This window comes from Malus domestica, chromosome 09, assembly GCF_042453785.1.
Source record: "Malus domestica chromosome 09, GDT2T_hap1".
NCBI lineage: Eukaryota > Viridiplantae > Streptophyta > Magnoliopsida > Rosales > Rosaceae > Malus > Malus domestica.
In genome coordinates, this window is record NC_091669.1 from 32,037,991 (window position 1) to 32,109,140 (window position 71,150).

The following is a 71,150-nucleotide window of genomic DNA, read 5'->3' on the forward strand; positions in this document are numbered from 1 at the left end:
AACGAGAGTGCCATCAAATCAAACTAGCGTTCTTTGGCACATGTTATAGCATAAGCAATGCGAAAGTGCATATGATTTTAAGTATATTTACGTACACCATCAATTTTTAAAACCATTCATCATCATTTTTTTTAACCATCTTGTCCGTGCCCTACGTACATAAGGCAAATGTGTTTTGATTATTTTCACATCATGATGGGTGACTAAATCTATCTAAATTTTAAGGATGGAGTTTCAAACTTGAGTGTAAAGGTAAATTCACATTATTTTAGTTAACTTGATTAAATTCAGATCTGCGTGTTTATTGGTTGTTATAGCTAGCCGGTCCCATAAGATTAAAACAAATGCAAATCAAATCAAAGCATAGTGCATGATTAATGAACTAACTCATCTCAATTACACACCTCCCTTAAGGAACAGGGATTCTCTAACCATCAAGCAGTACGTTGCCTAATTAAAAAGAACAACTTCAGCTTTCATGCAGGAAATAACTGTTACTGCTACATTATGGAACAAGCATTGACATTATCATCACTGAAGAGGGTGACCATGTTCTCCTCAGGTGCATTTATAGACGCCGGAAAAGCTTGAACCACATTCCGGACATAGCCTTTTGGCGCCCGCCAGTCGTAAACTCCAGAGGCGTAGGGATAGCGTACTAGATGTTGATCAATGTAGGGCCAAAACTCAGCTCTCTTCTTGCCTGTGCTTTTTACTCGCTTCAACACCTTGTTCGGTTCTACATACCCGCTCACTGTCACCCGGCTTTGTTTCCGGTTCACCTCCACAGTTTTTACACCTAATTTAGACACCGGTATACACAGCAAAAAACAGTTACTCATTGATCATGTATTAGTCATGACTAAACAAGTATACAATATATACTTCCGTGAATAATAAAAGAAAAAGTTTTTTTTAATATGTTGGTTTACATATTCTAAGAGTGGTACGCAAGTCAATAAAAACATAGCACTTCTTCTCCACCTTCCTTTAAAATCCATGTCTTTATGAAAAGAAGGAACTATGCTGTTATGCATGAGACCAACCTGCTGTGTGTTTTCTTGTTTTCTCTTACTATTAATTTCTTTCAGTTAATTAACATGCTCAGTTTCACCATTATTTTAGAGGCTATCAGCCATCGATTTATATATAAGAACCGATGTAATGAAGTTTCAAATATGGAGTATGGTTAGAGTAGAAAACTTTTAGAGTTGGAATATTATTATGAAGTTATATCATTTAAAATCACATTTTAGAGTTAAGAGTATGGTACGAGATACTCTTAGAGCGTTAAACCTAAAAGATGGTTTTTTTTTTCTTTAAAATGTTGTTGTATCCAGTTCTTGTGGTTGGTTTTCTGAATATGCCAGAGAACTGCAACTGCAACTGTAGAACCAAAGCTTGAGAGAGAGAGAGAGAGAGAGAGAGAGAGAGAGAGAGAGAGAGAGAGAGAGAGAGGAAAATACCTTTCATAGAGGTAACAGCATGCTTGACTCTTCTTTCACAGCCATCACAGTCCATTTTGACTTTGATCTCAACTGTCTGAGATAATTCAAAAACAAGAGAAAACCATCTTAATTAACTACTTTTAGTTAAGAGTTAATCCAAACAAACAAACTAGTTTATAATTAACCCACAATAAACGCAGATTAAGTAGTCTAATTAAGCCTCTAAAAGTAGTGATCAGGGGTTAATTGGTTGGTGATGAAGATAATTATCAATGATGAGTACTGACTGAGTAGTACCTGCATTGCTTTACGCTTGCTTCTTGTGCTGGTGACTGTGCAAAAGTTTGAAAGATAATCAAGAGCACCCATTTTAATTGCTTCTCCTTAATTAGTACGAGAGCGAGAGAGAGAGAGAGAGATGATTGATAAGGTGAGAGTTGGTATCTATATACTACTTTGTTGGGGTGTAACGTATGAAACATTTCTGCTTAAAAGTGCTTTGGCCGAAAGCACTTTTTGTTAGATATGAACATCAACATTTTTAATAAAACCGAATGGATCACTTTGGAAGTGCGCGTGGAGCCGCTTCTTGATAGACTAGTTAGTAGTTATATATTGAGGGAGTACTAATTTTTATAACTCAGGTAACACTTTGTTAGACTGAAAGTACTTATCGTATTCTAAAATAAAAAACTTTTGTTTTTCTTTTTTGATCAGGTGAGAGGGATTCCAACTTTAAACATCTTTCAATATTATGAATAAAAATACTCCTGAACCAATTATTTGTTCGTTAGTTTCCAAACGCTCTAGAGCTTCATTTTAGAATTGAGGAGCCTAACCTAAGGAGATGAGCAGGAAAAAGCAGTATCTAGCGAATATAAAGTCAAATTGTATAACATAGAGTGAAATGAAATGCCAAAAAGCATAACATGCTAAAAGTTATAAGAGGTCAACAATGCTTTTGGATGTAGATATGAGTTTAGTCAAGTTAACTAGAAGAAGATAAAAACTACAACAACAACAAAGTCTTTTCCCACTAAGTGGGGTCGGCTGTATGAATCCTAGAATGTCAATGCGCTCGGTTTTATGTCACGTCTTCCGTTAGATCTAAGTACTCTAAGTCTTTTCTTAGAGTCTCTTCCAAAGTCCTTCTAGGTCTTCATCTACCCCTTTGGCCCTGAACCTCTGTCCCGTAATCGAATATTCTAACTAGAGCGTCAGTAGGCCTTCGTTTCACATGTCAAAACCACCGTAACCGAATTTCTCTTATCATTCCTTCGATTGTGGCTACTCCTACTTTACCTCGGATATCCTCATTCCTAATCTTATCCTTTTTCGTGTGCCCACACATCCAACGAAGTATTCTCATCTCTGCTACACCCATTTTATGTATGTGTTGATGCTTCATCACCCAACATTTCGTGCCACAAAGCATTGCCAGCCTTATTGTCGTCCTATAAAAAATTTCCTTGAGCTTCAATGGCATACAACGGTCACACAACATGCCGGATGCACTCTTTCACTTCATCCATCCAACTTGTATTCTATGGTTAAGGTCTCTATGCAACTCTCCGTTCTTTTGCAAGATAGATCCTAGGTAGTGTAAACGATCGCTTTTTGGTACTCCTTGATCTCTAATCCTCATCCCTAACTCATTTGAGCCTCCATTTGCGCTGAACTTGCACTCCATATACTTTGTCTTTGACTGACTTAGGCGAAGACCTTTAGATTCCAACACTTCTCTCCAAAGGTTAAGCTTCGCATTTACTCATTCCTGAGTTTCATCTATCAACACTATATCGTCTATGAAAAGTATACACCAAAGAATATCATTTTGAATATGTCATGTTAATTCATCCATTACCAATGCAAAAAGGTAAGGACTTAAAGATGAGCCTTGATGTAACCCTACAGTTATGGTGAAGCTTTCAGTTTGTCCTTCATGAGTTCTTACGACAATCCTTACTCCATCATACATATCTTTTATAGCTTGAATATATGCTACTTGTACTCTTTTCTTTTCTTAAATCCTCCAAAGAATGTCTCTTGGAACCCTATCATACGCTTTTTCCAAATCTATAAAGACCATGTGCAAATCCTTTTTCATATCTCTATAGCTTTCTGTTAGGTTTTGGCTTGTCAATTAGTGTCCTTTTCTGTTTAGGATTGTTATAGGGAAAAAAAGGGTGCATCGATTCTTCTCCTAAAAGGGCTAGGAAAGAATCTTGGTTTCCTTATTCAATTTAGATTAGAAATCCTAGAAGTCTATTTAGAATTGGAAAGGAAGTCTAATTTCCTATTCCACATAGAATAAGAATTATAAGTTGTAAAGGACATGTAAACTGCACTTTATGCCTATAGATAGGGTGCGGCAAGGCTTAAATTTCAGAGAGAGAAAAACTGTGACAATTGTGACAAGTGAGAGAGATTAGTTCTAGGGTTTGCAAAAGTTCTGTAATCTCTATTATTAATCAAAGGAGTTGTGATTTCTCTACCTAGAGAAATCACAACTGGACGTAGGTAAAAGTTTTGCCGAGCTAGTATAAGTCTTGTGTGTTTTCTAGTTTTCTCTATTTTGCTAAGTTTTAGTCTATTGCCGTTGGTTACATTAAAGAACAAGGTCTAGTGAGCATTTTTTCAACAAATTAGTATCAAGAGCTAGGTTCAAGGTGTTCTATGATGCCAAAAGGGAAGATGAATGCGGATTTAGGACCCACGTTAAAGCTCTTTGACAGTAAGGATGACTTCACGGACTAGCAAAGGATGATGAAGAATGTACTGATATAGCACGATGTGGATGGTGCACTCGATGGTGAGAAGCCAGTAAACATGACAGAAGCAGCATGGACTAAGGTTCTCAAGAAGGCCAAGAGTTCCATCGAGATCCATCTCACAAGATCAGTTTGGTCACACATCACCGAAAAAATGACTACCCAGGAAGCATGGGAAAAGTTGGAGAATGTTTATATGGGCAAAATTATGTCCAATAAACTTTTTCTAAAGGATGAACTATTCGGGCTTCGACTAGAAGAAAGAGATGATATTGAAGATCACGTATGCAGGTTCCAGAATTGCATAGCTAATCTTTAGAAGGTCGAAGAAACTTACAAAGATGATGATATGGCTATCATATTCCTGAGGTCTCTACCTTCGTCTTTCAAACACTTTCGAACAACTCTAATGTTTGGAAAAGAGTCCTAAAGCTTGGAAAATGGTCTCTTCAGTCATATGCTAAACTGGATGATATAACTGAAAGCACTCAAGGCCTTTATGGCAAAGGCAAGGAAAGGGGGCGGGAAAAGACAAAGGAAGAGAAAACGGACAACAGAGGTAGGTCAAAATCCAAGAAGAAAAAGGAAAAGAAGGAAGATTGCTTTGAATGTGGTTCAGTTGTTCATTGGAAGAGGAATTGCAAGATATGGAAAGATAAGAAAGCTAAGATGGAAGGAAGCTCAAGTTTAGTTAGTGCAGTCACCGAGCATGAGAGTGACGGAGAGCTTCTTTCAGTAACATCGGGCTCCAAGGCTTTCACAAATTGGATTTTGGATACCGGATGAACTTTTCATATGTGTGCAGTAAGAGAATGGTTCGATACTTACAAGGAAGTCAACAACGGGGAAGTCTTAATAAAGGACGATTCTTCATGTCTTATAAGAAGAATCGGCATTGTTCAAATCAGAATGTTCGATGAGATGATACGAGCTTTGGGGAACGTCAGGTATGTCCCTAGACTAAGAAAGAATTTGATTTCTTTGGGAACTTTAGATGAGGCTGGTTATGGGTACAAGTCTAAAAATGGAAGACTCAGGGTAACCAAAGGATCGTTAGTGGTAATGCGGGGTGACCTACAACCCAATAAGTTGTACAATTTAATTGGAACCACTATAGTCGAAGGATCAGCTGTTTTTTTGTAAATCAGAGTATAGAAGACAAGACTGAACTTTGGCATCATAGGCTCGAGCACATAAGCCAGAATGGGTTGCAAGAATTACATAAGCAAGGCATATTGAAAGGCGTGTCATCTTACAAACTGGACTTTTGTGAATATTGTGTTCTTGGGAAGCAAAGAAATGTATCATTCGCAAGTAGCAGTGCAGATAACCGAAGCAAGGAGAAACTCAGCTATATTCACTCAAATGTTTGGGGCCCTACACTAACTAAATCAAATGGTGGAGCCAGGTATTTTGTTACTTTCATGGATGATTTTTCTAGGAAGGTTTGGGTTTATTTCATGAAGCAGAAATCCGAGGTTTTTGCAAAGTTCAAAGAAAGGAAAACAAAAATCGAGAATCAAACTGGAAGAAAGATCAAGTACCTGAGAAGTGACAATGGAAATGAATATACAAGTAATGAGTTTACCGATTACTGCAAACAGGAAGGCATCATAAGGCACTTCACAGTAAAGAAGAATCCCGAACAAAGTAGAGCTGCTGAAAAGATGAACCGAACTCTCATAGAGAGAAAAATAAGCATGCGATTTCATGCAGGATCGCCTGATAGTTTTTAGGCAAAGGCTATTAATCATGCAAGTTATTTGACTAACATATCACTATCTATAATTCTCGATTTTAAGAGTGCAGAAGAGGTATGGTCTGAGAAGCCGGTGGACCATTCCAAGCTCAAAGTAAAGTCTACACATTGCATATTCTTAGGTTTTGAGAAATGAGTTAAAGGTTTCAAGCTTTGGGATATCAACAACAGGAAAAAGGTTGTCAGCCGAGATGTTGTCTTTGATGAGACAACCATGCCTCTGAATAAAGTCATGAGCAATAGAAAGAAGATGAATGATGTTAAAATTGAAGCAACAAAGATTCCGTTAATCAGTTCAGATGAAGAAGAAGCTCAGGTGGAGCAAATTGAGCAGGAGGCCGAATTTGATGGTTTTGAGGAAAAAGAAAAGTATCAGCATCGTTCATCATTTAGGAATCAGGTGGAGCAAGAAACATGGCAGATTGAAGTCATTCTAATCCGCCAGACATCCCAAAGCGTTCAAACTCCAACCAACAATCCACCTACATTTCAGAGATGCATATCACTAGACAAACCTAATCAGAACAAGAAGAAACCTGACAGGTTTTGGGTTTGATCAAGATGAAGTTAATTATGCTCTTAACATTAGTTAATGAGATCCGACTACTTGTCAAGAAGCTATAGCAAGTGATGAGCAAGATAGTTGGATAAGTGCTATGACAGAAGAAATAGAGTCTCTTTACAAGAACTCTGTTTGGGAGTTGGTTCCTAAGCCCAAAGATAGAAAGCTAATTGGATGCAAGTGGGTATATAGGAAAAAAGAAGGACTACATGAACAAGATGTTGTGAGATTTAAAGCAAGGCTCGTGGCTAAGGGGTACTCACAAAAGGAATGGGTGGATTATGATGAAATCTTTTCACCTGTAGTCAAACATACTTCTATTAGATTGCTTTTATCAATGGCAGCTCAGCATAACATGGAGATTGAGCATATGGATGTGAAGATAGTGTTTCTTCATGGGGATCTAGAGGAGACGATTTTCATGGCTCACCCAGAAGGGTTTGTTGAATATAGGAAGGAGAACTTAGTATGTCAGCTAAGGAAATCCCTATATGTCTTGAAACAATCTCCAAGGTAGTGGTACAAGAGATTTGATTCCTTCATGCTAAAAATCAATTTTAGAAGTTGTTTATATGACTGTTGTATGTACTATCATGTGTTCCAAGATGGCATGATCATATTGCTATTGCTATATGTGGATTACATGCTAATTGCTTGTCAATACAAGTCTAGAATTCAAGACTTGAAGAAGATGTTGAGTGAGGAGTTTGACATGAGGATCTAGGTGCTGAACAGAAGATCCTTGGCATGAAAATTCAGAGAGATAGGACCACTGAAATGATCTAGATATCACAAGCCAAGTATATTCAGAAGGTTCTTGAGAAGTTCAACATGCAAGAAGTAAATGTAGTTTTGACTCCTTTGGTGGCTCACTTCAGGTTAAGTGGGCAACAGTGTCCTAAGTCCGAGGAAGAGCAACAAGTAATGGAGAATGTGCCTTATGCTAATGTCGTGGGCTGCTTTATGTATGCAATGGTATGTACACGTCCCGACATAGCTCAAGCAATCAATGTCATTTCCGGATACATGGCAAGTTTAGGAAAGCAACATTGGGATGCAGTCAAGTGGATTTTGCATTATTTGAAGGGTTATTGGTGACAAGGGATATGTGGATGCCGATTATGTAGGGGACTTGGACAATAGAAGGTCAACTTATGGTTATGTGTTTACATGCGCAGAAGGACCAATCAGTTGGAGGGCACTACTACAACCAATTATAGCTTTATCGACCACAGGGGCATAATATATTGTTTTGGCCGAAGTTGGAAAGGAAGCAATTTGGCTTAGTGGCTTGGTAAGTCAAATGGGAATCATTCAAAGATTGTGGGAAGCTGAAATGTGATAGTCAAAGTGTTATTCACTTGGCAAAGAATCAGGTTTTTTTTGGAAGATCAAAGCACATTGAAGCAATGTATCACAAAATCAGAGATTGGATGGAGTCTAAGGACATTTGGATTGAAAAAATTCATATAGATGACAATGCCACATATTTCCTTACTAAGATAGTGCCAGCCAAGAAGTTCAAGCATTGCTTGAACTTGATCAATCTCATTGATTGATTAAAGTGGAGCACCTCTTCACTTGAGGTGCAATGAGGCAAGAATAAGATTGCCAAGGTGAAGACTCTTGAAGATTTCTAGAGCTGCTTCAAGAAGGTTCAAAGATACTCTGGGGTGCAACGATCAAGACTTGGTTTGACTCACCAAGGTGGAGATTGTTAGGTTTTGTTGCGTCAATTAGTGACCTTTTTCTGTTTAGGATTGTTTTAGGGGGAAAAAAGGTGCACTGATTCTTCTTCTAGAAGGGTTAGGAAAAAATCTTAGTTTCCTTATTCAATTTAGTTTAGAAATCCTAGAAGTCTATTTAGAATTGGAAGGAAGTCTAATTTCCTATTCCACTTAGAATAAGAATGATAATCTGTAAATGACATGTAAACTGCACCCTATGCCTATAAATAGGATGCAGCAAGGCTTAAATTTCAGAGAGAGAAAAACTGTGACAGCCGAGACAAGTGAGAGATTAGTTTTAGGGTGTGCAAAAGTTCTGTAATCTCTATTATTAATCAAAGGAGTGTTGATTTCTCTGCCTAGAGAAATCACAACTGGACGTAGGTAAAAGTTATGCCAAACTAGTATAAGTCTTGTGTGTTTTCTAGTTTTCTCTATTTTGCTAAGTTTTAGTCTATTGCCGTTGGTTACATTAAAGAACAAGGTCTAGTGGGCGTTTTTTCAACACTTTCCATCAATCTTCGTAAGAGATAAATTGCCTCAATGTTTGAGCGCCCTGGAACGAACCCGAATTGGTTATCCGAGACCCGTTTCTCTTACCTTAGTCTATGCTCAATTACTCTCTCCCAAAGCTTCATTGTGTAACTCATTAACTTAATACCTCTATAGTTCATACAATTTTGTATGTCACCCTTATTCTTGTAAATAGGCACCAAAGTGCTTTTTCGCCACTCATTTGGCATCTTCTTCATTTTCAAAATCATATTGAAAAGGTATGTGAGCCATGCTATACCCGTCTATCCCAAGATTTTCCACACTTCGATCGGTATATCATCTAGGCCCACTGCTTTTCTATGCTTAATCTTTTTCAAAGCTACAACCACTTCTTCCTTCCTAATTCGGCAGTAAAAGTAGTAGTTTTTACACTTTTCTAAGTTACTCAACTCCCCCGAAGAAGTACTCTTTTCATGTCCTTCATTGAAAAGATTATGAAAATAACCTCTCCATCTGTCTTTGACTACGTTCTCTGTAGCAAGAACCTTTCCATTCTCATCCTTGATGCACCTCACTTGGTTTAGGTCCCTTGTCTTCTTTTCCCTTGCTCTAGCTAGTTTATAGATATTCAACTCTCCTTCTTTGGTATCTAGTCTCTTATACATATCGTCAAAAGCCGCTAGCTTAGCTTCTCTCACAGCTTTCTTCGCCTCCTTTTTCTCTATTCTATACCTTTCACCATTTTCTTCGATCCTATCCTTATATAAGGCTTTATAACATTCCTTCTTAGCCTTAACCTTTGTTTGTATTAATTTGGGTCAATTCAATTGTGTATTCTTTTCTCCTGAGTCATGACGAATGTTGTTAAAGCATTATTCACACCAGAAAGTGGCTTTGTTCGAAGGAGACCACTTCGAACTCTATCAAATATATCATTGAGTTTAGCAAGAAATTCATAAAGTACTTTTAGTTGAAAAACATAATACCTAACGGAAGAACATATAATTTATGAAACTACGAATATTATTGATGGAAAACAAATAAACAAGAATGTTGAGGCGGCTACAAACTGAAGACTACATCTTGACTAACTTGTTCTCAACTAAATACCAAAACATCATATTTATAATAAACTAACTCTAACCCTTAATAAGTAAAAAAATGAAAACCTAATTCTAACAGGCTGGGCCCAAAACCCAAATGATAAAATTAACCCAAATATAAATATTTTCCAACACTTTTTTCTTGGTCAAGGAAAATTCATTCCTAACTACAAAGATACAAACTAACAAACTAAATATGCTGCTACTACCTCCACTGGAACAGTGCATCTTAACCTGCACAAATCCACGCCCACAACCGAATATCACCTTGCCAAACTCATCATCCAACCCCAAATAGTTCCCCGAGCACAGCCACAAAAGTAAAAATAACCAACAACGGAATGAAATGGGTCACCTCTTAAGAAAAAGAAGCCTATGGAAAACCATGAGCAACACTGTTAGAAATGATAGACAATAGAGAGAAGGTGGTGGTGTGAAGCACCAAAACGCTACGCACAATCCCCATGGAAAGTATGATTGAAGATCACAGCTTAGATGAATGAGGAGGAGAGACGCCAATGAGGAAAAAAAAGGAGAACAAATCGAGATGGAGAGCAGGGAAAAAGCAGCATAAAAGGGGAAATTAGGACACAAAGAAAGAAAAGGGAGATCGGCCACCAACCCCAGCCAAAGCTAGAGTCAGCACCACTGGATGTGATTAGGGTCGAAAACCCCCACGCAACCGTGGGATATACTCTCACAAGTAGAGAGAAGGTCTCTCACAATTAGGCCTTATATTTTCCAACACTTGTAAATATCATAACATTGACAAACTTATGCGAGAAAATTGGAGCAATGATCTCTGAACTTTGGCTCAATTAGAGCTTTTGTCTATGAATTAACTGTGAGTGCTGGTTCCTGAACTTGTTATAATGTACAACAATGGTCATTTGGCTAACTCTATAAGAACTTCCATCCAAAATACAGGGTTTAAGGGAGCCAAAAAAAATGTGGAAGTTCAATAGAGATAGCTAAAAGGACCATTGCTCAACATTATTACAAGTTGAGGGAACAATATTCACAAATTTTTAGTTTAGAAACCAAAGTTCCAATTGATCTAAAATTGAAGGATCATTGCTCCAATTATCTCGGAAATTTTCAAAAGTACTTGCACCTGTATTATTCAGTATGGAGGGTATCAAAACATGGACTGTGGCTTTGCTTTAAATTTATTATTTATTTAGAAAAAGAACCCGGAATAATGGCTTCTAATGGATCATGGAATAATCTATCCAAAATTACAGGAGGAGAAAAGGAGTTGTGCAGGGAAGGGAACAGCTCCACCCAAGACCCAGCCCAGCAACTGCAGCCGACGCCCTCGCAGTGGCAGAAAACTCAGTGCTGCATATGTCAGTGACAAGTGATGACGTTTGGGTTTCTGCCATCGCCGGGCGGCCGGCAATGAGTAAGGCACTTCATCGAGCTAACTAGGAAACGTTCATTGCTCCTCAAGTACAATGGTTGCAGCAGAAACGCTTTCTTTTGGCGTTGAAGAATTTTCGGCAACGTGGTTGGCAACATGTCACTTGAATTTATGCGGCCGAATGTAATTGATAGTGTTGTTTTCTATTAGTATTATCTTACAGAGGTGATTTTCACACACACACTCCTCTTTATTCTAGCTATTGAATTGAATGAATCAAACAGAAACAACAGACATGATTGTATATCAATTCCCGTTATGTTTATCATTTAATAAAAAGAAAATTACCAACATTTTGATACGAACCAATGGAAATCTTGTTCTACTTGTCCATATTTTGATTTCACTAAATCAAATTGGTATCTTTGTACCTTAGAGATCAATACAGGAAGAATTCCAATAAATATCACATGTATTTCCAATAAAATTAATTAAAAGAATGGGGGTGTATAAAAAGAAATACTGATAATGAAACAATGCTACTCAACAAAATTGCTCAAACCTTTATACTAACTAGAATTACCGTTTTCATTGGAAGCACGGTATATCTTCAGTTTTTGACCACGCAAACCATTCCAGAAGGCAGCTGCACTTATTGCCTTCTTACCCGGAATCTGAACCTCCAATACCTAAATACGTTGTCAAAAGCATACATTCAGTTTGAGAATTGACGGACCAAATGTATCATCCTATACATACCTTTTCCAATATGTATTTAGATTGAAGACAGTAAAATTAAATTAGACTCGCCAAATGAGGTGTTAGTACGCATCAGCATTTAATTTGTTAGAAAGAAAGAGAGGGACAAAGTGTGCGTAGCTTTGGAAAAATCTAGATTTGGTAAGTAAATACGAGGAGCGTAGCAATACGGTCAGTTAGATTGTTGATCCCATACTTGAATGTTAAGGGAGGGGGGAGGACTTAAAGGGGTATTGGGATAGAAGTTGTTCGATCATAATTTTGGCCAATGACTGCAGAAATAAAAGACAACAAATTTATAGCTCACATAGAAATAATGTCAGGAAATGAAAATGCATGAGCTCTGCGTTATAACCGCTAAGCTAGCAGTAGCAGCAAGACTAGACAATAACAGAAGCTGACAGAGACAGGAGGTACCTCAAGCGCTGTGCCCCGTCCACAGGGAAATACTAATGCAGGCTTTATAAAGCTGATTTCAACCGCTTGGTTGACCTGAACATTGCTCTGGCTGCAGACTTTAGTTGTCATAATTTTGAATTCCATGATATTCTCTTGACCAGTTTTGTTGTCAATAATTACAACTTTAGCTCGAGTTCCAGGCCACCCTGCAAATGCACGAACCTGTAGGGGTTGTGATTCATGACTCCGTTATCCAATATGAGGCAAAAGAAGAGAGCATACCTTATTATGTAGAACTGAAGCCTCCTGATCAAAGGACAGCCACGATTCTTCCGGAGCAATCTATGCAAAACACAAATGAACTCAAAATTAAAATCAAAGGCAACCCTAGAAAACATATCTGGTCCCCATTGTGTCGTAGCATAGAAGTCACTTCAACTGCAATGTCTACCTTGGGAGCTAAGGTAGCTTTAGAGTCATCCTGGGGACGTGCTTTCACCTTAGCTGACCCATCAAGTATAGAAGGAAGCTCGTTGATCAATAGTTTAGATCCTGCAAAGTATAACAGTAGGTTACATCAGTGAAGTGTAGTTGAACCAAAGCTGCACTAAATTGGTAAATATGGCTGCACTGGCGTAGATCCGACTAAAACCAATTCGCACAGGTAACTGCTCACAGAATATGTACAGAATAAAGACACATGAGAAAACAATATATGCCAAGGACTAAACACCATGTTTCAGGAAGACTTAAGGAAATGTATAATGCTTAATGTCAAATAAGATTCTCAGCTGGATAGCTTAGTAATTTATATTCTGCCACTGAACTCTAAGCACCAATAGATTAGACTGCAGTATTAAACTAAAGTATAAGTAAGTTATAAACTATAATTAGCAAAACCGAAATTAAAACTATAGAACATATCAGAAAAAGGGGGAGTAAAAGGAACAAAGCACACCTTCATTAAATAGTAGTGCAAGTAGATCCGGTGCCTGCATGAGAACCAGAATAAACATTTACTAAAAACAAATGCGTTGAAAATGGCAGCAACCCTGAAACTAGGCTCAATAGGGAAGATGATATTAGTCTTGAACTCGGCTTTAATACACCTAAAAGTTTCATATTTCCCCAAAATATAAACTCAATTTATGGCCGCAAAAAATCTCCCTAACCAAAAGAAATGTTTCCAATGTACTCTCACTGTTACTATTGAAGTTTGCAACTATGCGTGTGCATGGGTGTGCATCCACTCATATTGCACTCACTAAGATTAACCTTTTTCTTCCCTATTTGGTGGGGAAGTGCTATTAACTTGTAGGCCCCAAGATACACATGTACATACAAACCATCACATACCATGGACCTTGCACCTCAAGGATGTCAGATACTACTTGATCCAGACAAATTGTTACTGACTCGAACCCAGAAATAAAACAGCTCAGATGAACATCAAAACATCAACATCGTTACGCATGAAGATCAACTTTTTTTGCTCTTCTTTTTTACCAGGAATGTAGTTTACTTGTGGGTACATAGATGTACAGAACGTGTACATAAACCATTGTGTATTAAAAATCTTGTACATTTTTTATTTCTTTGATAGGAGAAGATGTTGTACCTAAGGCATGTTAGTTGCTAACTTACTACTTCATCGGTCCTAACAAATCATTACTGACTTTGACCCAAAAATAACACAGATGAGATGGGTCCTAAAACTTTTGCATCCATAACTTCACTAGATAAGCATCATTCATACCTTAATTTGATCATCAATTTCCATTCTTTCACAGGCAATGACAGGCCCAGCATCCAGTGCACGAACAGTGAACGCTAAGGATACTCCTGTTTCATTAACACCATCCTAATTCAAACAAGAAAATGTAGAACTTCTTATTCAGATATAATAAATGTGAATATAAAACACATGCAATACTTTATAGCCTACGAGATAGGGAACATCAAAACCTAAAAACCTGCAAGGCTCTTTGAACAGGTGCAGCTCCACGATACAATGGAAGCAAACTTGGGTGTATATTGACCGTACCTGAGAAAATTGTCACTTTGGATTGAGAAATAATGCTACCAGCTGATTAGGTTTGAAGATAGCAATCTCAACTTTAGAAATTCATTTATGCTCACTCAAGATATGCAACTTGCGAGTTCACATTGTGAATAAAAGATGCCGTATTAAAGTAAAAACAAGCATGGTGGAATTAAAGCATACACTGCAGTCAATAATCATTAACCATCTATTATGATCTTCAGACCACCAATTGTCTCGAAAAGGTTTAAAATGAATGCAGAAAAAAAATCTTGATCTGCTAACCAAATTATTAGGAACAAAGTTCATCTGCCAACCTTCCTCCCCCTCAAAAGTTAACTTAAATATCCCAGGTACAGATACCAAATAATCTAATAAGTGTGCAATATCCCTTAAAAGGCAAGCTCTAAGAGCCAAGAAACATTTCGAGTTCAATTACTAGTCTCATGCCTCCATATAACTGATTTACCCTTGGTACATGACTACTAGCTGGACAGGGCGTCTCATATTTGAAGCATTGAGAGGATTACCCAAATTGAAGGAATCAGAATGAGCAACTCTCATCCATCGTCTGGATTGCAATGAGAATAAGGTTGGTTTCTGTTAAGATGTTTTTCGTTTCTTCTTAATTCTTTCTATTCTAAATAAATGTTGGAATGTGGACAAATGGCAACAATTCCCCATTCCAAGTAACCGTGCTGAGATTATACCCATCTGATTCCAAAGTCAAATGCAGAAAAGTGCATGGAAAATTAATATGCAGCAGAGAACAAGAATTCACTTTTGTCAGGGAAATTCATTCGACTAACCCAATGTTGGGATATTGAGAAACTTGGTAGGTAAAATGTTCCCATAAGCAGCAGTGATGCAAAGTTGTGGCTGCAAAGCTCTTAAGTCGGACAAAAACACATCCTGCACGAACATTAATAAAAATGAACCCTCTTCATCTAAATTCACTCCTAAAACTATCAAAATCTTTGAGAGACAATAATCTAATGAGCACTGGGAATATATGGAAACCCATTTTAATCATATAGAGCAATAAGAAGCAGTATTGGGTTGTTTCTAATGCACATGACCTTTGGCATAAGAAAACCTAAAATGCAGCTCTACAGAAGGTGTAGTACCCGATATCGGAGATTTCTACAGATAACTCCATGGTGCTCATAAGCACATCTCTAGTCACTACATGGATTACCCGTAAGGAATAAATAAAGAAATCATTTCCTACAAAAATATGATAGAAAATTACCTCTCCAGCCCGTTCAGGTGTGAAAATAAGGTTTGAAGGGAAGCCTCTGTCAAGAGCATGCTGTGCTAAAGGAGAAGGCATCAACTTTTTCCCCCTAGACTTTCTGGATGGCGGCTGTGTAACAATAGCTGCAACCTAAATCAGAGCAAATTATTCATTCATAATCCAAGCAATGACTCTGTATTTTTACACTATATCAATAGCGAAAGTATGCATCACCATTTTTCCTGGCCTACGTCAGTCCCTACTATCTTCCACCCCCCCCCAAAAAAAAAGAGTAAATATGAAAACAAGTTTGACATAAAACTGATATGAAATATTAGTAAGCTCATATGCAATAAGCCTAGGTTCGACAAGTTTGGCATAAAACTAATCCAATTGAACCTTTAAGATGCCTTATGATGCTGCAACACAAGAGAAAGCAATGACCGAAACACAACACAACCAGCTAAATGATAAGTCTACTGACTATCTAAATTCCACAGCACCAGAAATTAACCCCATTCACAATTCAATCCGGCACGAACGCTTCTTGGACATAATGTGCTTAATAGGCATGTAACATCACTAAACTATGTAACCCAATAAACCAAACTCAAAAACAATCAAATTGTGGAATTCTAATGGCATCATAAAGTGAAGAAAACCCAAAATGAAAAAATGAAAAATAAAGAAGGAAGAAGCCAGAAAAGAAAACCCGTTTGAGGTAAAGTTGAAGGCATGGAGAAGGGCATCCATTGAATACCTCAAAGAGTGAGTCTGCGGCAGTGGATGCATTGAGAAGGGCATCCAGAACAGTTGATGACACCTTCAAAACCAGTAGACATTTCATCACCTCATAACCACAAATGTATAAATATGTATATATATATATATATATAGAGAGAGAGAGAGAGAGAGAGAGAGAGAATAGGCAGCACCTGAGGAGAGCCTAAGAAGACGAGGGGCTTCTTGTTGGAAGCGAAGCATAAGGTAGAAGAAGAAGAAGATGAAGATGAAGTTGCGGCACTGAAGCACCAGAAGCGACGAAACACCAGCGACGAATTCATGCTCACAATTTCACTTGCCTCCTCGTACAAACCTACCAACTGAGAGAGCTTTGGGACTATATGTACATCTGCTTATCCGCTTCTTGCAATTCTAACTTGGGCTTATTTTCTTTTGTGCCCGATTCTCTCCCCTCCTCTTTCTCTCCCCTCCTGTGCCCTCCCTTCATCCACAGCCGTCCAAAACATTTACAAGTCGATCAAAACACAAGATTGTGCCACGTAAGAAACAAACGAGGCGCTGAAATAAGATAGTCCACGAAGGCGCCATCAACCACGGTGCTGCCGAGGCCCAATACGATGAGGTCGAACCAGTGGAGCCTCTTCTGCATGTGGGAGCCGGAGCGAGCTCGGACGGCGCTCATTTCGTCATCGGAGACGGAATTGGCCTGGTGACCGAGGCGGGAAGGTATGTGAGCCATGGATCGGAGGTAGGCCTCGATGCTTGAGAAAGAGGACAAGAAGCTATTTCGACACTGACTGGATTGATTGCAGCCATGGCATCAGTGATGGAGGCAAATGTTGGAGACGACGGGGGGAGAGAAGTAGAGGGGAATATAATTGGGGTTGTAGGAGGTTGCATAGCTTTTACCCATTGGATCTGGTTTGAATGGTCCCGATTATAAGGAGGGAGATAGGAGGGAGAGAATCCGAGTCTTCTCAAGCTCCATTTTAATGTTCTCTTTTTTTATCGAACGTTATTTTACTTATAAGAGGCCATCTACGGAAAAGAGGTTGAATTAGGCCACATAATAGCGATATTTAAAATATAATACATTTGTGTTATCTTAAAACTCTATTTTATTTAAGTTGAAATTTCGATCTCTGATTTAAGGAGAGTTTTGGTAACCCTTATATTATTTACTTAATTTGATGTAGAAATAGGTTAAGGGATTTGTCTAAATACGAGTGTGCCACTATTCGGCACTAGAAACCAATCAAGTAATTGTGCTCCAATGAATGAATTAACTTAATTTTATCTTTTCAATGCCTCTAGTGAATGAGGACTTGACAATTCAACTAGATTTAGAGGGTAATTTGGTAAAAAAAAATAATTCAAGTGGCTATATGAAACAAAATATGTTCAGGTGATAATTTGACACGAAATAGTGATGACAATGATTCAGACATAACTCAAATTTTAGAGTAAATCTTAATGGTTTTGACGGTAGGTGGTATTTATGCAAACAAGTTTAGTTTAGGTGGCAAATATCACAAAACAAAATTTCAGTGGTCGAGTAGAACACTGTCTAAATTCAAGTGGTATTGCTAAAATTTTCCTTCCTCTTTTTTGAAGCAAGCCTAACATCACTTTATCTTTATGGCACTGCAAACTGGACATAGAAAACTATGGGACTGCAAACATGTGTGTGATTTCATTAGAAGTACAACTAGATGAGAACCCGAAAGAGAAATAGAACATATATAATACTGAGAAACACACACCATAATACCAGCATTTATACAATATAACATGACATAGTTTGCAAGTTCGACAGATTGAAACAGTAAAGAGAAAGAACGAGGACGATATACTTAGCGCTTTTGTGCTTTTCTCCGTCTAGATTGTACTTTTTGCCATTTCTTTCTAGCAACTAGTTTGCTCTTTGGTTTCAACTTCAACTCAGGTGAGAACTTATAATTAGGATCTCTCATACGCGTTTGTATATCCTTGAAAAACTGCATATTCAGTTTCTTAGGCCCTCCCTGTCTAAGCTCTGCATATTCCGGCCCTGATACTATATTTTCAAATGCTCCTACCAAAATATCCAAGTCACTCATGACCTCCCACACGTTAATATAACGCCCGTCTGGCCCTTTCTTCAACTTTTTCAAGGCATTCTCAACTGCAATTTTCCTAGCTTGCTTTCCAGGGGACAACTCCTCTGGTTCCTGCTCAGCTTTCAATAATTCAGAAATTGTCCGATACTTTGATGTTTCTTCAAACTCAAATAGTTTGTCTATATGTTTATCACTACTTTCATTTGGGTAGGCTTCAATAGGAATATCGTCGTCGTCATCATCTTCACTCCCAGTCCACAGAGACTTCTCCTCGTCGCTTCCAGACCAAACACTTCTCAACTCATCACTATCATCGGCATCAATTAGGTCAGAGTGCTCCCTCGCCTGTTGTCTTACTTTTCGAATCTCTTTTTCAAGACGACTCTTTTCATCCTTTTCATTGTCACTTTCGTCTTCACTACCTGTCCATAAAGTATCATCTTCATCAATCTCCTTCTTCCAGGCTTCCCTGAATTCCTTGTCACCAGGTTTTCCATTTCCAAAGAGATCATAAGGTTTATGACCACCACGAGCATATGATCGTGACGCTGCAACAGTTCGAAACAGTCATACAGGGCACAAGTACAAAAGTCAAAGGGAAAATGCACGTCTATTTATACACCTTTTTCTGCAAATCTGAACTTGCAAGGAAACCTATTTTATATAGAATGCATCATATTATGTAACATGTATATTAGTTTACAGAGCAACATACTTGGCTTGAACTGCTAACCAAATTATTAGCATACACTGCAGTAAATAATCATTAACCATCTATTATGATCTTCAGACCACCAATTATCTCGAAAAGGTTTTAAATGAATGCAGAAAAAAAATCTTGATCTGCTAACCAAATTATTAGGAACAAAGTTCATCTGCCAACCTTCCTCCCCCTCAAAAGTTAAACTTAAATATCCCAGGTACAGATACTGAATAATCTAATAAGTGTGCAATATCCCTTAAAAGGCAAGCTCTAAGAGCCAAGAAACATTTCGAGTTCAATTACTAGTCTCATGCCTCCATATCACTGATTTACCCTTGGTACATGACTACTAGCTGGATAGGGCGTCTCATATTTGAAGCATTGAGAGGATTACCCAAATTGAAGGAATCAGAATGAGCAACTCTCATCGATCGTCTGGATTGCAATGAGAATAAGGTTGGTTTCTGTTAAGATGTTTTTCGTTTCTTCTTAATTCTTTCTATTCTAAATAAACGTTGGAATGAGGACAAATGGCAACAATTCCCCATTCCAAGTAACCGTGCTGAGATTATACCCATCTGATTCCAAAGTCAAATGCAGAAAAGTGCATGGAAAATTAATATGCAGCAGAGAACAAGAATTCACTTTCGCCAGGGAAATTCATTCGACTAACCCAATGTTGGGATATTGAGAAACTTGGTAGGTAAAATGTTCCCATAAGCAGCAGTGATGCAAAGTTGTGGCTGCAAAGCTCTTAAGTCGGACAAAAACACATCCTGCACAAACATTAATAAAAATGAACCCTCTTCATCTAAATTCACTCCTAACACTATCAAAATCTTTGAGAGACAATAATCTAATGAACACTGGGAATATATGGAAACCCATTTTGCAGCACTATTGGGTTATTTCTAATGTGCATGACCTTCGGCATAAGAAAACCTAAATTGCAGCTCCACAGAAGGTGTGGCACCCAATATCAGAGATTTCTACCGATAACTCCATGGTGCTCATAAGCACATCTCTAGCCACTACATGGATTACTCATAAGGAATAAATAGAGAAATCATTTCCTACAAAAAGATGATAGAAAATTACCTCTCCAGCCCGTTCAGGTGTGAAAATAAGGTTTGAAGGGAAGCCTCTGTCAAGAGCATGCTGTGCTAAAGGAGAAGGCATCAACTTTTTCCCCCTAGACTTTCTGGATGGGGGCTGAGTAACAATAGCTGCAATCTAAATCAGAGCAAATTATTCATTCATAATCCAAGCAATGACTCTGTATTTTTACACTATATCAATAGCGAAAGTATGCATCACCAATTTTCCTGGCCTACGTCAGTCCCTACTATCTTCCCCCCAAAAAAAGAGTAAATACGAAAACAAGTTTGACATAAAACCAATATAAAATATTAGTAAGCTCATATGCAATAAGCCTAGGTTCGACTAGTTTGGCATAAAACTAATCCAATTGAACCTTTAAGATGTCGCAACACAAGAGAAAGCAATGACCGAAACACAACACAACACAACCAGCTAAATGATAAGTCTACTGACTGTCTAAATTCCACAACACCAGAAATTAACCCCATTCACAATTCAATCCGGCACGAACGCTTCTTGGACATCATGTGCTTAAAAGGCATTTCACATCACTAAATTATGTAACCCAATAAACCAGACTAAAAAACAATCAAATTGTGGAATTCTAATGGCATCATAAAGTGAAGAAAACCCAAAATTAAAAATTGAAAACACATAAAAAAATTTAAAAAAAAAAGAAAGAAGAAGAAGCCAGAAAAGAAAACCCATTTGAGGTAAAGTTGAAAGCATGGAGAAGGGCATCCATTGAATACCTCAAAGAGTGAGTCTGCGGCAGTGGATGCATTGAGAAGGGCATCCAGAACAGTTGCTAACACCTTCAAAACCAGTAGACATTTCATCACCTCATAACCACAAATGTATAAATATATATATATATATATATAGAGAGAGAGAGAGAGAGAGAGAGAGAGAGAGAGAGAGAGAAGGCAGCACCTGAGGAAAGCCTAAGAAGACGAGGGGCTTCTTGTTGGAAGCGAAGCATAAAGTAGAAGAAGAAGAAGAAGATGATGATGAAGTTGCGGCACTGAAGCACCAGAAGCGACGAAACACCAGCGACGAATTCATGCTCACAATTTCACTTGCCTCCTCGTACAAACTTTGGGACTGTGTACCACTGCTTATACGCTTCTTGCAATTCTACTTCTGCCTATTTTCTTAGGAGACTAATCAAATTTTAAGTTTTAACGATAAAAGTATGGTAAATAATATTAAAATTATTTTTTTAATGTAAATATATTATTTTTTTATTAAAATAAATAATACAAAAGAGTTTTTCGCTAAAGTTTATTTTTCTTTTGTGCTCTTAATCTCATGCCCGATTCTCTGCCCCTCATTTCATCCACAGCCGTCCAAAACATTTACAAGTCGATCAAAACACAAGATTGTGCCACGTAAGAAACAAAGGGAGGGATAGCTCTTACCCATTGGATCTGGTTTGAATGGTCCCGATTATAAGGAGAGTGCACAAAGGGAGGGAGATGAGAGGGGAGAGAATCAGATTCTCTTAAACTCCATTTTAATGTTCTCTTTTTTTATCAACCGTTATTTTACTTATAAGAGATCAACTACGGAAAAGAGATTGAATTAGGTCACATAATAGCGATATTTTACGTATAATACATTTGTGTCATCTTAAACTTTATTTTATTTGAGTTGAAATTTAGACCTTTGACCTTCAACCGTAGAAGGAGAATTTTGGTAACCCTTAGACCAAACCCAATATTGGGCTAAATGCAATTTTTTAGGTTTTATTCCCCTCCCAACCCAACGCTTGCTAAATGAGTGGACTAAAAGCTAAAAGCTGAACAAAGATCAAATTCCCTCCAGGATTTTGCCTAGAAAATGGTGTGGACACCACCAGCGGGACCCCATCAACATGGCCCATGGGCATGTCTCCCAAGATTTATTGAATTCAATGGTTGAGATCGAATATAATTAAATCTAACGGTAAAAAAAGATCTAACGGTCCAAATTTAAATCTAACGGCTAAAATAATTAAAAAAAATTATTTAACTCAAAATTCATCCAAATTTAGTGATTTTTCAATATTTATCATAATTTAAATATTTTTAGGTTAAAACGTTCATAAAATTAAATTATGATAGTGTACATAATTTTTTTTAAATTACTTTAAAAGAAAAAAAATAGCCTAAATTTATTCTTTAATAATCTCAGGCTAAAAAATTTAGGCCAGAAGAGTTGGAGCAGAAAAATTGTTTCTAGGCTAAACCTAAATTTTTTGGGCTAAAAATTTTAAGTTTTAGCCCAAGGTTGAAGATGGTCTTAATTTGATGTAGAAATAGGTTAAGGGATTTGTCTAAATATGAGTGTGCCAATATTAGGCACTAGAAAGTGAACAATTTGCTCCTTAAAGAATAGTAACACTGACTTCCAGTCAAGTAATTGTGCTCTAAGAAATGAATTAACTTAATTTTATCTTTTCAATGCCTCGAATGAATGAGGACATGACAATTCAACTAGATTTAGAGGGTAGTTTGGGAAAAAAAAACATTTCAACTGGCTATGAAACAAAAAAAAATAGTTCATGTGATAATTTGACACGAAATAGTGATGACAATGATTTAGACATAACTCGTATTTTAGAGTAAATCTTAGCGGTTTTGACGGTAAGTGGTATTTATGCAAACAAGTTTAGTTTAGGTGGCAAATGTCACAAAACAAAATTTAAGTGGTCAAGTATAACACTATGTAAAATTCAAGTGGTATTGCTAAAATTTTCCTTCCTCTATTTCAAAGCAAGCCTAACATCACTTTATCTTTATGGCACTGCAAACTTGACAAAGAATACTATGGGACTGCAAACATGTGTTTGATCTCATTAGAAATACAATTGGACGAGAATTCGAAAGAGAAGTAGAACATATATAGAACTGAGAAACACACACCATAATACCAACAGTTTTACAATATAACATGTTACAGTTTGCAAGTTTGGCATATTGAAACAGTAAAGAGGAAGAATGAGGAGGATACACTTAGCGCTTTTGTGCTTTCCTCAGTCTAGATTGTACCTTCTGCCATTTTTTTCTAGCAACTAGTTTGCTCTTTGGTTTCAACTTCAACTCAGGTGAGAACTTATAATTTGGATCTCTCATACGCGTTTGTATATCCTTGAAAAACTACGACCCTCCCTGTCTAAGCTCTGCATATTTCGGCCTTGAAACTATATTTTCAAATGCTCCTATCAGAATATCCAAGTCACTTATGACCTCCCACACGTTAATATATTGCCCATCTGACCCCTTCTTCAACTTTTTCAAGGCATTCTCAACTGCAATTTTCCTAGCTTGCTTTTCAGGGGACAACTCCTCATGTTCCTGCTCAGCTTTCAATAATTCAAAAATTGTCCGATACTTGGATGGTTCTTCAAACTCAAACAATTTGTCTATATGTTTATTGCTACTTTCATTTGGGTAGGCTTCAGTAGGAATATCGTCGTCATCATCATCTTCACTCCCAGTCCACAGAGACTTCTCCTCGTCGCTTCCAAACCAAACACATCTCAACTCATCACTATCATCGGCATCAATCAGGTCAGAATGCTCCTTCCCCTGCTGTCTTACTTTTCGAATCTCTTTTTCAAGACGACTCTTTTCATCCTTTTCATTGTCACTTTCATCTTCACTCCCTGTCCATAAAGTATCATCTTCATCAATCTCTTTTTTCCAGGCTTTCCTGAATTCCTTATCACCAGGTTTTCCATTTCCAAAAAGATCATAAGGTTTATGACCACCACAAGCATATGATCGTGAAGATGCAACAATACAATACAGTCATACAAGTAGCACAAATACAAAAGTTAGAGTGAATGTATGTGTTACAAAGCTCTATCTATATACATTTTTTCTGCAAATTTGAACTTGCAAGGAAATCTATTTTATATAGAATGCATAATATTATGTAACATGTATCTAAGTTTACAGAGCAACATCACATATTTGGCTCGAACTGCGACTACAAACTTGTCATTTTATCTGGGCCATAGAATTCACACAGAACGCAGTAGCGTTCTAGGATTCATACAACTGACCCCACCTATTGAGATAAGGCTTGATTGTTGTTGTTGTTGTTGTTGTTCAATTCTAAAACAACTCAAATTCAATCAAGAAATGCACATAATCATACTCAATATAAAAATGCCACATAACAGGACACAATAGAATTTCATAATATCGCTTATGCACTTTCTCGTGGTTGTTTCCTTGTTTTCGAAAACAGAATGAGTCCTCATTCCCCAGGCTAAAGGTTTCAATGACATAACGAAATAGTGATGACAATGATTAAGACATAACTCGTATTTTAGAGTAAATCTTAGCGGTTTTGACGGTGGGTGGTATTTATGAAAACAAGTTTAGTTTAGGTGGCAAATGTCACAAAACAAAATTTAAGTTGTCAAATATAACACTGTGTAAAATTCAAGTGCTATTGCTAAAATTTTCCTTCCTCTTTTTTGAAGCAAGCCTAACATCATTTTATCTTTATGGAACTGCAAACTTGACATATAAAACTATGGGACTACAAACATGTGTGTGATCTCATTAGAAGTACGACCAGATGAGAACCCGAAAGAGAAGTAGAACATATATAGTACTAAGAAACACACAACATAATACCAGCATTTATACAATATAACATGTTATAGTTTGCAAGTTCGACAGATTGAAACAGTAAAGAGGAAGAACGAGGAGGATACACTTAGCGCTTTTGTGCTCTCCTCCGTCTAGATTGTACTTTCTGCCATTTATTTCTAGCAACTAGTTTGCTCTTTGGTTTCAACTTCAACTCAGGTAAGAACTTATAATTAGGATCTTTCATACACGTTTGTATATCCTTGAAAAACTGCATATTTAGTTTCTTAGGCCATCCCTGTCTAAGCTCTGCATATTCCGGCCCTGAAACTATATTTTCAAATGCTCCTATCAAAATATCCAAGTCACTCATGACCTCCCACACGTTAATATATCGCCCATCTGGCCCTTTCTTCAACTTTTTCATGACATTCTCAACTGCAATTTTCCTAGCTTGTTTTCCAGGGGACAACTCCTCCGGTTCCTGCTCAGCTTTTAATAATTTAGAAATTGTCCGATACTTAAATGTTTTTTCAAACTCAAACAGTTTGCCTATATGTTTATCACTACTTTCATTTGGGTAGGCTTCAGTAGGAATATTGTCATCATCATCATCATCTTCATTCCTAGTCCATAGAAACTTCTCTTCGTCACTTCCAAACCAAACACTTCTCAACTCATCACTATTATTGGCGTCAATCAGTTCAGAGTGCTCCCTCGCCTGCTATCTTACTTTTCAAATCTCTTTTTCAAGACGACTCTTTTCATCCTTTTCATTGTCACTTTCATCTTCACTCCTTGTCCATAAAGTATCATCTTCATCAATCTCTTTCTTCCAGGCTTCCCTGAATTCCTTACCACCAGGTTTTCCATTTCTAAAGAGATTATAAGGTTTATGACCACCACGGGCATATGATCGTGAAGTTGCAATAGTACAATACAGTCATACAGGTAGCACAAGTACAAAAGTCAGAGCGAATGTCTGTATTACAAAGCTTTATCTATGTAACTTTTTTTCTTCCGCAAATTTGAACTTGCAAGGAAATCTATTTTATATAGAATGCATAATATTATGTAACATGTATCTAAGTTTACAGAGCAACATCACATACTTGGCTCAAACTGCGACTACAAACTCGTCATTTTATCTAGGGCATAGAATTCACACAGAACGCAGTGGCGTTCTAGGATTCATACAGCCGACCCTACCTATTGGGATAAGGCTTAATTGTTGTAGTTCAATTCTAAAACAATTCAAATTCAATCAAGAAACACACATAATCATACTCACTATAAAAACACCACATAACAGGAAATAGTGGAAGTTCGGAATATCGCTTATGCACTTTCAAGTGGTTGTTTCCTTGTTGTCGAAACAAAATGAATCCTCGTTTCACAGGCTAAAGGTTTCAATGACAGAACGAAATAGCGATGCTATGATTCAGACATAACTCATATTTTAGAGTAAATCTTAGCGATTTTGATGGTAGGTGGTATTTATGCAAACAAGTATAGTTTAGGTGGCAAATGTCACAAAACAAAATTTAAGTGGTCAAGTATAACACTGTAAAATTCAAGTGGTATTGCTAAAATTTTCCTTCCTCTTTTTTGAAGCAAGCCTAATATCACTTTATCTTTATGGCACTGCAAACTTGACATAGAAAACTATGGGACTGCACACAAGTGTGTGATCTCATTAGAAGTACAACTGGAAGAGAACCTGAAAGAGAAGTATAACATATATAGTACTGAGAAACACACACCATAATACCAACATTTATACAATATAACATGCTATAGTTTACAAGTTCGACAGATTGAAATAGTAAAGAGGAAGAACGGGGAAGATACACTTAGCGTTTTTGTGCTTTCGTCCATCTAGATTGTACTTTCTGCCCTTTCTTTCTAGCAAACAGTTTTCTCTTTGGTTTCAACTTCAACTCAGGTGAGAACTTATAATTTTGATCTCTCCTATGTGTTTGTATATCCTTGAAAAAACTGCATATTCGGCTTCTTAGGCCCTCTTTGTCTAAGCTCTGCATATTCCAACCTTGATACTATATTTTCAAATGCTTATATCAGAATATCCAAGTCACTCATGACTTCTCACACGTTAATATAACATATGTTTGGCCCTTCAACTTTTTCAAGGCATTCTCAACTGCTATTTTCCTAGCTTGCTTTCCAGGGGACAACTCCTCTGGTTCCTGCTCAGGTTTCAATAATTTGGAAATTGTCCAATACTTTGATGTTTCTTCAAACTCAAACAGTTTGTCTATAGGTTTATCACTACTTTCATTTGGGTAGGCTTCAGTAGCAATATCCTCTTCATCATCATCTTCACTTCCAGTCCACAAAGACTTCTCATCATCGATTCTAGACCCAACACTTCTCAACTCATCACTATCATTGGCATCAATCAGGTCAGAGTGCTCCCTCGCTTGCTGTTTTACTTTTCGAATCTCTTTTTTCAAGATGATTCTTTTCATTATTTTCATTGTCACTTTCGTCTTCACTCCTTGTCCATAAAGTATCATCTTCATCAATCTCTTTCTTCCAGGTTTCCCTGAATTCCTTGTCACCAGGTTTTCTATTTCTAAAGAGATTTTAAGGTTTATGACCACTACGAGCATATGATCGTGAAGCTGCAACAGTTCGATACAGTCATAGAGATAGCACAAGTAAAATAAGTCAGAGGGAAAATGCACGTCTATTTATACCATTTTTTCCGCAAATCTGAACCAGCAAGGAAACCTATTCTATATAGAATGCATCATATTGTGTAATATGTATATAAGTTTACAGAGCAACATCAGATACTTGGCACGAACTGCGGGTACAAACTCGTCATTTTATCCCGTGATAGTTAAATTTCTAAAACAATTCTAACTCAATCAAGAAAGGCACATAATCATACTCAAATCTAAAAACATCATAGAACAGGACACAAGGAAGTTAGGAATATTGCTCATGCATATTTCTCAACGTCGTTTCCCTGTTCTCGACAGTGGAATTAAACCTCATTCCGCAGGCTCAAGGTTTTTCACAATGACAAACATGTCAATGAAACTAGTAATCTCAAGTTGAAAAATGTGCAGACAGACAGACCAAAAAGCCCACTGAAAGACCAATCTTCCATTCTGTGGGGCATTTTATCGAGCACGTAGATTGCATATCATAACTCCAATGACATAAACACAAACATACATATGATTGATTAATTAATTGTAAAATTTGAAAAATTGAAGCGTAGGAAACCAACCTTGAAAATTTGGAGAAAACCCATAAGAGAAAATCAGAGTTGTTGAAGTAGTTACAGAAGATGCAGAATCAGACACGTTTTGCAAGGTGAAAAAGGATGAGGAGAGAGAAATAGGGATTAGGGTTTTTGCAAACACAAGAAAGGAGGGAAGGGCAGGAAAAGCCTCCGACCCATCCTATTGTATTATATCACGATCATCTTCTACGCCTTTTAGGGTTTTGTTTACTCATCATCAAGGTGGGAGCACTTTTCCTTCATTTCTCTTTAAATTATAATTTGGCATTGTCTATTAATTTTTAGTTGTATTTTTCACATACGATAATATTTACATTTAAAAAATGAATTTGAATCAACTTTGCCATCTACTAAAATAAATTGGTTAGTATAACTTAGGTAAAATGTTATTTAAGCGGGGAATAAATTTAAATGATATTTACACTATGAGAATAACAAGTTTTTAAATGTTATCTATGCACTTAGTACTATGGTTTTGTGGTATTCTTTTCTACTTGTAAGTGAGGGTTCTTAGGTTCAATTCTCGCCACAGACGAATTTGAACCGCATTATTAGTTGTCGTCTATGAGCATAAATTTACATGTGGTCCTCCAATATCTTAGTGGAGTGTGTTAAGTTTTAAACCTCCCTTAAATTATGGTAATAGTTTCAAAACCATCCCTTCTTCTTAGTAATAATTAAAATAAAATAAAATAAAAACTCGTCACTATGGGTCAAAACTCAAAATGCTCATTTCAAATTTCAAAGAATGACTAGTTTTTATAGCATGTTGTCAATATCTAATTAATGTCACTAATCTTTGGTATAAATTGTCCATTTTCAATTTTTGTCAATCATCAATTAAAATTTAATTTCTAATCATTTTAACCAATTTTTCCTTTTTTGTTTGTAGAAACCAAATTCTCTACATAATTGTTATATTTTTAGTAAAAAGAAGTGTGCAAAAATCACTTTCAGTTCAACCTATGAAGCACAAATTCCGATTGAGAGATCGAACGTTTTTACTCTTTGAGCAACAGATTCGAACAATTGTCTCTCCTCAATCGGGACGAAAACCGAATCTTTAATGCATCAAGTGAAATTACCTCATGCAGTCTCAGAACTGAAATAAAATTTTGGATGAATGGTTAAACCATTTTAAGGGCACTAATCTCATTTGTCTTAACATTTAGCACAACATGAACATATATATAACATCCATCCTTGTCACTTTACATGGAAATTTCAACTGTATGTACAAGGTACATATTCAAGACCAAGCCATCATTAAAGGATATCATACTCTACAACTTGGGTCGTCCAACTTCAAAATCACGAGATTAAATTATTGATGAACGTTGGGGGCATAGGGAATTAAGTCTTAAACTATTGGTGCTTCACTAAAACTTGAGTCATCCAGCATTTCAACCACAGAAGCATACTGCAAATGTTTAACGTTCGGGGATGTGAGGAAGAATACGTGGGGCAAAGTGATGACAGCTCAATTTGAAAACAAATAATCATTGACCTTATCATCGTCTTCAAAGTGCATCCCATCAACTGCACTGTCATTATGGAATTCCCATCCAAGATTGTTTTCAAGCAACTCCTTAAGCTTCCTTGTCTCCTTGAGCTTCCTCGGCCACTTCCCTCGAGCCTAACGGCTATTTTCCCAATCCGACAGCCATCATTTAAGGACCGTTGCGGTCCAAATTCAAATTTCATTTTAAAAAAAAAATGTTATTTTAAAATACATTGAATCCAACAACTGAGATCGAATACAATCAAATCTAACGGTAAAAAAAAAATCTAATGGCCCAAATTTAAATTCAACGGCTAAAATAATTAAAAAAAATATTTAACTCAAAATTCACCCAAAAACTCTATAAATACCTATGTATTTGTTCAAACACCCACACAAAACTCAATTTTCTCCTACAATTCTTCTAATTTATCTTTCTACCATTTCTTTCCATTTCCAAATTGTTCAACATGGCAAGAGAGCATATTAGAGGTCATAATTGGGCCAGTGAGGAAGATGTTGCTTTATGTTTGGCATGGGTTTCTGTTAGCGAAGATGGTGCAGTTGGCACAAATCAAAATAAAAAAGTTTTGTTGGATAAAATCATTGCAAAGTTTCAAGTTCAGCTTCAGCGTTGATCAATTCTGCATCCTCAATCTCAATCCCTGCTTGGTATTGTGTCATCTACATTACCATGTTACGCCTTTTTCTATCACCCATTGATGAGATATTGAGGATTTTTACGAGACAAAAACTCTTTGAAAGTTGAAAGATTGGTGAATATAGAGGATAATTGAAGGTTGAAAGGTTGTGTGAACAACTAATATTGGCCATGTGTTTATATAGAGCATGATTTATGCAAGTTGAACGGTTGGTGAAAGTTGAAAGTTTGGTGTTGAATGGTTGGTGAATTGAAAGTTTGGTGAAAGTTAAAGGCTTGCTTTGTGGAAAATTTAGTGATTTTTCAATATTTATCGGAATTTAAATATTTTTAGATTAAAATGTTCAAAAAATTAATTTAAGATAGTCTACATATTTATTTTAAAAAAAATTAATTTAAGAAAAAAAATTAGCCTAAGTTCATTCTTTAATAATCTCAGGCTAAAATTTTAGGTCAGAAGGTTTGGAGTAGAAAAGCTGTTTCTGGGCTAAAAACTAAATTTTTTGGGCTAAAAAATTTGGCTTTTAGTCCAAGGGTTGGACATGGTCTAAGGAGGGAGAGAATCCGAGCCTTCTCAAACTCCATTTTAATGTTTTCTTTTTTGATCCAACGTTGTTTTACTTATAAGAGACCATTTACAGAAAAGAGATTGAATTAGGTTGCATAATAACGATAATTTACGTATAATACATTTGTGTTATCTTAAAACTTTATTTTATTTGAGTCGAAATTTAGATCTCTTGACTTAAGGAGAGTTTTGGTAACCCTTATGTTATTTACTTAATTTGATGTAGAAATAGACTAAGGGATTTGTCTAAATACGGGTGTGCCACTATTAGGCACTAGAAAGTGAATGATTTGCTCCTTAAAGAATAGTAACACTGACTTCCAATCAAGTAATCGTGCTCTAAGGAATGAATTAAATTAATTTTATCTTTTCAACGCCTCAAGTGAATGAGGACTTGACAATTCAACTAGATTTAGAGGGTAATTTGGCAAAAAAAAAAAAAAAAACATTTCAAGTTGCTATATGATACAAAAAAAAGTTCAGGTGATAATTTGACATGAAATAGTGATGACAATGATTCAGATATAACTCATATTGTAGAGTAAATCTTAACGGTTTTGACGGTAGGTGGTATTTATGCAAACAAGTTCAGTTTAGGTGGCAAATGTCACAAAACAAAATTTAAGTGGTCATGTATAACACTATGTAAAATTCAAGTGGTATTGCTAAAATTTTCCTTCCTCTTTTTTGAAGCAAGCCTAACATCACTTTATGGCAATGCAAACTTGACATAGAAAACTATGGGACTGCAAACATGTGTGTGATCTCATTAGAAGTACAACTCGACGAGAACCCAAAAGAGAAGTAGAACATATATAGTACTGAGAAACACACACCATAATACCAGCATTTATACAATATAACATGTTATAGTTTGCAAGTTTGACAGATTGAAACAATAAAGAGGAAGAACGAGGAGGATACACTTAGCGCTTTTGTGCTTTCCTCCGTCTAGATTGTACTTTCTGCCCTTTCTTTCTAGCAACTAGTTTGCTCTTTGGTTTCAACTTCAACTCAGGTGAGAACTTATAATTTGGATCTCTCATATGCGTTTGTATATTCTTGAAAAACTGCATATTCAGTTTCTTAGGCCCTCCCTGTCTAAGCTCTGCATATTCCGGCCCTAATACTATATTTTCAAACGATTCTATCAGAATATCCAAGTCACTCATGACCTCCCACACGTTAATATAACGCCTGTTTGGCCATTTTTCAACTTTTTCAAGGCATTCTCAACTGCAATTTTCCTAGCTTGCTTTCCAAGGGACAACTCGTCCGGTTCCTGCTTAGCTTTCAATAATTCGGAAACTGTTCGATACTGTGATGTTTCTTCAAACTTAAACAGTTTGTCTATATGTTTATCACTACTTTCATTTGGGTAGGCTTCAGTAGGAATATCGTCGTCGTCATCATCTTCACTCCTAATCCACAGAGACTTCTCCTCGTCATTTCCAGACCAAACACTTCTTAACTCATCACTATCATCGGCATCAATCAGGTCAGAGTGCTCATTCGCCTGCTATCTTACTTTTTGAATCTCTTTTTTCAAGACAACTCTTTTCATCCTTTTCATTGTTACTTTTGTCTTCACTACTTGTCCATAAAGTATCATCTGCATCAATCCTTTTCTTCTGGACTTCCCTGAATTCCTTGTCACCAGGTTTTCCATTTCCAAAAAGATCATAAGGTTTATGACCACCATGAGCATATGATCGTGAAGCTGCAACAATTCGAAACAGTCATACAAGTAGCACAAGTACAAAAGTTAGAGGGAAAATGCACGTCTATTTATACACCTTTTTTCTGCAAATCTAAACTTGCAAGGAAACCGATTTTATATAGAATGCATCATATTATGTAATATGTATATAAGTTTACAGAGCAACATCAGATACTTGGCTCAAACTACGACTACAAACTCGTCATTTTCTCTCGTGATAGTTAAATTTCTAAAACAATTCTAACTCAATCAAGAAAGTTAGGAATATTGCTAACAATGAAAATCTAAAAACGCCACAGAACAGGACACAAAGAAGGAATTGTGATACATAATTACACTTAAATCTAAAAACGCCACAGAACAGGACACAAGGAAGTTAGGAATATTGCTCATGCATTTTTCTCGACGTCGTTTCCTTATTCTCGACAGTGGAGGTAAACCTCATTCCGCAGGCTCAAGGTTTTTCACAATGACAGACATGTCAATGAAACCAGTAATCTTGAGTTGAAAAATACATAGACAGACAAACAAACAAGAAAGCCCACTGAAAGACCAATCTTCCATTATGTGGGGCATTTTATCGAGCACGTAGATTGTATATCATAACTCTAACAACATAAACACAAACATACATATGATTGATTAATTAATTGTAAAATTTTGAAAAATTGAAGCGCTCGTAGGAAACCAACCTTGAAAATTTGAAGAAAACCCAAAGGTGCAAATTGGAGTTGCTAAAGGGGTTATAGAAGATGCAGAATCTGACAGGTTTTGCAAGGTGAAAGAGGAGGAGGAGAGAGAGAGAGAAATGGGGATTAGGGTTTTTGCAAATACAAGAAAGGAGGGAAAGGCGAGAACATAGCCTCCGAGCCATCGTATCATATCATATCACCCACTTTTTTTTTTTTTCCATTTGCCCAGCCCACTTTAGGGTTTAGGGTTTAGGATTTTTTTTTGTCCCAGCCCACTTTTTTTTTTTTTTTTTTAATTTCTAATATTTTCCTACACTATTCCTCACATATTTTTCATCATTCCATAATATTTTACCTCATTTTATTTCAATTCTTCACATTCCATACTATAACTCTTTGGCTCTCGGTTGGAGATGATTTTTTGTCACAGGGCTATGTTTGGCCTATGACCCTCTAGCCCCTCGGTTGGAGATGGTAAGAAATATAGCATTGCATTGTTCATTAAAATATTAATTTCTTGGAGAGCCAGATGGCTAAAACGAGCCCTCTGGCCCTCCTTTGATTGGAGATGGCCTTAGTATAACTTAGGTAAAATGATATTTAACCGAGGAATAAATTTAAATGATATTTACACTACGAGAATAAATTTGGATTATGTCGTTATCTATACATTTAGTACTATGGTCTAGTAGGATTCATCTTCACTTGTAAGTAAAAGGCATTAAGTTCAATTCTTGTCAAAGGCAAATTTAAACCATATTATTAGTCATCATTTATGAGCATAAATTTACATGTGGTCCAATATCTTAATAGATAGCGTGTTGAGTGTCAACCCATTGCATGTAGTCCAACTTTTTGTACCCATTTGAAACTCACTCTCCCTCAAATTATGGTTGTAGTTTCAAAACCAACCCTTCTCAGTCCATAGTAATAATAATAAAAAAAAAAAAACCTCGTCATCTATGTGTCAATACTCAAATTGCTCATTTCAAATTTCAAAAAATGACTAGTTTTTATAGCATGTTGTCAATACCTAATCAATGTCACTAATCTTTGGTATAAATTGTCCATTTTCAATTTTTCTCAATCATCAATTAAAATTCATTTTAACCAATTTTTCCTTTTTTGTTTGTAGAACCCAAATTCTCCGTATAATTGTTGTATTTTTAGTAAAAAAAAGTGTGCAAAAATCACTTTCAGTTCAACTTATGAAGCACAAATTCCAATTGATGGATCAAACGTTTTTACTCTTTCAGCAACAGATTCAAAGTTTTTTCTCTCCTCCGTTAGGAAGAAAACCGAATCTTTAATGCATCAAGTAAAATTACCTCATGTAGTCTCAAAAATGAAATAAAATTTTGGTTGAATGGTTAAACCATATTAAGGGCACCAGTCCCATCCGTCTTAACATTTAGCACAACATCAACATATATATAACATCAATCCTTATCACTTTACATGGAAATTTCAACTGTATATACAAGGTTTACACAGACAAAACCAGGCCATCGTTGAAGGATATCATACTGATCCCTCCCTGTTACGCCGGAAACTATTAATGCGACAGCATCTGCAACCGAAGTCATAAACTGCTGGCTTCACTACAACTTGGGTTGTCAAACTTCAGAATCACGAGATTAAACTATTGATGAACGTCGGGGGCAGAGGGAATTAAGTCTTAAATTACTGGCGCTTCACTAGAACTTAGGTCATCCAGCATTTCAACCACAGGAGCATACTGCAAATGTTTAACGTTTGGGGATATGAGAAAGAATGTGTGGGAATAGTGATGACAGTTCAATTTGAAAACAAATAATCACTGACCTCATCATCTTCTTCAAAGTGCATCCCATCAACTGCACTGTCATTCTGGAATTCCCATCCAAGATTGTTTTCAAGCAACTCCTTGAGCTTCCTTGTCTTTAAGAATAAGAAATACGGAACTTAGGATTCTTCTCGGACACAGTTATTCAAAAGGAGACAACTTGCGATAATTCAAATTTCAAGCGCTCTTCGTTAATGAATCTATACATATACATCCTGCGTTACTTTAATTTTCTACCGTAGAACACAACTGTATTCTCTGACCAAGTTTACTTTAAAAACACAAAAACAGATGACTTCACTAGAAATGCTTCTTATGCAGAGCAATGGTCTTGGCATAGCAACAAAATGGTAGAGCAGAAAATCAACTCAGGACTCAATTTATATGAAAAAACCCATCAAATGGCGGTAATAACATGAATAAACTTTGATGTAGCAACACAGCACATAAAGAGGGTTGCAATAATCTTCTTGGGCAAACGTGCAGGATTTAGATGTTTACATCTTTCTCATTGGCCTCTCGGTATTACACCACTCACACATATTTTACTGTTTCTATCCTGTATTTCCATAATTATACAAACAAATGCTGTCTTGGAAGGTGAGTGCCATGGGTTACGAAGTCAATTCAACAGATAGGTTCTAAATTGCTAACGGATGAAGGGAAGGCTAGGTCAGTGAAAAGTCTTATTACGAGAAGATCTGGGTTATATGCAATTATAATTTTAAACACAAAAGGTAAAAAATCCAATCTGTTCCAGATTCCACCATTTTCCATCCGAGTTAGTGTTAAACTGATGCATAAAGAGAACCATACCTTATCATATTATACACTCCTTTAAAGTAACAAAATAAAGGATTCTGTTTATTTGTGTTTGCACATGCATATCATGATAAATACAATGGAAAGTGTGAAATAAATTATCAGTATTTGAATCATCTATAAGGTAAAAACAAGAACTGTACAGAATTTCAAGAAAGAGCATATGATTCTTTTGATACCTTCTTTTGCTTGATAGAATATAAAAGCTTAAATTAAAAACTAGGCTTAAATTGCATACCCATGACAGAAGATCTCCGTCAACAACTGAGGCATCTTGCACCAACAAAAAAAATTCCTGGAATCACATTTATAAGTTCAGTCAATAAACTCAAGGTTCTACACATTTGACGGAAATGATGCTTTTCGTTCATTGAATTGCTTTTTCATTAGAATAACAAACTGAATGCAAAAAAAGTTACAAGAAAACCATGAACGAACTTGATCAATGGAAAACCATGAACGAACTTGATCAATGGAAAACCATGAACGAACTTGATCAATGGAATGCAGAATCAAGCACTCAATTATTGGTATATAACCTTGTACCTTGAAAAGACGGTGCAAAAAGCTATCAGCAGAAAACCATGAATCATCTAACAATGATGACGCAACGCTTGTGTCTGCGCAACCTTTCTGAAGTCCATGTTTCAATTGATAGTAGATGACCTTAATAAACTGCGAGATTCCATCACATGTCATTTATCAGAGTAAATGAATGGACAAAAAAAAAAGGAAAGCATTGTTCACTGTTAGTTTACAACTTTACAGGAAAAGAAAATTAGTTTAGATCAAGAATAGCTAAATGTGTTACTTCTCTGGGAAGAAAAGTCAATAACCTAGAATTTATTGCATTTCCTTCTCTTTTTTAGGAGAAACAGAATCATTTTGTTACAACGAAAATAAAGATAAAACCCCAGTGGACACACCAGCTACTCAAAAATATGTGAAACCTCTAAACTATCAGCTGCTCAAAACATCATAAAATGTCCCAGGATAACACGAAAAGAACAATACAACATATCTCCATCCCCTTTCAGAAACCTCCTATATATCATTATTGAAAATTTGGGAAAGTTTTAACACCCTTCAATCCCGGTTCTTCCATTCTCCAAAACCTTTAACTTCCAAAATAATAGCCGCCAAGTACTACTCCACACAATCAATTTCCTTTTCCCAATTTATCACACAAACCAACCCTTCTTTTTTCTTCTTCCGCACTTCCTGAACAACCTCATTTGCCATACCTACTGCACCAAAAAAAATCACTCTGATGCTAGATCATCTACAAGGCTCTCAAAGGCTAAGTGGGACAGTTAGCCAACTTGGCTTGGGTCTTAGCCGGCTGGAGGTTTTAGTTGTTTCCTTATACTTTATTGGTCTTGTTTAGATTTAATGTTTTACTTTTAGTTGGTAGATCATGGTTATGCTCCTAGGCTTTCAAACTGATTATTTTATCCCAAATCACCATGACGATTTCTTAGTTATCTGGCAAAAAGTTCTAGTTATAAATAGCAAAGTATGGACATTACCTTTGCAAATAGCTGACTTCTTGTACGGAAAGGCTGCAATAATGATAGAATTGTCAGAAACTTATTTCAGCTTTCCTGTTTTTCAGTATCAATTTCCTATGATGCAAGCGTCACTACAAAACTCTATATTTTAGTATAAAAAAACTTAACATAGTAATATGGGAACAGGAAAGACTTTATATTCATTTATTTGTTAATGATTATTGTATTAATGATTCCCCATTTAGCTGATTATGCAAGTATCTTAAAGAAAAAGACAGTTCAGATAATTGAACTACAATGCAGATTGCAGAGAGGCCCCACTAAGTAGAACAGTATCATTCGGAGGATCCCTATCCTGGAGGGGATTAAATATATGTATGCATGTAACATGGACATGTATATATAAATTAAAAAAACTCATGCAGAATGCAGAAAGAAAAATTACAATTATACAAATTTGGCAGTGTGAATAAATCCCAACAATAAGTAAAGTGAAACACAGCGACCAATACTTACAGCTTCAGTGCATCCAAATAAAAGACTGACCAAGGACTTCCATTGTAGAAATGCTTCAAGTGATTGGCCCATCTGCATAAGCTCGAAATGTCATAAAGATCTGAGTATCTGACAGTAGTAATTAACATAAAATTATGACCAAGTCTGCATTCTCCACGTACCAAAAATGCAATAAAGGCAAATTGCAGCTCCGCAAGAAGCAGGTCCTCAGAACCACCATAATCTTCTAGCAGTACACTTTCTAACAATTGTGTCTAGACATCCAGTAAAAAGAAGAAAAAAAAATATCGGTGAAAGCATACAGATAAATCAGCTATCTGTAAACATTTAAATAAAAAAACCAACAAAATAACTTAAAAGAGGAGACGGGGGTTCTTACCTTGTCAAGATTCAAAGAAGTAAGTTGTTGGCACTGGATTCCTTTTTGTTTGATAACACGGGGAATTGATGTGTAGTAACATCCTCTCGTCTGAGACTTGTCACTAGGTGTTGAGAACTTGCTAGCATTCAACTGCTCATCCAGAGCTTTCTCCGTCATTGTGTTAGGAGTGTTTATACGCATTGCAGATTCAGATGCAATACTAATTTCTCCTCCAATGGGCTCTGTACAGTAAATCGGCCGTTTAAAATTCAAAGGTTATAGGACAAGAACAGTGAGTTTATTAGAAAGCCTTCTAATCAAATTCAGGCACCCTATTTAACAGCTCTATGTCATGAAATTTCATTTGAGTAAAACAATCCCCTATATAGCAGCAAGCTTTAGAAGATACGATCAACTGTTTTAAGGTTAGGTTGTTCAATTGGCTTAGTTGAATCAAGGCAAATCTTTTGAGTAGACTTATGACTTGATGTCCTCCATAAAAACATGTACTCTATTCTGAAGACTTTCCAACACTTCTAAATGAACAAACAAATGCATGAATCTAGAACCACTCGTAACCAGCATCCCCAAAAATTTCCTCCCAAACTTACCCATTAGTCATTACTTGCCCTGCAATATTCTTGGCATCTTTTTGCATATTAGAGACAAATTGGGAAACACATAAACGTTACCTCTTCTTCTTTGAATAAAATAAATAATATTATATATCATATATAATATCAACTCTATGATGAGCAATACTGAAGCAAAGTTCTTGCTTTCCAAATCATGGGGGAAGGATTGTAAATGGAATGAAATAGCTCATTAATCAGTCTGCTAAAGTAAAAATTTCACCTAAGTGAAAGGACCTGAAAACTAAATCCCAGAACTGTCCATTCAATCTAAAAGATTGTAATGAGATACTTCCATCAACAACAACAACAACAACAACAACAACAACAAAGCCTTTTCCCACTAAGTGGGGTCGGCTATATGAATCCTAGAACGCCATTGCGCTCGGTTTTGTGTCATGTCTTCCGTTAGATCTAAGTACTCTTAAGTCTTTTCTTAGGGTCTCTTCCAAAGTTTTCCTAGGTCTTCCTCTACCCCTTCGGCCCCGAACCTCTGTTCCGTAGTCACATCTTCGAATCGGAGCGTCAGTAGGCCTTCTTTGCACATGTCCAAACCACCGTAACCGATTTTCTCTCATCTTTCCTTCAACTTCGGCTACTCCTACTTTACCTCGGATATCCTCATTCACAATCTTCTCCTTTCTCGTGTGCCCACACATCCCACGAAGCATCCCACGAAGCATCCTTATCTCCGCTACACCCATTTTGTGTACGTGTTGATGCTTCACCGCCCAACATTCTGTGCCATATAACATCGCTGGCCTTATTGCCGTCCTATAAAATTTTCCCTTGAGCTTCAGTGACCTACGACGATCACACAACACGCCGGATGCACTCTTATACTTCATCCATCCAGCTTGTATTCTATGGTTGAGATCTCCATCTAATTCTCCGTTCTCTTGCAAGATAGATCCTTGGTAGCGAAAACGGTCACTTTTTGTGATCGTCTCTAGATTGCTCCGGTCATTAGTGTGGATAAGTATATACATGGATAGAGATAGGAAAGCAAACACCAGATGTACGTGGTTCACCCATATTGGCTACGTCCACGAAATAGAGGAGTTCTCATTAATTGTGAAGGGTTTACACAAGTACATAGGTTCAATCTCTCTTTTAGTGAGTACAAGTGAATGATTTAGTACAAATGACATTAGGAAATATTGTGGGAGAATGATCTCGTAATCACGAAACTTCTAAGTTCCGGAGTGTGGTATCGTCTTGACTTGCCTTATCTGTCTCGTAGGTAGATGTGGCATCTTCTCTGGAAGTACTCTTCCTCCATCCAGGGGTGGTATCTTTAACTGGTGGAGATGCACAAGGTAATGTATCAATTTCACTTGAAGCTTACTTGTAGTTTCGGGCTTGGTCAAGCGCGATACAAACCATGTAGTAGGAGTCTTCCAAGTCGCCGAGCTAGGGGATCTGCTGAAAGAGGTGACAGACAAGGTAAGCAATCAGAGCTCCAAGCAATCAGTCCCAGATCAGAACTTTGATTTCGAGTTCCGGCTGATTGTTCACATTCTCCCTATCTTGCAGGCAGCATGAAGGATAAAGAGAAGAAAAATGAGAAGAGATGATATGGGATACTTTTGCTTTTGAAGAAGTAACTTTCCACAGGCTTATTCTTGAACTGGGCTGGAGGGTTTTCTGGTTTCCTCCAGAGTATAAGGCCGACTGAAGAATTTGAGGGTCAAAACAAGTCCATCAAATCTATAGTACGTTCGACCCTGCTGATATGGGATACTTTTGCTTTTGACAGAGTAGTGGATGTATCGGCACGTGTGTTGTTACGCTTGTCTCCACATGCTTCCTTGTATCCTTCTCACTTGCCCTATATGTTCCTCAGGCAGATGCGGTATCTTCCCTGGAAGCATAAGATGTTGAAGATGAGTACTCGAGAGCAATGCCAGGTAAGTAATCAAGTAAGGGGTTCCAGGCAGTCAGTTCCTGACTGGAAGCTTGATTCCAAGTGCTGACTGATTGCTCTTTCTCCTTGTCTTGTAGGTAAGAACAAGGCCAAAGGAAAAGACAGGGAAAAAACATGATATGGGATACTCTTGCTTTTAACCCTGATGATATGAGATATTCTTGCTCTAGTATAGCTTGTTTGCAGAGGTATTATCGGGGGGAAAGAAAGCTGAATATTTCGAAAGGCTTCTTTGGGAGTGCCCTCTCAGATATGAGGAAGGGTTGAACATTTTTGCAGGTCTGCCTGTCTGTTGGGGATGGAGGTCAACATATATAGGAGTCTCCCTAACAAGAAGTAGTAATGCTATTCCTTTACCCTGCTTGGTCATAACACGATAGTGGGAGCTGCCAGCTTCACATGTTTTAACTTTGTCAGAGCACTTTGAAAAAGTGGTCTATGGTATCTGGAAAGCTAATGTTGCGTGTAAAGATTACAGACAAGCTTTATCCAAGGAGATCCGGCTCTTGAAGTTGGGAAAGTGGTGCCTCTTCGGTTTTCGAACAAGCAATCCAGTCGGAGATCTGGCTCTCGAGATTCGGAGAACGATGCCTTTTCGATTTTTGAGAAAGCCATCCTGCTAGGGGTCTGGCTCTCGAGATTCGGAGAGCGGTGTCTCTTCGATTTTTGAGAAAGTAATCATGTTGGGAGTCTGGCTCTCGAGATTCGGAGGGCGGTGCCTCTTCGATTTTGGAGCAAGCAATCTTGTTGGGAGTGTTTTCTCGAATGTGAGAAAAGGTTGGGCATGTTTGCTAGTCTATCTTGCCACGAAGCACAGAGGTTGACACACAGGGACTTTCCAATTTTCCAGCAGTGGTACTGTTCCTTTACCCTTGTAGGTAATAATATGGTAGCTAGACCTTCAAAATTTATGTGTCAACTTTGTTAGTGCTGTTTCTTTGCTATTCTTTTACCCTTCTTGGTCAGAGCGGTGTAGTGGGAGCTGCAAGCTTCACGTGTCTCAACTTTGTCAGAGAACTTTGGCAAAGTTATCTGTGGTACCCTTGAGCTAATGTTGCGTGTGGGAAGTGGGTGATTGAACAGTAAGATTCATGTGCTTTCTACTTCACCAAAAATCTTCGACATAATGCCCATAATTTCCGCAAAGCTGACAGGTGCTGACAAGGCTGGAAAAGTAGGTGCCTCTTCGATTTCTGAGATCGGCCCTCGTGGTCTCTGAGCAGCCTAGCTTTTGAGAAAGCAAGCGCCTCTTCGATTTCTGAGATCGGCCTTCGTGGTCTTTGAGCAGCCCAACTTTTGAGAAAGCAAACGTCTCGTGGTCTCTGAGCAGCCCAGCTTTTGAGAAAGCAAACGCCTCTTCGATTTCTGAAGCTTCATCGAGTGCAGATTTTTATAGACTGGCATTAAGTTCCAAAGCACACTTGAATCTCCACCAGTAGAAGCTCCATTCTTGCACTTCTAAGATCTTGATTTGTCCGACCTCTTCTCTCTTCAACACCTTTGAAAATGTCTGGCCCCTCCGACCGTCGTTTTGACTTGAACCTTGTTGAAGAGGCAGCCACGCCTTCTCCAGACAACATATGGCGCCCATCCTTCGTCTCCCCTACTGGTCCTCTTACTGTTGGGGATTCCGTGATGAAGAATGATATGACCGCTGCGGTAGTGGCCAGGAACCTTCTCACTCCCAAAGATAACAGACTACTTTCCAAACGGTCTGATGAGTTGGCTGTTAAGGATTCTCTGGCTCTCAGTGTTCAGTGTGCAGGTTCTGTGTCAAACATGGCCCAACGCCTATTTGCTCGAACCCGCCAAGTTGAATCATTGGCGGCTGAAGTGATGAATCTCAAACAGGAGATTAGAGGGCTCAAGCATGAGAATAAACAGTTGCACCGGCTCGCACATGACTATGCTACAAACATGAAGAGGAAGCTTGACCAGATGAAGGAATCTGATGGTCAGATTTTACTTGATCATCAGAGATTTGTGGGTTTGTTCCAAAGGCATTTATTGCCTTCGTCTTCTGGGGCTGTACCGCGTAATGAAGCTCCAAATGATCAACCTCTGCTGCCTCCTCCTTCTAGGGTTCTGTCCAGTACTGAGGCTCCAAATGATCCCCCTCCAGTGCCTGCTCTTTCTGGGGCTCTACCGACTGCTGAGACTTCTCCTAAGCAACCTTTGTGAAGGCTCCCTCTTGTTTGTTTATTTTGACTCATGTATATGTACATATTTGTGACTTATCGGGGATATCAATAAATAGCTTTCCTTCATTTCAACGTATTGTGTTGAATACCCCAAAGCCTTCTTCGCTAAGTTCTCTGAATTTTCTTTTGTTGAAGCTTGTATGTTGAAGCTTTGTGAGTGGAGCATGTAGGTTGAGGTAGTATTCCCTTAATTTCCCGAGTGAGGAAAACTTCTCGGTTGGAGACTTGGAAAATCTAAGTCACTGAGTGGGATCGGCTATATGAATCTTTGAACGCCATTGTGCTCGGTCCTGTGTCATGTCCTCCGTTAGATCCAAGTACTCTAAGTCTTTTCTTAGAGTCTCTTCCAAAGTTTTCCTAGGTCTTCCTCTACCCCTTCGGCCCTGAACCTCTGTCCCATAGTCGCATCTTCTAATCGGAGCGTCAGTAGGCCTTCTTTGCACATGTCCAAACCACTGTAACCGATTTTCTCTCATCTTTCCTTCAATTTCGGCTACTCCTACTTTACCCCGGATATCCTCATTCCTAATCTTATCCTTTCTTGTGTGCCCACACATCCAACGAAGCATCCTCATCTCCGCTACACCCATTTTGTGTACGTGTTGATGCTTCACCGCCCAACATTCTGTGCCATACAGCATCGCCGGCCTTATTGCCGTCCTATAAAATTTTCCCTTGAGCTTCAGTGGCATACGACGGTCACACAACACGCCGGATGCACTCTTCCACTTCATCCATCCAGCTTGTATTCTATGGTTGAGATCTCCATCTAATTCTCCGTTCTTTTGCAAGATAGATCCTAGGTAACGAAAACGATCGCTCTTTGGTATTTCTTGATCTCCGATCCTCACCCCTAACTCGTTTTGGCCTCCATTTGCACTGAACTTGCACTCCATATATTCTGTCTTTGATCGGCTTAGGCGAAGACCTTTAGATTCCAACACTTCTCTCCAAAGGTTAAGCTTTGCATTTACCCCTTCCTGAGTTTCATCTATCAACACTATATCGTCTGCAAAAAGCATACACCAAGGAATATCATCTTGAATATGTCCTGTTAACTCATCCATTACCAACGCAAAAAGGTAAGGACTTAAGGATGAGCCTTGATGTAATCCTACAGTTATGGGAAAGCTTTCGGTTTGTCCTTCATGAGTTCTTACGGCAGTCTTTGCTCCTTCATACATATCCTTTATAGCTTGGATATATGCTACTCGTACTCCTTTCTTCTCTAAAATCCTCCAAAGAATGTCTCTTGGGACCCTATCATACGCTTTTTCCAAATCTATAAAGACCATGTGTAAATCCTTTTTCCCATCTCTATATCTTTTGCACGTCGCCCTTATTCTTGTAGATAGGCACCAAAGTGCTCGTTCGCCACTCATTTGGCATCTTCTTCGTTTTCAAAATCCTATTGAAAAGGTCAGTGAGCCATGTTATACCTGTCTCTCCCAAAACTTTCCACATTTCGATTGGCATATCGTCTGGGCCTACTGCTTTTCTATGCTTCATCTTCTTCAAAGCTACAACCACTTCTTCCTTCCGGATTCGACGATAAAAAGAGTAGTTTCTACACTCTTCTGAGTTACTCAACTCCCCTAAAGAAGCACTCCTTTCATGTCCTTCATTGAAAAGATTATGAAAATAACCTCTCCATCTATCTTTAACCGCGTTCTCTGTAGCAAGAACCTTTCCATCCTCATCCTTGATGCACTTCACTTGGTTTAGGTCCCTTGTCTTCTTTTCCCTTGCTCTAGCTAGTTTATAGATATCCAACTCTCCTTCTTTGGTATCTAGTCGCTTATACATATCGTCATAAGCCGCTAACTTAGCTTCTCTCACAGCTTTCTTCGCCTCTTGCTTCGCTTTTCTATACCTTTCACCATTTTCATCGGTCCTATCCTTGTATAAGGCTTTACAACATTCCTTCTTAGCCTTCACCTTTGTTTGTACCTCCTCATTCCACCACCAAGATTCCTTTTGGTGTGGGGCAAAGCCCTTGGACTCTCCTAACACCTCTTTTGCTACTTTTCGGATACAACTAGCCATGAAATCCCACATTTGGCTAGCTTCCCCCTCTCTATCTCACACACACTGGGTGATTACTTTCTCTTTGAAAATGACTTGTTTTTCTTCTTTTAGATTCCACCATCTAGTCCTTGGGCACTTCCAAGTCTTGTTCTTTTTTCTCTCTTTTGATATGTACATCCATCACCAACAAGCGATGTTGATTAGCCACGCTCTCTCCTGGTATAACTTTGCAATCCTTACAAGTTATACGATCCCCTTTCCTCATTAGAAGAAAATCTATTTGTGTTTTTGACGACCCACTCTTGTAGGTGATCACATGTTTTTCTTTCTTCTTAAAGAAGGTGTTGGCTAAGAAGAGATCATATGCCATTGCAAAATCCAAGATAGCTTCCCCATCCTCGTTTCTCTCCCCAAAACCATGGCCACCATGAAAACCTCCATAGTTGCCTGTCTCCCTGCCCACGTGTCCATTTAAATCTCCTCCTATAAATAACTTCTCCGTCTGAGCAATTCCTTGCACCAAGTCTCCAAGGTCTTCCCAAAATTTCTCTTTCGAACTCATATCCAACCCTACTTGAGGTGCGTACGCACTAATCACATTGATAAGTTCTTGTCCTATTACAATCTTGATTGCCATGATTCTATCTCCTACCCTCTTGACATCTACAACATCTTGTGTCAAGGTCTTGTCCACGATGATGCCAACACCGTTTCTCGTTCTATTTGTGCCCGAGTACCAAAGTTTAAACCCTGAGTTTTCTAGATCCTTTGCCTTAAGACCAACCCACTTAGTTTCTTGTAGGCACATAATATTTATCCTTCTCCTCACCATAACTTCCACTACTTCCATAGATTTTCCCGTTAAGGTTCCTATATTCCACGTTCCTAAACGCATTCTACTCTCCTGAACTCTACCCTTCTGTCCTAGCTTCTTCACCCTCCCCCGTCCAATGGAATCAAAGTACTTCTTTTGTGTGTCCCGTGTAAAGTTGATAGGTGCATATGCGCCCAAACAACTTTGAGTGGAGTCGTTCGAAAAGAAGTTTCTATGGCCCCCTTGCTCATTTAACACTGCATCCGGGTGCCTATGGAGATACAGCGACCCTTGCTCACTTATCACTGTGCTTGGGCCACACAGCGCGCCACTTACGGGTGACGCCCTAGCTTTAGCGCGATTTCGTTCTGAATTCATTTTCATAAGGATTCGACGTAACTGTGGAGTGCCGGCTGTCGACTACCTGACGCCCTCCCCCTCCTCCTTTACCCGGGCTTGGGACCGGCCATGTAAGATAAACTTACATAGGCGGAGTTAGATACTTCCATCAAAGAGAGTAAATAATAAATTTCCATATCATTTAATTTCTCCAGAATAGAATTCCAATTGGTTGGAAAGCAAGTGACAGCAAACATATTGACCAGGGATGTATAGATAAAAAGACTACCCTCTCCAGTAATTCTCCCCGAAAACTCAATTTTCCCCATTACCCACCACAAATGAAGTTTGAGAAAGAAGGAAACAATGCCCAACGAAATGTCTTTTCAAGTTCAAGGATTTGAGCCTACATTAAAATTCAATTTGAGCCTACATTAAAATTCAGAATCTTATTTTTTTTTCATGTCAAAGAGAATCTTATTATTTGATGTGACCCACATTTTCTTCTTTTAAAAATATGTCAAGGGACTCCTTTTCCATAGCAAATCTTTACAACCACTTTCCAAGTAGAGCCATGCTTCTACGATGATTTCATTCAATGGTATGTTTTATAGAACTTATGTTGAAAGTGAGTCACCACTTCAAACGAAGAACAAACAAAGCTTCTTTTGACTGTTCAAGAAATCAAGATCATTTTGTGCTTCTCTCCTCCAGTCACTACGCTCTAGCAATTTTAACCAAAAAAGGCCGTTAAAGACCTCCCTGCCGAAGAAGCAAGCTAAAATATTACAGACTCCAAATAGTTTCTAGCATGCACTCTCAAGTGGGAAGAAAGTTCATAGCTAAGCATGTGAAAGGAGCCTAACAGCCTTCTATTTGTTTATTCCTGATTGAATTCCCTCCATGTCCTTGTCTATCGGGTGGTTCTTTTGGCAGATTTTCTCTCCCTTCTTCTTTTATGAACATGAGGGCTAGTCAATTATTAGGACATCTTGGTAAGTAGAGGAAGTGTGAAATAATCTGCACTATACTGAGCTAGACCTCAATACATCCTACCTAAAGTGAATTAGGCCTGGTCATGTCAGTGCAAAACCTTGGAGGAAAGGAAGAGCTACTTCATCTGATAGTCTTTAACAACTAAAAAAAAGTGCCAAAAATTATGAAATTGTGTCCAAGTGTCACTGTAAATATAAACAGAAAACATCTCACATGCAACGTTCTTTTAGATTTCCTTGCAGTCTTATTGGTAGAAGTATTTCTACAAGAAATTCTTTTATATACCTTTAGAAAGTTTTGCAATAATAATCTCCATTTCTATACAGAAACTTGAACGAAAAGCTACATAGGAAAATTGTTACGAAAGAGCTATCCATGCACTGTACAGAACTTCATTACTTTCATGGTACCTTTTTCAATTCTGGTCATTACCTATTTCATCATGTCTACAAGCTCGTAGCTAATACCACTATACTTAAATATCATATGAACTCTCTGCAAGCGAGCAGATGCACCACCCTTTAAGTTTACTGGACAGGAAGTCATAACAAATACTTCGTGTAAAATTAAGACTCTCACCTTATGCCCATGTTAAGAATTTTCCTAAAACAGATTAAAAAAAATCATTTTTTAATATTTTCATATTGCTCACATGCCACAGGGGCCTATTGTACCTTATGACAAGATAAATACTCAGACAAAGAGTGTAATTTCTATCCAAAAAAAAAAAGAAAAAAAAGAGGACAAGCATTGCAGATCTGAAGATAACGAAAGTTCAATTTGAAAAACTCAGAAGGAGAGAGGGAGAGAAACGCAGTAACAACAGCAACAGTTAAAGCATTAAATGTATTCGCTTCACAAAACTCTAGCAACAAAACTGAAGAAACCCCTGGTGGAAAACCTACAATAATGGTGAATGTAAGCTACTGAAGTTGTGAATAATGCTTACCAATCCGTTGAATGATGCTCTTTGTAATGTAGCTAGATAATTGTTTCCAATCTCCATACTGGCTTAGATTATAAGGACCAAGATGTCTGTCAAACTCCAAACTTCTAACTGCTTGGCAGTATCTCTCTTCCTGATGGAACAAAAAATATAGCAATGTGAAATAAAAATCTTATACTGAAATAAAGAAAACCGCTACTGTCTTTCCAGCAAAGAATTTTGTTTGAAACAAAATAATGAAATTCCCCTCACTCCTTTTAAAATTTAATAGTTTCACTAATACAATAAAATTGGACCAAAAGAATGACAAAGAAATTAAATAAACAAAAAGATTTTCAAAAAGGAGATATTGGCCATAGTTTCTTGCTTCTTAGTACTTCGGCAGGTTATAGTTTATGCATCAACTTTGTTGTTATTTGCCTCAACCTTCTCTACTGAGTTTAGACTTTATATACTTTATGCAGCTTCTTGGAAATTGAGGTTGAATAATATCATCTATAGTGTCAGCCATCCATTTGGAATCACTTTGATTCTGTACTATGGCAGATATAAATATAGTAAGACAATATTGCAACCAACATTAATACAAACCTCTTCTTCTGGTACTTTGACTAATCGTTCGTCTTGTTGATTCCACTTACGAACAATTACCTGTTACACGAGAAAAGTGAGTCTTGCTCACAATTGTTTGGGGTAAAACAGCTCTGAAATGTTACTACCCAATTGGATTTAAGCTGACAATAAGGAGACGGCATTGCTTAACTAACCTCCGATGGCCCGGCATCAATAAAAAACCCGATAATTGGCGAAAACTCCTTGCCATCTCTGCGTGGCCAAAAACCATACACATGAAACCAGATTTTTCAAATAAAAATACAGCATAAACATGCCACAGATAGATACGCAAAAAATGTCGATTTCCATCCAATCAACTACCATTGGGAATTTTACAGAAACATAAAACAGAATCACCCCCAAAATACTTCAAAATTTAGAATTCAAAATTACGTTCTCTGACAACATTCAACAAACATATGGTGAGCAAGAAGAGCTAACCTCGTGGATGAGCTATAGTACACAAAATGAGGACCCGGAGGAATCATCTTTATGCCTTTGAATTCCGGGCCCACAGAAAACATCTGCAAAACAGAGAATCGAGTGTTGAGGGTCAAATTTTCTCGCATTTTCTCGGCAACCAAACCCAGCACGAGCAAAACAGAGAATCGAGGTAAAGTACTTGGTAGTAGTATTTTACCTGAGTGTCAATGCCGATGAGGGTGTGCTGAGGCACGTCGAGGAAGAGAAGCGTCACGCCGCGCTTCACAAGCTCCAGCGCCGTTTCGGAATCCATTGACGTTTCAGGAATTTTTTGATGGACTTCAAAGTTGTCGCTCTGAAGTTCTGAACACCTTCCCGCCTAGAAAGCTCTGGTAAACGAAGTGGGTGCCCGAGAGTTGGGAAGCCTCTTCTAATATGGGCCTCGAAGAGGTATGAAGAAGGCCCAAGATCTAAGCCCCTTGGGCATCGGCCTACTCTGATCATACCATGATAGGAAATATCGACGATTTTAGTAACAACTAAACAGTTCTATAATGAGCAAATTCGTTTGATAAAGAGGTATAACAATGGTTTTGCTTGAGTGTTAGGTGCGTGTAGCTCATGACCTGAACATGAGAAATTAAATGATGGTGCAACAAATATGGAAGAAAATTCATGCACAATTTGTCGAGCAGATTCAAGATACATTTTGAACCAATCAATCTCTATTATATAGGTACAAACATCTACATAAAGAGTTGAAATCGTGGCAAGAAGCCCTCACAAAAACCAAAGCAATTTATCAAAGCGACAATAATCTAGCCAATGAGGTAATAACATTTTATTGTTAATAAATTTCATATGTAATTAACATGTTATTATTTGGACCTTTAGGTAATTAAGAGTAATTATTAAATTAAATTATTTCAACAATTTTTCTTCAACAACTACAAGCATAAATGTGATTCAATTTTCATAACAACAGATCATTTACAAAACATGAATATTGAAACATTGTAAAGCATACTCCAACAAAATTATGTTATACGTTGGATATCCTGACACCACACATTGGATGGGACGGAACGGGACGGGACGGAACGGGATGAGGCGTTCCGTCCCGCGTTTGGTGCGCCAAAAATGGGTGGAACGGGCTGTTCCACGGGACAGATTTTGAGTGTTTTTGCGTTCCACCTCCTCCCTGGAACGGGTTTGTTCCACGTTTGTGGAACGCAATGTTTTACCATTTTAAGACAAATATACCCCATGTCTTTTTCAAAAATTACACCTTCGTTCCGTCACGTCCCGTCCCGTTCCGTCTGCGTACCAAACGCACCCTATGTGGTAGGTTACTGAAAATAATATTGTTTTAAATACTAATGATATGCTTTTACTTTATATTTGAAATAAGTTATTAAAATTAGTTATTTTCAATTACCAAAAAAAAAGAAATAGTAATTATTATTAAACAAATTTACAACAAAAAGAAATATTTGTAAATACTAAATAGTAATTATGAAGAATTGACCACCGACTAGTGAGAGAAGACGGTAGGCGATCTTCATCGCCCCCAAATCTCTGCAACTCTGCCCGCCCCATCAATGCCCGCAGCTTTCTGACAATGAAGCGCAAGAAATGGTCGGAGCTCGAAGAACAGACCCTTCTCACCAACTACTCGGACCTCCACAGCTCTGGAGCTCTAGCCAAGCTCAAAACCCGCGAGAAAAAGTTCAAGCCCATAGCGGACCACGTGAACTTGGCGCACCACCTCCGCGACCCAGTGACCTTTCCGTTCCGGTGGTCCTGGCGCGACGTCTCAATCAAGGTGCAGAACATGCGGCACCAGTACCTGGGCGTGAAGCAGAAGATCCGGGTCTCCAAGGACGAATTCAACTGGAAAGACGGCGAAAACCACTGGGAAAATTTCTTGAGGTACAAGGAAGTGTTTGGGGATGTGGAGCTTGATGTTAGGGGAAGAAGGGGATGTGAAAGTGAGAACCTTGATGTTTTTGGGGATTGTGGGGATTTGGGGTTTGGGATTGACTGTGACGATTTGGAAGAAGAAGAAGACGATGAAGATGGAGAGCAATTGGAAGAAGGTGAAGATGGAGAAGAAGAGGAGAGTAGTGGCGGCGGCGATGGCGAAAATGGTGTTGAGGAATTGGGTAGGAGTGAAGGTGGTGAACTTGTGGGTGAGAGGGCAATTGGGGAAGTGGGCTTTGCTCAGAAAAGGAAATTGGGTAAGGTTGGATTGCATAGGAGGTTGGGGTTGGTGAGTGCACAAGTTTTGGATTTGAGGGATGTAGTGGTGAAGAGGGAAGAGAGGAGGAGAGAGAGGGAGTGTAGGAGAGAGAAAAGTGAGGTTGAGAGAGAGGAAAAGAGGAAAGAAATTGAGTTTAGGAGAGAGAAAATAAGGAGTGAGAGGGAGGACTGGTTGGAGGATAGAGAATTGGAGTTAGAAGAGAGGGAGGTGATGTGGGCAAGAAGAGAATTCGACAAAAGGTTGAAGATGGAGAGGGAGCTGGATGACGAGCGACGGAGGAGGATGAGGATGGAGGAGAAGAGGGAGGAGGAGGAGTTGGAGTGGAGGGAGAGGATGGTGGGTTTGCAAATTGAGCATGAGAAGCAAATGATGCAAATGCATGCTGAGGCGTGCCAGAATCAAATGCAGATTCTTGGGGTCATGGCGAGGCTAGTTTGTCAATCTTTTGGGTCTGTGAACGATGGGCTGGGAGGCAGTTTAGGGTCATTGCCGCCTCAGGTTTTGCAGAATTTACAGCATCCAGGGGATTTGGGCGACAATGGGAAGCCGGAGGACAATTCCCCTTCTGAGTTCCTCTAAACTGTAATTTAAATACCTTTCCAGATATTACTACTGTTATAGTTCTGATGAAATGTTAATAAAGTTGATCTTTGTCATACGAGTTATCTTTGGAGCATAATGTTTTGCAACAATCAATTCTTTCCAATGTCTATACTGGCAGTGCCTATTATATGTCTGGAATGATGTATATGCGTTTGTCTTATTTTTATTAATATGATACTCGTTTTTCAATTACTTAGGGTGCTCATGTTTGCTGAGTTTTCTGTCATATCAGTTCGAACTGAATCATGTTCATGTAACAAGTCATACAACTATGTATTCTCCAGAAGACGGAATCATGTCACCTTTAGGGTGTTGACTTCATAGGCTGTTCCATCTGTTCATACTAGTCTTTTTTAATTGATTATGAAAAGGTTTTAGTTATTTATAGTCTGCTATTGTTACTAGAAAAAGCAGTGGTAGCTAATTGTTATTACACCAGAGTGCTGCTTTGCTTCAACATTTGATTGTTTAACAGGGTTTTAGGATGGTGTTATGTATTAAGAAAGGGCATATGGAGAAGAAAACAGAAAAAAGAGAAGTATATTTCACATGGTAGAAATCATTACATGTTAAAAGATAATCAAATGCAGTTCTGAACATAGGATTGTCAGTAGCTGCGTATGCTACAAACCACATGCTGACCCCTCAGGTAATTTACAAAATATTGCAGAAACAATATTTTTTCCCCCTTAATATGGGGCAATAATATTTTGCTGAACATTATATAGGCAAAAATGTTGCACAGATTATGTCATCTAAGACTAAATTCATCTTCATAAGCTATTAAAAAGGTAAAGCAGGGGGATACTACTAGTCTAATAAATCTTAAATTGCCTGGACCAGCAGCTACCAGATTACAAATCTGTTACAATAGGCTAAGCTCCCTTGAATATATTTGAAATATGGCCTAACAGGGGTATGGATTATGAGAATGTAAACCTTAGCTATACAACTAGGCTTCCCTTTACTACAGTTCAATCTACTAGATCCACATTTATCAAAAGAAATGACCAGATAACTTGGAGGGGCGCTGTTGAATCAATCTTAGTAGACAACCAGGCCTTAGGGTTTGGATCTCTGGTGGTGTCTGTTCCGGGAGTTTGGAGCATCCACAGGGATGCGTTCTCCTTTTTATCTGAGAACATATGATACCAGGGAGGGGGAGGAAGGCCAAATTTTTATGGGGATGCATAGTATCGGCTGTTTTTTAGGCAGTTTGGCTGGAAAGGAACAAGATGATTTTTGTAGATGGTGGGACAGAAATTTTTTTGAACCCAAAAAAATATTTGTCTGGTCATCTTTATGTCTTCAGTCTGCACAGATTTTAGGGGTTTATATTATTCTAGTCATTGGTTAGATTGGAAAGCTGTTGTATCTTCGTTCCGTGGTCTGTGTTTATATCGTACTGATTTTGCTTCTATGATTTTTCTTATACTGTTGCTGTCCAATTTTGGCCATCTTGTCCACTCATTGTGTAATTTTATTGTTTTATGCAATAAAATTTGTTTAGCTTTGAAATTAGTCTTTGGAAATTCCAGTGAATCAGGGATTGAGCAAACCACTTTGATCTTCTTTCTTTCAGCGGTGAGAATTCTGAAATTTTAAATTGGCGGTAGTTTGCCCTTCATTATGACTTGATACGATAAATTTAATACCTGTATTGCTCCAATGTTTGTAGCTGACAGCATTGGCCTCTTTTTTTTTTCACTTTTGTTCCTATTTGGCTTTAGGTGGTTGAGAACAGCCTGAGATCACAGCCTCCAGTTCAGATAAGAAAGGGAAAGACATTTTGATTGGTTGGTATGCGTGTTCTTTCATGTTAGATGAGTATCCTATCCTTATTCAATATGTGAATTATTTTGTATACACTATCTTGAATTAACTATTACATGGTTAGCTGTTCAAGGGATAAAAGAAATTTTAAAATGTTTGTCTTACCTCACCTATACCGACCGATAATATAGTATCAAGATTCAAGAGTCAAGACACACCTTTGTGGACTATTGAATATGGAACACAATCATATTAACATCTTGTGATCCTTTTCTTTGCCCTCTAATCTTCTGGAGAGTACATTATTTTTTTCATATCAACTTTATTTGAGTATATATGTTGATGAATGCAAAGATGTTTCTGTTCCTTTGAGTGCACTCGGAAAGAAATTCATAAGGCTAGAAGTCCATGACAGGTGTTCTTGTCATGGGTTTGAAGGCACTTAATCCATAAAAAATGAGTACTAACATTCAAGTTGGAAGAAGAAGAGTGAATATATGTTTTTCAAACAAAAGGTCCTTTAATGGTTTGTTACCAAAACACATCCATAGTTCACAGTCACACTCATGACGAATAAATGTTACTTAAGAGTTCTTCAATGGAATTGGGGATAACTGAAACAATTCTAGAGAGAAGTATATATGTAATGTAAATAAGAAGATATGGATGATCATTTAGGATTTCTCTGTTGTGCAATTTGTGGTGATCTGTTGTGCAATTTGTGGTTATATAATTCACTGCATGCAAATTTTGTTGAATGATCAGATAAGATGACATTACAGACACATGCCCTTTGATCTAGCAAGTTAAAGTTGCATGTTTGTGGAACAATTAGGCAATCTGTTTCATGATAGGAGATTTGATTTAGAGACAATTTTGAGGAAACACATATCGGGCAAATTAGGTGGAAATTTATAGCCTTACAAAACTTTCCATCCTTATATATTTAGGTTGACGAGATAAGACACATTGAATCTAGTTTCCGCAACAATGGAAGAACCTTGCTGGTTGCAAAATGTGTACGTGTGACATTTGTTGCTTTTGCTGGGGTAAATCAGGAGCACAGTGGGACTTAGAGCATGCATTAGGTGCTCCGCGGTAAATAAAGAGAGAAGAAATTGTCACCATAAGACACAAAAATTATCATAACTCATGTATCATATGCATGATTGAAGTCTGGAACTAAGGTTATACTTACGAACCTCATTAGCTTAACAACTGGTTGAGATTTTGTTTATAGATGATAGGTTGAAATTTCAAGCGAGTTGTGGTTTTAGGGAAAAAGTCATTTTTCCATTTGTCGTTTTGGTTGAAATTTCATGCGAGTTGTGATAATGTTTTAGGGAAAAAAAATCATTTTTCCATTTGTCGTTTGGCCCAATTTCATTCGTCAACATCATGATTTCAATTCCATATTTTCCATTCGAACCTTTTCTTTTCTTTGCTGCAATATAAAATGAAATGATACGGTTGATACTGTCCAACCACCGTTTCATTTTCTTGCATTTGAGTTAGGATTTGTATGAATCTAAGAAATATTTAAGGTCAAAACTAATGAACTTGACTTAGTAGCCGTAAATCATAGTTAACCACATCCTATGACTTCTGAACCAAGTTGAGATTTCCATAACCAAAGGCATTTTAGACTGGTTGTTGCCTACTGTTGGTCAAATAGTAAAGGCAGTTATATTGCTACTGGGAATTTCAGGACCTCGGTAAGTTCGATATTGTTTTTTCATGTTAGTGAATGCTCTTGATTCTTCATCACCTAGACTGTTGTATTCATATGACTATGTAGGTCGTGTAGCAGATAATTGATTGAATTTGATGATTGTTAGTTCTGAAACGGCAAGAAACAACGGAAATTGTCCGATTTTCTATCCGCAGAAATCTGTGAAAGCCTGACTGTTAGATGGAGCTGGTTTCATGACCAACCAGTCCACATGAAAGCGGATCATAGCCTTCTAGATGCATTTGACAAGGAGTCCTGTTGAAGTAAGCTGCAAGCATGATTAAATGTCTATTATTTCTTATGCAATTAAAATGGTGTTGATCCTCTGTGCCGTCGTTGTTTGTAACTTTACATGTTCTCCTGTCAGTAACCTAGCTGTTCGTGAAATACAGGATTAGGATTCTGAAACATTCTATCGTTGCAGCTCTTCTATCCTCCTTTGGTAGGTAAAGCAGTTGGAGCGGCCAGAAACTTTTTTTTTAGGTAAGCATCCATTTTAACTGGTTGGTGAGCTTTCGTATGTTGTATAATTATGGTTGCTTTGAATTTAAAAAGGCAGCGTGCTTTTAAATTATATAAGGATTCTTTTATTTTAAGGAAATAGAGACAAGGGTTTTCGGGTCTTATCTTTTTCACCCACCAGTCCGGAAATTTGCAACTTCAGTGTCGTTATACCAATTCTAAAGGATTTAAGTCCCTACAAAATGCAGGGGTCCTGCTTAAACCTCTGGCTGAGATATATCTGTGGATAGGGCTTCCGTGGTCATCCTAATCTTATCACTCACCTTTCGCTGCCCCCACCTTGGTGCTCCTCACTTCCTCAACATAGGGCCATTTTAGTAATCCCCGGGAGCTAATTTGTGCAATTTCGTTACAAATTCGATGTTTAGCAAATACAGACTAGGAGCGATTCCTTGCACCAAGTCTCCGAATCGCTCAGATGGAGAAGGTATTTATAGGAGGAGATTTAAATGAACATGTGGACAAGGAGACATGCAATTATGAAGGTTTTCATGGTGATCATGGTTTTGGGGAGAGAAACGAGGATGGGGAAGCCATCTTGAATTTTGCAATGGTATACCATCTCTTCTTATCCAACACCTTCTTTAAGATGAGAGAAGAACATGTGATCACCTACAAGTGTGGGTCGTCAAAAATACAAATAATTTTTTTTCTAATGAGGAAGGGGTGTAAGACTCATGTTGAGTTGTCAATTATTATGAATCGAATTACTTGAAAGACAAATAACTTGATCTTCAAGATATTTGGCTTTTAACGTGATTCAATATTGATCAGCAAGAATCATGGAACCAAGATATATTTAGTTGACTAATTGAAACCCCAATTATATTTGATCTTCAAGATATTTGGCTTTTAACGTGATTCAATATTGGTCAGCAAGAATCATGGAACCAAGATATATTTAGTTGACTAATTGAAACCCCAATTAAGTAAGACATTTTGTACATGCCTTGGTGGGACAACATTAAGAATAAATGGTGATTTGGTGTATTCCTCTAATTACTATAATAGGCGGAATTAGGGGAACCCTAGTCACTATATTAAGGGTGTCCCTGCTTTCACAAAACATACGTTCCATTTCGAGCAAACCCCTGGAACACTTCCGCTTGTTGAAAATAGAAGACTCATTTGTCATCCGCAAGAGCCATGTCTTCCGTATTCCAAAGATAAGTAAATTGTAATTGATTTATTGTAATTTTGGTTTATCAAATCCGTAATCCTAATGTCTTATTGTTGTTCTTATGATTTCAGAAAGATCTTACATGTGGTATCAGAGCAGCACAACAAGCTTAGGGTCCGATATGAAGGTATAAGCAAAAAAAATTGTTTATTGAAGATGATTCACATACCAAAGAAAATTTGCTTATCGTTTTGATTGGATGCCTTCTACTGTTCCATCTCATGAAAATTGGTTTTTGATGCTTCCGCAATTTTGTGTTGGTGCACAATGATTTTTCGTGGACAATACCATATATAAAATTGGCAATAATTAAATGAGATAAATTATTATTTATTTATATTTTGGTAAAAATAATTTTTAATTTGGGTTTTTTGGTTATATAATTTTCGAGCATTACTTTACAACCTATTATTTGAAGCTCGAATTTTTTTCCTTATGGTCTTGGCCCTCTCGGCAATTCTTTCTGACGAGAATAACTTGTTAGGAGACAACTTGGGTAAGATTTAATTTGAATTACAATTTGTATCAATTTTGCTTTTGCATAAATTACATGAATTATAATTGTTTTCGAATACAAATTTTCCTAACAATTAATATCGATTTTTGCTATTAGTTTCTCCTACGAATTAATATCGATTTTTGCTATTAGTTTCTGGGATTTTATGCTTCCTCTTAGTCTTATTCTTAATATGAGTAATCCTAATGATATTCTATTGAAGGGAAGAATTGCATTAGACATGTTGCAATTTAAAAATTATGTGAGCAATCTCCTAATCAATTTAATTTGATGTTGACTAATTTATTTTGGTGTTGTATGTAGATTTACTTATCGAATTGATTTTAAAATTAATTGGTAATTATCATTTAAACTAGAGGAGATTCTAAATTTAAAATATATTCCACGAATAATTGTTTTATGGTGAGATTAAAAGTATTTTCATAATTATTGATATTGCCCATATAAAGAGAAATTATTTTAATACGTTTTCTTAAAAGGGAAATTAGTAGTCTACTTGAATTTTGGGTTGTGAATCACAATACAACTATTATGGGAATTTAAGCTAGATTGAAATTGCAATTAAATTATCCGTTTTGTATTTGATTTGAATTAACTCATTTCATTTACTAATAAAATCTCTTATAAAGAATCTTTTAGAATTAAGGAGTTACGTATTTTGGATATGTATCATGCACTCACAAAGCTTGTGATTTCTTTTGGATTTTATGACTGATGGTTGAGATCAATTAATAATGTTGAGATATTGTTCCTTATATAAGCCTAATTTTGATACATATAGATTGGTTTATTTTGTCCAAACCAACAATTTTGTGACTCAACAAATTTGTTTGAGAAATTTTAATGTTTCGGGCATTTTCAAGGTAATATAATGAAATGAACCTTTAATTAAAGATTGTAAATTGGTTTTATTTAAATTATGAATAAATCTGAAATTTTGGTAGAGCTTGGGAAATATTGATGGAGCATTTCATACCTTGCAACGTGTCCTATTTGATTACAATTTTGATAGAGTTTCCTAACTCCAAACTTTGTGAAAAGTTGCCATGTTATATTATATAATGGATTGTTTACACAGAAAATTTTTCATCCTTTTGTACAAGAAATGCATTTATGGTAAATTTTTAAGTGTGATATGTTGCTGGAATTTTTGCAGCATAATCTGTTTGTGATATTATTTTGATATACCTACGCAACTCCTAAATTCATGAAATTTAAGTATGATATACATTGATATGTTTATTTTAAATCTGTAAATTTTCACCAGAATTGGATGAAAAATGTGTTATTGGTGAATTATTTATTCTCGGGAATGTACTGCAGAATTTTTGCCTTTTCTGCAGCATATTCCATTTCGCTTTTATTTTTGGCCCATTTTCAAATTCTCAAAAATTATGAAATTTTACGTAAGATTAAATTTATATATCTACTTCATTTATGGAAATTTTCATGCACTTTGGAGTAAAAATGAATATTTGGTAAATTCTTCAGTTTTGGGTATGTACTACAGAATTTCTGCTGTTTCTGCAGCACATCCCATTTCGAATTTGCTTTTGTTACACTTATAAAATCTTAAAAATTATGAAAATTTCGGAAATATCATACTTATATGTCCATTTTATGTCTGAAAATTTTCATCCATGTTGGATGAAAAATGAATATTTAGTGAAGTTTTAATATCAGGTTGGTACTGCGGTATTTTTGCAGCACATTTCTTTTGGAATTAAGTTTCACTTGTAAAAATTTAAAAATTATGAAATTTTACGAAATAGTTGTGGAGTCAAAAATAATCACAAGGCGATACGTGGATTTTTGGTAAAAAGAACAAAATTACCCCTGAGACACACCGGTTATCCTACGCGCGAGCAGTGGACAATCATTCTTTAATCAAGCCAAGAGTGTCCAAAAAAGGTAACCAATTCCAAATTATCTCATCCATCCTCATCTTAGGTAATTTGTTCATAACCTACAAATTATTCCATATAAATAGAGATTAACTGGCTAATTAATGGATTAATTCCTAATTAATCCATTAATCACCAATTAAATCACCCATTACACCCAAAAATTACCCTAAAGGTCGGCCACTCTCTCTCTCAAGAGGGCTGGCCATACTCTATATATTGAACCCCATTTTCTATAAAAAGGGAGGTTCCACACTCTTGCAAAACTCCAAAAAACTCTCCAAATATTTTTCTTTCTAAATTCTAACTTTGGCATTGGAGGTTCTTCGGCCAAATGCCTCCCCCATTCATCGTGGGCGCGTGAGGCTCTTGGCCTTGACCTAAGGTGTTAATTGTTTTGTAGGTGCAATTTTGTCCAAGAAGAAGAAGGTGGAAATTTGCATCCACAAATTGGTGCTTTCATTGAGAGTTGAAATTCACACTCGTAGAAGACTCTCACATAAAAAGGTTTTTTTCTCTATTTTCTAGTCCACTTGTATTTTTCTTATGTTTTTATTATTAGAATTTTTTATTTGCAAAGATTCTTTGATAAAACGAAAAAGTGAAATACAATGGCTAGAAATTTAGAAAACTCCATGAGTGAAAATTCCAATATTCAAGAAATGGGACTGCGATGATCCACAAGACTAAATGTGATCATAAGGGGAGCGGCACCACCACCAAGAGGTTCCACCATGGGAACCACCGCGATGGCCACCCGCGGCGAGGTCCATGGCACCACTACCACAGCCCGAGCCGTGCCACCAAAGCAAGCCCAAGCCGTGTCATCCAAGGCCTATGGCACCAAGGCCATGACCTAAGCCATGTCACTCCAAGCCCAACGCGTTGCCAAGTAGAGCTCAAGCCTCGCACCTGTGTGTATCACACGCCGAGCAACCCACTCCCGTGGCCCAGCCTGCTCCCGCAAAGCAGCCCACTCTTGTGGCACATCCTGCTTTCGTGGCCTAGCCTGCTCCCGCGGCCCAGCCTGCTCTGGTGGCCTTCCAAGCAGCCCAAGTCGGCCCAAAACTATCTCAACCATCCGGACCTACCATTGAGCCGGAGACATTTTCACCATATTTCTCATCGGATTTGACATTTCCCAACTTAAATCTCGCGCCCAGAGTCTACCACCCTTCCACTGTTTAAGGAAGCACATTCCTTCCAAGCTCTTCCAATCCAAATGGTGAACAACATTTGTCTCGACAAGTTATAGAGTTGACAAGCGCCCTAACACAGTAGACGACCTTGGTGAACCAGCTCTTGCAACGCACCAAGATGCAACGTGCCCCAAACGAGGTGTTCCAAAGTAGGACAAGGGCAGATGAAGAACCTCTCCAGCAGCATCCCGACAAGCAGCCACTCGACCATCCACAAACCGACTAAGCCCCCGAGATAGCGTATACTCTTGTCTTAGCGCGCGGAGGAGCGTGCACTCTCGACTAGGCCCACGGACGAGCATACACTCACGGTTGAGGATATACTCTGATAATAAACATGAGCAGCCTTCCAAGCGAAGTATTCATTTGTGGCTAGGCCCACAAGGAGTATCCTTCACATCACATCGGAGCAGGTAACATAGCAGACGGAAAGAAGCAGTCACTCAATCTGGCTCAAGTTCAACCAGCAGCCTGTGAGTTACACGCTCGCCTACTAGGAATATACCACATCTACCGCAGCCACAACATAGACGAGCTGAACATATGGAAGAACAGCTTAGACCAACACATCACAATCGGGGGCAATCGAGAACTCTGCCACCCCAACAAAGGAAAATTTAGGAAGAAGTAGAAAGGCTTATGACCAAGCGATTGCGCAATTTCTCGCGCTAACCAAGCTTCAAAAGGGCACAAGATGAAACACCTAATGATGGTGCAATAATTCAGGGAGTAGCTCACTGCGCTTACACCCTCACGTGGGTTCCACAAGTCTTAAGCAGTTCACCAAACAAGACCTTGCAACCTGAGGATTATTTTAGTTGTCCAGCAGTCCAGCTTTCCTCAGCTGCACTCACGACAACGACTTTCATGCTCTCCAGTGCGAGAGGATAAACTAATTGCTCTCCAGTGTGAAAGGGTAAACCAATTCCCCGACACCCAAAAGGGTATGTTCTCCAGTGCGAGAGGATAAACTAATTGTTCTCCAGTGCGAGAGAGCAAGCCAATTCCCCGACACCCATATGGGTTTGCTATCCAATGCGAGATGATAAACTAATTGCTCTCCAGTGCGAGAGGGTAAACCAATTCCCTGACACCCATACGGGTCTGCTCTCCAGTGCGAAAGGATAAACCAATTGCTCTCCAGTGCGAGAGGGTAAACCAATTGCTCTCCAGTGCGAGAGGGTAAACCAAATCCCCGACACCCATCTGGGTAAGCTCTCTAGTGCGAGAAGGCCATATGGCTCAAAAGATCGAATGCTTGAAGATCAACTATGAAGCAAATGGTCAAGGGGCATCAACCATTTTTGCACTCAACAATTCGTTCATCCAACACTTCATCTTCAGCAGCTCCAATCTTGGCAGTTTCATCCTCGACTGCTCAATTTACGGCAGTTGAGAAATCAAACTTAAGCAGTTTCCTCATTTTCGGTAGGCAGCCTAGACGTGGCAGCCCAAACCATAGCCCATGCCACGCCACTTCCTCGGCCCATGCCGAGCCAATCCTTGGCTTTAATCAAGTTGAGTAGCGTAAGTAATGGCCCCTGCCACACCACCTCATTGGCCTATGCCAAGCTAACTCCTGGCCCCTGCCAGCTGAAATGCTGCATCACCCCGACGGCTGCCCCGCGACAACACTATCCAAAAAGAAGACAAGGAAAATTGATTTTTTTTTTACATCGCTGCGGCACGGAGAAGACGAAGCAAACAACAAAAGATGATCCTTTGCACGGGTAAGATGTAGAAGATTGCTAGAGGAGAGGGAACAAATATCCTCTAAGCTTTCTCTCTCTTGTAGGGTAGAATAAATCGCTCTCCTAAGTTGATTTAACAACCCACTTAAGGTGGACTTAAATAGGCTTTGAGAAAAAATTATTTCCCTTTCCTAGAAGGATCTAATTTCATATTAAAGAGGGAATCTACATCAAAACAGGAATCAGTCCTAAGTTTCCTAGAGCAAGAATATCTCTACACCTGCTACCCTTTCCTACGAGTAGCCCAACAGGTGTGGGGGCATTTGTGGAGCCAAAAATAATCACAAGGTGACACGTAGATTTTTGGTAAAAAGGACAAAGTAACCTTTGAGACACACCGGTTGTCCTACGCGCAAGCAGTTGATAATCATTTTTTAATCAAGCCAAGAGTGTCCAAAAAAGGTAACCAATTTCAAATTATCTCATCCATCCTCATCTTAGGTAATTACTTCATAACCTACAAATTATTCCATATAAATGGAGATTAATTGGTTACTTAATGGATTAATTCCTAATTAATTCATTAATCACCAATTAAATCACCCATTACACCAAAAAATTACCCTAAAGGCCAGCCACTCTCTCTCCCAAGAGGGCCAACCATACTCTATATATTGAACCCCATTTTCTAGAAAAAAGGAGGTTCCACACTCTTGCTAAACTCCCAAAAACTCTCCAAATACTTTTCTCTCTAAATTCTAACTTTGGCATCGGAGGTTCTTCGGCCAAAGCCCCCCCCCAAAAAATTCATCGTGGGCGTGTGAAGCTCTTGGCCTTGACCTAAGGTGCTAATTGTTTTGTAGGTGTAATTTTGTCCAAGAAGAAGAAGGCGGAAATTTGCATCCACAATAGTGACCATATATGTCTAGTTCATATCTAAAAATTTTCATGACAATCTAAAGAGAATTGAGTTTTTAGTGAATTTGCAAACTAAAGTAGACTGAATTTTGGTACTTCAAAACTAGTTTTGTTATGTTATATTAATGTTTAACTGATTTGTGCATATCTATTGGTACTGATTATTATACAAGTTTATGGTTCCAATGTGTCATCATTTTATGCAAATTCTTAATACTAACGACTTTTATTGACAACACTGATTAAATTTTGATTTAAAGATGTATTGGTTTGTTTTGCTTAAACCAATGTTTTGTTTGGTCATCAATTCTGATTATGATGATAATTGTCTTTTGAGAGAAAATTGGAAAGTGGCATCAGTTTACTAATTGATCATTTTGGTCCCTATCGAATAACTGAATAATCACGTTTCCTCTTTCGAGAACTCTATTGTTCAATGTCAACAACGACGTACTTTTGTGTCTGATTGAAACTTTTGAGAATCATTGAATATCCAACAAAACGGTTATTTAATACTGTTCTAAAGGATTATTTTGAAAAATCAGAATTTTAATTTATATGGTGAATACTTTTGTCCTAATAGGAATTTCAGGAAATCACTCACCAATTATAAATTAGTATTATAGCAAATCATAAAGTACTTCTAACATATTTTCATATGGCCAAAGCTGTTGAAGCTATATGTATTTTGTGTATTTTATGTTTTGGCTAGCGATGCATGTATTTTATTTGCATGATTAGTTTCTGCCCAAAGGTGTAACAATCATGCAATTTGCAGTTGGTTCAATCCTCCACAACTTGACTACTTCCATGATGAATCTTGCAGAATCGAGAATGAGTAGGTAAATTTACCAATCTTTTGCCCTAATTTTTCCTGAGTTCTAAATTGGATTAAAATTATTGTTGAAAAATTGATGTTATTGAGATATCTAAATGTTTATTTTAATTGACTTTGTTTTAGAATTAAAACAGAAATTTGAGTTTGGATTCTCTTATAGGGTTTCATATTAATTTGTGACCTAATGTTTTCAATATTCATATATAAAAATTGTGATTATTATTTATGTTTTATTATGAACCTTGCATTTTGAGGAGTGTTTACCCAAGTGGGAGAAATAATATATTATGGGCTTCACATTCATCGATTTTTGCATCCGAGGATAAGATGTAAATCATGATATTTGTTTATATTTTATTTGTTAAATGTAACTAACCTTGCAAGAAATTTTACTTTGAATCACTATCGTTATTTATCAATATTGAACTGATAAATACAATACAACCAAATTCATATTCATGAAGGATTAATGAGTACATTCTACTCAAAAGTGTTTTACTTATTAATTCTTGTTTGTTGTTCAAGAAATTGAACTTGTGATTTATATCTAATTGATGAATAATTAATCTGCTCAAAAATGTTTTCTTATTCAGTACAACTATAAATCAATGTATAGTGAAACATGAAATTGACAAGATTGCATATACTTCATTTGCTCAAAAGTGTTGAAGCTATATACGTTTGTCCTTGTATTTTATGTTTTAGCTATGAAAACCTAATATAATTAGTTTATGTCCAAAGATGATTCTGGAATTATATGCTTTTGATGCAATAAGAAAACATTCAATTAAAGTTTTCTATTTCTGTCAATTGTTAGATGAACAAAACTGACCAAATAATTTTGTATAGTTTTTCAATCACAAGAATCACTTCCGTACATATATTTAGAATAAAGATGTTAAGCTCACAAATTTTATGTTTTATATTCCATGACTAATGTTTTGATTTTATAGGCATTTATAAAGTTTTTTTTTACTCTTTTAATCAGTGGGAGTAATAATTTGTTTATCTCTGCTAATCAGTGGGAGTAGGAGATTACCTTTTATGTTAAAAATTTGAGGTGTTAGTGCTTGATACTTTAAGGGTAAATTCTGTTTAAATTTTGTTCATAAATTTTAATGAGAAATCTTAATCTCGTTATTATATCAAATTGTTTAAATTGACAGAAATTCGTGCAAAGAACTCATTCTAGAGTTCATTTTGTTTGGTGAAATTGATATTTAGTTCATCAATTTCAGACACCATGGCATAGTCTGCAGCTGTATGCTTGGATTGAATGTGCATGTGATTATAGAGCACAAATGTAGAAGGATATTCATTTGGATTTCTATAGTTCTACATTCAGTTGAAGTAATAGTTGTCTTTTAAAGGATAACTGTTGTATTTTTGGTTCAGTGATCACTGTGATTCTTGTTGCAATCAAACTGTTGGTATTGACACTCAAAGTGGGAGAATGTAAAACTTATGTTGAGTAGTCAATTATTATGAATCGAATTACTTGAAAGATGAATAGAAACCCTAATTAAGTAAGACATATTGTACATGCCTTGGTGGGACAACATTAAGAATAAATGGTGATTTGGTGTATTCCTCTAATTACTATAATAGGCGGAATTAGGGGAACCCTAATCACTATATTAAGGGTGTCCCTGCTTTCACAAAACGCACGTTCTATTCCGAGCAAACCCTATTATTGCTGGAACACTTCCGCTTGTTGAAAGTAGAAGACTCCTTTGTCATCCGCAAGAGCCATGTCTTCCGTATTCCAAAGATAAGTAAATTGTAATTGATTTATTGTAATTTTGGTTTATCAAATCCGTGATCCAAATGTCCTGTTGTTCTTATGATTTCAGAAATATCTTATAAGGGGGATCATATAATTTGTAAGGATTGCAAAGTTATATCAAAAGAGAGCTTGGCTAATCAAACGTCGCTTGTTGGTGATGGATGTACATATCAAAAGAGAGACAAAAGAATAAGACCTTGAAGTGCCCAAGGACTAGATGGTGGAATCTAAAAGGAGAAAAACAAGCCATTTTTAGAGAGAAGGTAATCACCCAATTCGTTTGGGATAGAGAGGGGAAAGTTAGCCAAATGTGGGATTCCATGTCTAGTTGTATTCGAAAAGTAGCAAAATGGGTATTAGGAGAGTCTAAGGGCTTTGCTCCACACCAAAAAGAATCTTGGTGGTGGAAGGATGGGATATAGACAAAGGTTAAGGCTAAGAAGGAACGTTGTAAAGCCTTATACAAGGATAAGACCGATGAAAACGGTGAAAGGTATAGAATAACGAAGAATGAGGCGAAGAAAACTGTGAGAGAAGCTAAGCTAGCGGCTTTTGACGATATGTATAAGAGACTAGTTAGAGCAAGGGAAAAGAAGACAAGGGACCTAAACCAAGTGAGGTGCATCAAGGATGAGAATGGAAAGGTCATTGTTACAGAGAACATGGTCAAAGGTAGATGGAGAAGTTATTTTCATAATCATTTCAATGAAGGACGTGAAATGAGTACTTCTTTGGGGGAGTTGAGTAACTCAGAAGAGTGTAGAAATTACTTTTTTTACCGCTGAATTAGGAAGAAAGAAGTGGTTGTAGCATTGAAAAAGATGAAGCATAAAAAAACAATGGGCCCAGATGATATACCGATTGAAGTGTGGAAAATCTTGGGAGAGACGGGTATAACATGGCTCACAGACTTTTTCAATAGGATTTTGAAAACGAAGAAGATGCCAAATGAGTGGTGAAAAAGCACTTTGGTGCCTATCTACAAGAATAAGGGCGACGTACAAAATTGCATGAACTATAGGGGTATTAAGTTAATGAGTCACAAAATGAAGCTCTAGGATAGAGTAATTGAGCAGAGACTGAGGCAAGAGACACAAGGCTTGGACAACCAATTCGGGTTCATGTCAGGGCGCTTAACCATGGAGGCAATCTATCTTTTACGAATATCTATGGAAAGACATAGAGATATGAAAAAGGATTTGTGCATGGTCTTTATAGATTTGGAAAAATCGTATGATAGGGTCCCAAAAGACATTCTTTAGAGGATTTTAGAGAAGAAAAGAGTACAAGTAGCATATATCCAAGCTATAAAAGATATGTATGATGGAGCAAGGACTGTCGTAAGAACTCATGAAGGACAAATCAAGAACTTCCCATAACTGTAGGGTCACATCAAGGCTCATCTTTAAGTCCTTATCTTTTTGCATTGGTAATGGATGAGTTAATGAGACATATTCAAGATGATATTCCTTGGTGTATGCTTTTTGTAAACGATATAGTGTTGATAGATGAAACTCGGGAATGAGTAAATGCGAAGCTTAACCTTTGGAGAAAAGTGTTGGAAGTTAAAGGTCTTCACCTAAGTCGATCAAAGACAGAGTATATGGAGTGCAAGTTCAGTGCAAACGGAGGCTCAAATGAGTTAATGGTGAGGATTGGAGATCAGGAAGTACCAAAGAGCAACAACTTTCGCTACTTAGGATATATCTTGCAAAAGAACAGAGAGTTAGGATGGAGACCTCAACCATAGAATACAAGCTGGATGGATGAAGTGGAAGAGTGCATTGGGCGTGTTGTGTGACCGTTGTATGCCATTGGAGCTTAAGGGAAAATTTTATAGGACGACGCAATGCTTCATGGTACAGAATGTTAGGCAGCGAAGCATTAATACATACAGAAAAATGGGTGTAGTGGAGATGAGAATGCTTCGTTGGATGTGTGGACATGAGAAAAGATAAGATTATGAATGAGGATATCTGAGGTAAAGTAGGAGTAGCCGCAATCGAAGGAAAGATGAGAAAAAATCAGTTATGGTTTGGACATGTGAAATGAAGGCCTGTTGATGCTCCGGTTAAAAGATGCGATTATGGGATAGAAGTTCAGTGTCGAAGTGGCAGAGGAAGACCTATGAAGACTTTTGAAGAGACTCTAAGAAAAGACTTAGAGTACTTGGATCTAACGAAAGACATGACACAGAATCGAGCATAATGGCGTTCTAGGATTCATATAGCCAACCTCACTTACTAGGCAAAGGCTTTGTTGTTGTTGTAGTTGGGAGAAAAATGGCCCTAGTCACTCCCTGAGAGAGATAGTACTGGTTTGGTACTGAGGTGTTTTTATAAAAAGTGGGTATAAAAAAAAGCTGAGTTAAAAAATGTGTCTGGTAAACACTTAAAAACAACTTATTTTTACAGTTTTGGGTGAAAAAAAATTGAAAACATGAAGCAACAAAAATGAGCTTATTCTCACAGTACAGCAATACCAAACTAGCCGATAAACTCATGATTATTTACAACCTGTAAAACTGAAATCTCGCTTGGATTGTTTCACTTAAAAATATCTGGCAGGTGTTGGTGTCTTAAATCCTCTTTCGGTTGGATTCTTTCACTTTAAAATATATCTGTATACAACAGTATACTCTTGTCAGAAACTTATATGCCTAGTAAAAGCTAGATCGATATGTCGAAAGGGAAAAATTTCTCTGCTGTCAAATTCTGTGTAGGCGAGGATCGAAAAATAGGAGAAAGTGAACATTTGAAATGGTTGTTGAATGTGTTCGTTGGCCCTTGCCTGTGGGTGCATATGGGGAATTTGGGAGAATGGTAGGTCCTAAGTTTTACTGAATATAAAAAGTGGTGACTAAATTGAAAAAGATTGCTGCTTGTAATTGAACCTGAGACTATTTAGTTCTCTATTATTGGCTCACCCGAAACTTCGTCTCGGCTTTCAGCAAGACCATGTTTCGTGGCTTGAGAATTTTTTCGAACAAGAGGGCCGGACCACATGGTGTCCGGCCTAAGACACGGTGGGGATGGTTGCACGGACTCAAGAATCTCTCGTTGTAGTTGACACCCTATTATATTTTCTTTGTATAAGGTACTTTATTCATCATTGACCGTCGTATTGAAGTAAAAAAAAAAAAAATTGTTGATATTATTGAGGTTTTTATTAACGAATTTAGCAAGTATAATCCTATTTATGAAATTAATGATATATTTTGGGCTAAATTGTGGAGGATTTTGGCTAAGTTACACAATGCGCAAGTCATAATAATTTGATTTGAACTTCCCTATAATCAAACTTAAGACTGTTCGCTTACAAGTAAACAAGAATATTACTAGACCGTAATTTTAAGTCGCCGAAGGTAAAATCCTATTTCAAGATTTGTACAATATTATGAAAAATGGTTTTTAATTCCTATTATTTATGATTAAAAACTATTTCCATGAGTAAACCCGAGACAGAGAGGACACACATTGCTGGGTTGACAAAAATTATAAAATATAAAAAGTTGTTGGCATCCTAATGTACTAATGCAAAAAAATCGTACACAAGTTTAAGAAAAAGACGTGAAAATGTCTAGCTGGTTGTTAATTGAAGAGACACTTCAAACAAGAAAACATCTTAATAGATTGAGGTATTCATCAATTCCCCTCCTGAACTTGTGATCATTGGCCAATTCCCCCCCTCAACTTTAATTTTGGCCAATTTCCCCCCTCAACTCTCATAATTAGTCAATTTCCCCTCTCAACTTTAATTTGGTCAATTTCCCCCCTCAACTCTCATAATTAGTCAATTTGCTCTAATGTTAATTTTTTTTAATTTTCCATCTATTCTTTTTTTTTCTTTCAATCTTTCTAATAACTTCCAACAAAGTACTAAAATTAACATAAACTCACTTGCATAATATAGGGTAAAATGTACAAAAACATAATACAATTAGTATGTGATATGGGTTGATTATAAGAAAAAGTTATGAATCGGGTTTAAAGCATGTAGAAGAAGAAATAATAATCCTAAACTCATGGATCAGACTTATTTCAATAAAATGTGTTATTCTTAATAAGGAGTCGAAAATTATGAATTGACTAGCCATTTTTGCACTAAAGCTCGATTCTCCACAATTTACTTGAACTTAGCTTTCACTTTTATAAAGAAAATTGTATTCACATACAAAAATGTACACATCAATCCTTTTCATTATCAATTTTGTATAGTAAAAAATCAAATAAATATACTCCATACTGATTTATTATGATTAATAATACTATCTATGATAAATTGTAAAATTCTAAATTTTAATCTATTTGTAATAGGATAAAGACATAGGAAAATGATTAACATACATCTTATTTAGTTTCTTACACACACTTGTTTAATTATGATCAAATTAAAAAATTAACAGTAGGGTGCAAATTGACTAATTATGAGAGTTGAGGGGGGGAAATTGGCCAAATTAAAGTTGAGGGGGGAAATTGGCCAATAGTTACAAGTTCAGGGGGTAAATTGATGAATACCTCTTATAGATTTGTAAAATATTTGAATAGTAAATGCGCTTTTTGTGGTATATATGTCAGATTAAGACCAAAATGATACTTTTATTTATAAAAAAAAAAGAAAAATCAACGATTATGCTAAGTATGTTTGGAGGTTAGCTATCACCATCAAAATGTAAACTCAAATGTAAGTGCTGCCAGGATACTAAGAGGAAGATTGTTAAGTCTAATGGGGTGACCAAATGGCATCCGTCGGAGGCCCCTTTTGTGAAGATTAACTTTGATGGATATGTGGTAGGGGATAATGCGGCTGCTGGTTTTGTGGCAAGAGATGGTATTGGCCAGCTTATCATTGCTGGTGCTTTGAACCTTGGTGAAGTAACTATCCTTGTGGCAAAGGCTTTGGCTTTGATGGAAGCTCTTAAGTGTGCTAAACAGAAGGGTTTCCTTTGG

At 37.3% G+C, this 71,150-nt stretch overlaps 5 protein-coding genes, 1 long non-coding RNA gene and 3 pseudogenes across 6 annotated transcripts; 1 reads left to right on the forward strand and 8 right to left on the reverse strand.

The window, feature by feature from the left end:
• Positions 1-351: 351 nt before the first annotated feature.
• LOC103444167 (heavy metal-associated isoprenylated plant protein 21) lies at positions 352-1,906 on the reverse strand. Its single transcript, XM_008383087.4, has 3 exons — positions 1,746-1,906; positions 1,467-1,542; positions 352-799 (listed from the first exon to the last, which is right to left on the reverse strand). The coding sequence occupies exons 1-3, from the start codon at positions 1,815-1,817 to the stop codon at positions 501-503; spliced, it is 447 nt and encodes a 148-aa protein (XP_008381309.1). The 5' UTR covers positions 1,818-1,906; the 3' UTR covers positions 352-500.
• A 9,697-nt stretch (positions 1,907-11,603) lies between these two features.
• On the reverse strand, positions 11,604-17,406 carry LOC103444169 (uncharacterized). Its single transcript, XM_008383092.4, has 11 exons — positions 16,600-17,406; positions 16,425-16,487; positions 15,680-15,814; positions 15,237-15,339; positions 14,360-14,430; positions 14,143-14,247; positions 13,345-13,378; positions 12,838-12,938; positions 12,669-12,728; positions 12,405-12,608; positions 11,604-11,917 (listed from the first exon to the last, which is right to left on the reverse strand). The coding sequence occupies exons 1-11, from the start codon at positions 16,726-16,728 to the stop codon at positions 11,798-11,800; spliced, it is 1,125 nt and encodes a 374-aa protein (XP_008381314.3). The 5' UTR covers positions 16,729-17,406; the 3' UTR covers positions 11,604-11,797.
• Positions 17,407-18,123: 717 nt separating this feature from the next.
• LOC103444168 (uncharacterized) lies at positions 18,124-21,480 on the reverse strand. The gene is made up of 5 exons (XM_029108575.2): positions 21,245-21,480; positions 21,064-21,126; positions 20,309-20,443; positions 19,884-19,986; positions 18,124-19,055 (listed from the first exon to the last, which is right to left on the reverse strand). The coding sequence occupies exons 1-5, from the start codon at positions 21,374-21,376 to the stop codon at positions 18,262-18,264; spliced, it is 1,227 nt and encodes a 408-aa protein (XP_028964408.2). The 5' UTR covers positions 21,377-21,480; the 3' UTR covers positions 18,124-18,261.
• Positions 21,481-23,302: 1,822 nt separating this feature from the next.
• Positions 23,303-24,096, reverse strand: LOC103411811 (uncharacterized; annotated as a pseudogene).
• Positions 24,097-24,939: 843 nt separating this feature from the next.
• LOC139187525 (uncharacterized) lies at positions 24,940-25,831 on the reverse strand (the record flags this gene model as incomplete). Its single annotated transcript, XM_070804527.1, is given in 1 exon segment — positions 24,940-25,831. A coding segment is annotated over 1 exon segment (804 nt), but the record flags the coding sequence as incomplete, so codon positions are not given.
• Positions 25,832-26,717: 886 nt separating this feature from the next.
• LOC139187907 (uncharacterized) lies at positions 26,718-27,507 on the reverse strand (annotated as a pseudogene).
• Positions 27,508-31,726: 4,219 nt separating this feature from the next.
• LOC103444344 (uncharacterized) lies at positions 31,727-32,833 on the reverse strand (annotated as a pseudogene).
• Positions 32,834-34,665: 1,832 nt separating this feature from the next.
• On the reverse strand, positions 34,666-49,865 carry LOC103429398 (uncharacterized). Its single transcript, XM_029108576.2, has 13 exons — positions 49,493-49,865; positions 49,294-49,376; positions 49,005-49,062; positions 48,829-48,888; positions 48,241-48,370; positions 38,373-38,596; positions 38,155-38,247; positions 37,994-38,065; positions 37,496-37,528; positions 36,513-36,641; positions 36,205-36,261; positions 35,144-35,239; positions 34,666-35,057 (listed from the first exon to the last, which is right to left on the reverse strand). Exons 1-13 carry the CDS (start codon positions 49,586-49,588, stop codon positions 34,998-35,000), a joined length of 1,191 nt encoding a protein of 396 aa, XP_028964409.2. The 5' UTR covers positions 49,589-49,865; the 3' UTR covers positions 34,666-34,997.
• Positions 49,866-55,414: 5,549 nt separating this feature from the next.
• LOC139187940 (uncharacterized) lies at positions 55,415-56,529 on the forward strand. Its single transcript, XR_011570978.1, has 4 exons — positions 55,415-55,629; positions 55,753-55,909; positions 56,039-56,129; positions 56,357-56,529. It is a non-coding gene; the product is annotated as an uncharacterized lncRNA (long non-coding RNA).
• The last annotated feature ends 14,621 nt before the right edge of the window (positions 56,530-71,150 follow it).

What these genes read in the sequence shown, in the direction of transcription:
- LOC103429398 (XM_029108576.2), bottom strand. Translation starts at nt 49,588, where the DNA reads ATGGATTCCGAAACGGCGCTGGAGCTTGTGAAGCGCGGCGTGACGCTT. An exon ending in GAAGTCAGCTATTTGCAAAG is followed by an intron (nt 36,642 to 37,495) that starts GTAATGTCCATA and finishes GGAATCTCGCAG; the next exon opens with TTTATTAAGGTCATCTACTA. An exon ending in ACTTTGAAGAAGATGATGAG is followed by an intron (nt 35,058 to 35,143) that starts GTCAGTGATTAT and finishes AAACATTTGCAG; the next exon opens with TATGCTCCTGTGGTTGAAAT.
- LOC103444169 (XM_008383092.4), bottom strand. Translation starts at nt 16,728, where the DNA reads ATGAATTCGTCGCTGGTGTTTCGTCGCTTCTGGTGCTTCAGTGCCGCA. An exon ending in TCTTCTTAGGCTCTCCTCAG is followed by an intron (nt 16,488 to 16,599) that starts GTGCTGCCTATT and finishes CTGGTTTTGAAG; the next exon opens with GTGTCATCAACTGTTCTGGA. An exon ending in AAATTGATGATCAAATTAAG is followed by an intron (nt 13,379 to 14,142) that starts GTATGAATGATG and finishes GTTCTCATGCAG; the next exon opens with GCACCGGATCTACTTGCACT.
- LOC103444168 (XM_029108575.2), bottom strand. Translation starts at nt 21,376, where the DNA reads ATGAATTCGTCGCTGGTGTTTCGTCGCTTCTGGTGCTTCAGTGCCGCA. An exon ending in CACCTGAACGGGCTGGAGAG is followed by an intron (nt 19,987 to 20,308) that starts GTAATTTTCTAT and finishes ATGTTTGTGCAG; the next exon opens with GATGTGTTTTTGTCCGACTT. An exon ending in TCTCAATATCCCAACATTGG is followed by an intron (nt 19,056 to 19,883) that starts GTTAGTCGAATG and finishes GAACTGTTGCAG; the next exon opens with CGTCACGATCATATGCTCGT.
- LOC103444167 (XM_008383087.4), bottom strand. Translation starts at nt 1,817, where the DNA reads ATGGGTGCTCTTGATTATCTTTCAAACTTTTGCACAGTCACCAGCACA. An exon ending in GCAAGCGTAAAGCAATGCAG is followed by an intron (nt 1,543 to 1,745) that starts GTACTACTCAGT and finishes GAATTATCTCAG; the next exon opens with ACAGTTGAGATCAAAGTCAA. An exon ending in TGCTGTTACCTCTATGAAAG is followed by an intron (nt 800 to 1,466) that starts GTATTTTCCTCT and finishes TGTCTAAATTAG; the next exon opens with GTGTAAAAACTGTGGAGGTG.